Source organism: Diplotaxodon limnothrissa, linkage group LG5 (assembly GCF_057381915.1).
Source record: "Diplotaxodon limnothrissa isolate DT_005_m linkage group LG5, D_limnothrissa_male_GT1.1, whole genome shotgun sequence".
NCBI classification, from domain to species: Eukaryota; Metazoa; Chordata; class Actinopteri; order Cichliformes; family Cichlidae; genus Diplotaxodon; species Diplotaxodon limnothrissa.
The window spans coordinates 19,949,252-20,010,199 of record NC_140600.1 but is presented as its reverse complement, the minus strand read 5'-3'; the positions used below and the strand labels follow the sequence as shown (position 1 = coordinate 20,010,199).

The 60,948-nt window shown below is 40.3% G+C and overlaps 6 protein-coding genes across 6 annotated transcripts in view; 2 read left to right on the top strand and 4 right to left on the bottom strand.

Annotated features, from left to right (window-relative positions):
- Positions 1-4,143: 4,143 nt before the first annotated feature.
- LOC146632163 (coiled-coil domain-containing protein 174-like) lies at positions 4,144-9,828 on the bottom strand. The gene is made up of 11 exons (XM_085354126.1): positions 9,739-9,828; positions 9,407-9,514; positions 9,212-9,312; positions 9,072-9,130; positions 8,838-8,985; positions 7,538-7,633; positions 7,304-7,440; positions 6,878-6,972; positions 6,331-6,478; positions 6,076-6,228; positions 4,144-4,782 (listed from the first exon to the last, which is right to left on the bottom strand). Exons 1-11 carry the CDS (start codon positions 9,778-9,780, stop codon positions 4,235-4,237), a joined length of 1,635 nt encoding a protein of 544 aa, XP_085210252.1. The 5' UTR covers positions 9,781-9,828; the 3' UTR covers positions 4,144-4,234.
- Positions 9,829-12,134: 2,306 nt separating this feature from the next.
- Positions 12,135-13,012, top strand: LOC146632162 (ghrelin-like). Its single transcript, XM_085354125.1, has 4 exons — positions 12,135-12,248; positions 12,626-12,703; positions 12,791-12,902; positions 12,993-13,012. The coding sequence occupies exons 1-4, from the start codon at positions 12,135-12,137 to the stop codon at positions 13,010-13,012; spliced, it is 324 nt and encodes a 107-aa protein (XP_085210251.1).
- Positions 13,013-15,008: 1,996 nt separating this feature from the next.
- On the bottom strand, positions 15,009-18,769 carry LOC146632161 (uncharacterized). The gene is made up of 6 exons (XM_085354124.1): positions 18,470-18,769; positions 17,940-18,353; positions 16,759-17,754; positions 16,508-16,635; positions 15,943-16,126; positions 15,009-15,149 (listed from the first exon to the last, which is right to left on the bottom strand). Exons 1-6 carry the CDS (start codon positions 18,767-18,769, stop codon positions 15,009-15,011), a joined length of 2,163 nt encoding a protein of 720 aa, XP_085210250.1.
- An 8,084-nt stretch (positions 18,770-26,853) lies between these two features.
- Positions 26,854-30,277, bottom strand: LOC146632160 (von Hippel-Lindau disease tumor suppressor-like). Its single transcript, XM_085353237.1, has 3 exons — positions 29,844-30,277; positions 27,544-27,666; positions 26,854-27,148 (listed from the first exon to the last, which is right to left on the bottom strand). The coding sequence occupies exons 1-3, from the start codon at positions 30,028-30,030 to the stop codon at positions 26,955-26,957; spliced, it is 504 nt and encodes a 167-aa protein (XP_085209363.1). The 5' UTR covers positions 30,031-30,277; the 3' UTR covers positions 26,854-26,954.
- A 4,094-nt stretch (positions 30,278-34,371) lies between these two features.
- On the top strand, positions 34,372-35,592 carry LOC146632159 (vasopressin V2 receptor-like). Its single transcript, XM_085354122.1, has 2 exons — positions 34,372-35,200; positions 35,384-35,592. Exons 1-2 carry the CDS (start codon positions 34,372-34,374, stop codon positions 35,590-35,592), a joined length of 1,038 nt encoding a protein of 345 aa, XP_085210248.1.
- A 12,511-nt stretch (positions 35,593-48,103) lies between these two features.
- LOC146632158 (protein cereblon-like) overlaps positions 48,104-60,948 on the bottom strand; it is a 20,147-nt gene continuing 7,302 nt past the window's right edge. The window contains exons 6-11 of the mRNA XM_085354121.1: positions 58,799-58,861; positions 58,613-58,697; positions 57,183-57,298; positions 54,013-54,077; positions 50,827-50,958; positions 48,104-49,409 (exon numbers count right to left, since the gene is read on the bottom strand). Coding sequence (XP_085210247.1) covers positions 49,226-49,409; positions 50,827-50,958; positions 54,013-54,077; positions 57,183-57,298; positions 58,613-58,697; positions 58,799-58,861 — 645 coding nt within the window. The 3' untranslated portion in view covers positions 48,104-49,225. The remainder of the gene's footprint in view (positions 49,410-50,826; positions 50,959-54,012; positions 54,078-57,182; positions 57,299-58,612; positions 58,698-58,798; positions 58,862-60,948) is intronic.

Here is a 60,948-nt window from a genome sequence, read left to right as displayed (position 1 = left end):
CCTGAACTCTGATACAGACGGATCATTATCATTTTCTTTAAGCCAAATTCTGGCCCAATCGAGACTAATCTGGTCAGGCAATGCTTTGCCACTCTTCTGTTGTCCAATTTTAGTGAGCTTGTGTGAATTGTAGCCTCAGGTTCTTGTTCTGAGCTGACAGGAGTGGCACTTGGTGTGCTCTTCTTCTGCTTCAGCCCATCTGCTTCAAAGTTTGATGTCTTGTGCTCTCCTGCATACCTCGGTTGTGTCGAGTGGTTATTTTAGTTGCTGTTGCCTTCATTTCAGCTCGATGTAGTCTGGCCATTCTCTGACCTCTGGCATTAGCAAGAAGTTTTCACGCAGGGATCTGGTGCTCACTGGACATTTTCTCTTTTTTCCAATCAGCCTCTTTAAAGCCTGGAAACCATTGTGTGGGGAAATCCGGAGAGGACCAGGAGTTTCTGACATGTCTGGAACCAGCAATCACAGTCAATTAAAGTCATCATTCAAAGTCACTTAAGTCTAATTTCTTCCCCATTCTGAGGCTCAGTTCGAAGTTCAGCAGCTTGACTTGACTGTGTCTAGTTTTTAGCATGTGAGTAACTGTGTCAACAAGCAGTTGAAAAGTGTACCAGTGGCCAGTCAGTGTAAGCTTTAGATGACATACAAACAAAAACAAAATGAAAATCACTGTTTTCTAGTTTGATTGTTTGTTTTTTCATTTCACAGGCAACTTTTTTGGCAATAAACAGACTGTCCAAAGATTATACATGTCACTATTGTTATTACCTTAATTATGTTTATATAGAGTGAGTGATACTTCCAGCTTAATCCTTTTATCAGCACACTAATTTGCTTACAATGACCGTGCACCTGAAACATGATGCTGGTGTTCAGCAATTTAGATTGATTATGATCTACATATTACTCTTAGTGTTTTATCATGCTAACATTTGCTGAGCACACAGTGGAAGCCGAGGCTGATTAAGTGTCATTAGTTTGCATAAATCTGGTCATAAACCAAAGTACTGGACAAATTTAAACTCGGCCAGTTGTTGAGGGATTTCACTAAAAGCCACAAATATCACGTTTATGGTGGCTGTAAAGAAAAACCCAGAGCATTTTTAATATCCTGGGAAAAACAGTCTGTGATAATCACTCCAAAACCTGCTGAGTTATTTCAGTCTGGACCAAAAAAATGAACCAGCTGAGCGATACCATTAAAAGGAACCATGTGGGAGGAAATAAATTATTATTTTGCTCTTTAACTCACTATATGACTTTTAGTCTGTGAGGTCCTGTTACTATAGAAACATATTGTCACCCCACAGGCAGAAAATTTACCTGGCACCAGTTTAGCTTCAACAGTGCATACAAACACATGCTTGACAGAGATACACACACAAATACATCTACCTACCAGTGACACAGTGCTTCAGCTGTCTGAGAGTGCATGGACTCAATGTGAGACTAGAGTAACAAAAAGAGGAAAAAAAACATCATGTTTAAGGTTACAATTGGGTCAAAAATCTACCTCAACAGGAAGATAAACCCAATATGTGTTGGAGAGATCAACAAAACACACAATGCGCCAAACTAACATTCTCGTTAGAGAGGAAACAAGGGAGGGAGAACCCAGGCCAAATATCTAACTGGAAGGCTAATAGGGTGATGAGGGTCAAGTGGTAAATCAGGCTTTTTATTAATCCCTTGAATAGCTCCCTGGTGAGGTGTGTTGTGATTTTTCTGTGGAGCTGCACAGGGTCAGAGGTCAGAATGAGAAAACTGATAACCGTCTGTGTTATGTTTCAGCACATGTAAACCAACATTATCCCACGGCAGAAGTGCTGTCCTTTGTAACGTAATGCTGCATGCCTGAATCTCCGTTATAGGGTAATTTTAGATGCTTTTATGTAACAGCCTGCATTCAGCCCGCATTCAGAGTCAATCAGCATGATTAAAGCTAGTTTTGAGTCACTCCCATAACAGTGATGTGAGGTTATTTAGCTGAGCAGTTGTTATATTGGGCTCTGCTAAATTCTCTCCAAAGATGAACGATGGCCTGGATTTAGACATGTACACATGATCAAGAAGACCTGCTAAAGTTCAACCCGAGTATCAGAATGAAGGAAAAAAAAGTGATTTTAAGTTGTTAGTGCCAGACAGGCTGGTCTGAGTATTTCAGAAATTGCTCCTCTTCTGGGATTTTCCCACAGAACCATCTCAAGGGTTTACAGAGAACGGTGTGAAAAAAAGAAAATATCCAGTGAGTGGTAGTTCTCAGCGTGAACATGTCATGTTGATGCCAGAGCTCAGAGGACAATGGTCAGACTACTTCAAGCTCATAGCAACAAAATAGTAACTTAAATAAACAGTTTTCATAGCCAAGGTATGATTGCACATATCAAATATTAGAGATGGGTCACAGCAGAAGAAGACCACTCCTGTCAAATAAGAACAGGAAACTGAGGCTAATATTCACACAGGCTCACCATAACTGCACCTTTATTCAAGCATGTTTTTCCAAGAGAAGATTGGAGAAAAAAAGGTTTCCCAGTTTGGATTGGCAAAGGAATAAATCGAGGCATCAGAAGATGCTATGCCGAAGCCAGTTTTGAGACAAAGCATAAGAATTTCCTTAATAAATACTCAGTAAATAAACAACTAACAAAGGCTACTGCAACTCTTAAAGGAATAGTGAAGAAATCAATGAACCGTCACTTGAACTTCACATAAAAGTGTATGTGGTACCATCTGGTGGATATTTATATACTGCAACTAAATTACACACTCCCAGATTCCAAACAGCTCCGTGAGCCGACTGACATTAAACACAAATATGAATCATTTTGTGATATACTCTTGCAAGAAAAATTTATGAACCCCTTGGAAGGATTTAGCAGGATTTTTGTTTTGGTTACTCATAAAAGAACGGTTGATCTTCATCTAAGCAAAAACCCACAAATGGTTTTAACTTTATAGGATAGGATAAGCTTTATTTGTCAGTTGCAGTTGCCAGGAGCTGAAATGACAGACCTAGTCGACCATACAGACAATACATAATATACAAACTTACATTGGGGAGACAGGTCCGGCTAGGGAGCAAAAAAGGGGTAGACAGTGAGATATGTAACATATAGGGGCAAAGTTCAGGAGAAAAAAAAGGGGGTTTCTGCCCATCATGACTTCCAACAAGGGAGTCATCATGAGGAGAAAACAGGAAACTCCATAGCACATAAAGAAGCACAGATCATCACACTATACGCCATGAAACACAGACAAGCACCATAGGGGCGGGGATTACGCCGATGTACACAGCGGTCGCGAACGCTGCAGTTCCTCGCGCCTCCAGCTGAGCCGCTGTCTCCATCGAGCGAGGTAAGCATCCGGGGAAGGGAGTGTGGTGAGTGCATATCAGTATCAGTGTGCATGTGTGCGTGTCGGGGTGTGTGTCCTTTCGCCTGTTAGGCAAAGATCAACAGTCCTACGCAGGTGGCCTTGATGAATAGGGCAGAGAGTCAGTTCGTTCTCATTATCGTCTCTCCTGGAAGAATGTTGTTGTTCTCCTCGGCGTCAACCTTCAAGCAGCTGGCGCCGTCAGGGGTGGAGGCATAGCCGCATTAGAGATGGAGGTAACTGGTTTAGGTCGAACGAACTGCATCCATTTTACACTCGTCCTAATGTCCATCACTGGTCTCCAGTCTCTCACTGGTCTCTCTTTTAAGAGCCGTGAGCTCCTCGAAGATCTTTCCCATATTTCGTTCAGTGCACTCACCGCTCTTCCCACAGTTTCGATCAGAGCGGCTAGCCTTGTGGGGTTTTGAACAGCAGTCACCTGCACGATGACAATTCATTTTTGATCATTTCTCTCCAGAAAACGGTGTAACTTCAGTATGTCAGGTCAAGGCAGAAGATCTCAGCTGGCTTCAGGTCACTGGTCTCTGCCTGACCTCTGACCCTGAAGTAACAAGGCATTGCATGACATCCCCTCAGTCATTCTTCGTAGCTGGATTAAAGTTTTGATATTCATGTGCAGTGCTTGAGCAGAAATTAATCATTAATCCCTTCTGTGACCAAAATACACACAAACACAAATGATGCACTCTTGATATTTATTAAATATCTAAACTCCAAAAAGCTGACATATTGTGTTTTATTGTTTTTGTGATTTACTCTATAAACAAAGAGCGAGAAAAAAAGAGCAGTGTTTAAACTCACAATATGACCCAACTACACATCAAGCAGTATTTAGACATCAGGTGGAGTTCCTGTAGAAGGACAACATGTCATCCAGACTTTGAGGAGGGCCCTGGTGGAGTTGCTGGGTTTGGCTGTCACCTGCAGGTTGCGCCTGGCTCTGCACCTGAGGTGGATACTGGGGTGGATATTGATGTGGGAACGGTGGTGGAAATGGAGGAAGGAGGTGAGGTGGGCTTGCAAACTGAGGAGTAGGTGGAGGAGGAAATGGAGGATAAAATAGCGGGTGAGGGGGATACTGGGGATGAAAGGGGGGAGCCGACAGCGACGAGCTGTCTGAGGGCGGTGGCTGTGCAGACGGGGGAGGGTTTGGTTGAGGTTCAGGAGGTGAAGATGCAGTTTTAGACCGAGGTTGTGGTTCTGCTTTGCTCTCAGAGATTCCTCCTGGAGCTCTTGCCCACTTGAAGGACATGTTGGATTTATTCTCCTCATTTTTATACTTTCCTGGTTTCGGCCTCTTGTCATCTGCAAAGTATGCAGACGGAGGTGCAAATTCAGTATCCCGCTCCTCCCGACGCCGACTTTTCCACTCAGTAAACATGAACTCTGAAAGGAAACAAAGACAAAAGCTAATGTTAGGGAGGTTACATTCCAGAAAACAGAGGTGCCTTGATCCTTAAAACTCCACCTAAAAGTGACATAAAGCCAATCTGTCAATCTATTATTGGATGGTGCTGAATTTATTAGAAGAACTAGCTAGGCTTTGATCCAAACAGCCAAGCAAATATGAATGGAATTTCCAGAAAACTGGCTGAAGAAGGATGCAAATAAATAACTACTTCCATCCACTTGTGCTGTGCTAATAATAGAAGCTGGACACTTCAGGATGAACAGCTGGTGGTAGTCATTTTTATAGTCAGAAGAGGCTGACTTTGGAGCACAGCTCAGTTGGAGTTATAGATAGTTGTAGACTTGCCTTTCCCTGATATTAAAGGTGATTATCAGCCCTGGTTCAAAGAGCAAATGAGCACTAACAAATTGCATAAAAGTGCAACTGTGACAGCAGTCAGTCACCTCTGACATTTACTGTCACCTGACCTGACTTGCCTTCACCACCTGCTCATAGACTGCATTAAGTCAATAAAAGCTCTCACACAGTCATTATGAGTCCTGTTCATAATGCAGATCAAGGAAAAGGAAATACAAGCAATGAGCACTGTGGGGCCTGGCTCTTCTCTATGCATCAAATGTCATGAGGAGTTTGGCGTCACCATTGTTGGCTGAATGTGGGTGTGCAGAGGGCAGAGTATGAGGCTGACCACACATTTCCGCGTGGTCTATTATCTATAACAGGAACGCTGACTTTTGGCACACAAATATCTTCAGCTTTTGTGCATTTGTACTTCTTTTAGCAGTTTTATAAATGAGACTCTCTGAAGTTTTCATCTGCAAACATAGTTGCTCTGCTCTGTATTTGCAATAATTTCCACAAATTAAAAAAAAAAAATACACATCTCAACATTACTACAGCCTAAAGCAGTGTGAGCTCATCAAATGGAAAACCAAATAGTCTTTTTATTGGAGTACTGTATATTATACTATAACTATCAGTTGGGGACTTGAACTTTGGGTTTTTCACAACACATTTTGATTTGTTACAGAAGGACAAACAAGTGTTACTAATAATATCAATGTCTCTGTTTGAATCAAGGGTCCCAGTTAAATCATGCCAGTGACCCAGCATGCATGACACAGAAACCGCTGTATCTAAATAATGAATTAACTTCATCATCGACAGAAAAGAAAACATCCTATTTAACGTGTTATCTAGCTGAAACATACAGCACATTTATTATATTCATAACATGAAAGTGTTTTTTTTTTTTAAATGAGACTTACCTTTGCCTCTGTCCCACTCTCTGACATGAGGAACTCCTGGTTTGGTGTCTCTCCTCTCCTGGATCTCCACTTCCACCTTCTTGAGTATGCTGACCTCTGGGCACTCCTCTGGTTGAGGGGAGGTCCCTGTTGTTTCAAATTCCTCTTCCTCTCCTGAAACCAAGAATTCATAACTGTTCTTACTAGCATTCGTGCGATCATTGAACTGAAGCCTGCAAACAAATTTTCTACACAAACAGCCGTGCAGATCCGAACCTTCATTCTCCTCTTCTTTCTCCTCTTCCTCTGTACCATCCAGCTTGGCCTTCTTCATCTTCCTCTGCCTTACCTTGGCTAGTCGAGCCTGTAGGATGGCCTGCTTCCTCTCCTTCAGTCGTTCTCTCTTTGTGCGCTGATCTGTAGTCTGCAGGACAGAACAGGTGGAATAAAACACTTATTAGATTATAAAGTAATAAATAATTCCTGATGGATCTAATTTAAATGACAATCACAATCTAAATATTTTTATTACATTATAAATGTTCAGTGTTGTAAACAGTTAAATAATTCCTTTATTAATTCTCTCCATTGTTATCAAATTATCTCTTTCTCTTGTATGTACAATTTTGCACTTCCTCACATAACAAGGCCTTCAATATGGGCCTGTGGTGCTTTTATCAATGTTTTTTTTTTATTATTCTTTATGCTGCTGCTATAACACAGTCATTCCCCTGGGATGAATAGAATATCTATATGTCCATCCCTCTATCAGAAACCATAATGCTGTCCTGGGCCAGCATTTTACATGTGTTTAATAGCTCACCTGATCTCTAAGCATGTCCAGAGTTTCTCTCTGTTTTTGCCGCTGCTCCTGATCCTGAGAGAATGCGTAGTACCCCACACCAAGGTCCCGAGCCTCTGAGATAAGAACAACAACAGTAAGACAACAGTTTCAAACCTGCAAACCAAACTTCCTCTGTTTCAAAGTGTAGCGTAGCATAAAAAAAGACCTTATTTTCAGTCCATAAATTCTTTTGGTATATATTATTTGGCAAAGAATTCAGTGGCGATTAAGCAAAACCCACAAAGATCTAACTTCAAACTCTCAAGATCACCATTAACTCTGTAGCCAACTATGAGGAAAGATGACACAGGCTCAATACTAATCTGTAACCACAAACAAATCGCCTTGTGGCTGACTGAGTGAAAGACGATGTAAGGGCTCAAAGCTCTTTGCTGTGACACTAACCCTGTTGTCTGATATCCTCATAGTGAATCGGTCCAACAGGCCTTTTCATTGCCTCCTCTTCCTCCCTCTCCCACTCCTGCCTCTGCAGCTCTCGTCGCATGTCTTCTGAGAGTAATGTCTTGTCTGATGAAGCTTTTCTACAGGGACCAGGCATATCCAAAAGAGTTAAGAGTTTCAAATATTTCATTACCATCCTTGAAGAAAAAAAAAAAATCACAATACATAAATAATTACCCTTTCCCTTGAAGGTCTTGGTCCATTTTCTTAAAGTCTGGCAGGTCTTTTTTCATGCACCGCCGAGATCGTCCCAAAGCATCCACAAAGTCCACCCTGCAGAGAAAAAAAATAGTTGTTTTTGTTTTTTTAAATATTGTGACAAATAACACCACAAGGCCTTTTGTTTATCTGTAATGTCAAAAAGCAGTGATAGAGTCTGATCACTCCTTCTATATTCGCAGAGCAAAAATTGTTATTTGCATATAGTGGCTGATAAAAACTTTCTGGCTTCTCAATCATTCAGTTCATGGTAGTCTAGAAAACTGAACTAAGTTTGTGAAGATGTCTCAGCTCTTATACAAGAGGCTTCTTCTGTTCTAAAAACAAAAGGTGGCAAGCCCCAGGTGCTTCTACAAACATTTGTGAAAGAATGGGTCGCTCTTAGGAGCTCCTTACCACCTGTGCAACAGGTTCAATTGTGAAATTTACTCGCTACTAAATATTCAACACTCAGCTGTTACTGGTATTATAACAAAATGGAACTAACTGTGAACAGCAGCAGCTCAGCCATGAAGGGGTAGACCATGTAAATTCACAGAGCAGTGTCAGCGGATGCTGAGGTGTACATTGTGCAGAGGTCGCCAACTTTCTGCAGAGTCAATCGCTACAGACCTACAAAATTCACGTGGCCTTCAGATTAGCTCAAGAATAGTGGGTAGCCAGCATAATGGAATGAGTTTCTATGGCCGAGCAGCTGCCACTGGATTCTACAGCAGTGGTTTCAGCTTCTTGGTTCCAGTGAAAGGAACTCTGCATACTGAGACATTTTTGACAATTTCATTCTTTTAATATTGTGGAAATAGTTTGGGGATCGGCCCTTCCTGTTCCAACATGACTGAGCACCAGTGCACAAAGCAAGGTTGATAAAGACTTGGATGAGCAAGTTTGGAGTGGAAGAATTTGACTGGCCTGCACAGAATCCTGACCACTGCTGAATTAGAGTGCCAACTATGAGCCAGGCCTTCTCATCAAACATTATTGTCTGACCTTACAAATGTGCTTCTAAAAGAATAGTCAAAAATTCCCATAAACTCACTCCTAAACCTGTGGAAAGCTGAAAGATATGAAGCTAAGCGTGGGCCAGTATTATCTTAAACCCTATGGATTAAGAAAGGAATGCCACTCAAGACAGACAAGTGAATATTTTTGGCAACATAATGTATTAGCAAATACTGGAAAACATATAAGCCTAATATTGATATGTTATATGATGCCAGCACAAGTTGAATATTGATGAATGCAATCAATGTGAAGTTACCATTCTTCATCCGGGTTCTCAGGAGGAGGGACGGGTGATGAGCTGAGTTGCTCCTCGTCCTCTTTCTCCTTCTGGGCAAGTGTTTCTCTCTTTTTGTCAATAATCTTCTGGGTGAAGTCAACAAGGAACAGCCCTTCCGTCTCTTCATCTGATGAGTTACACAACAAGGTAAATACAAAGTATGCCCACTTTGATGCTGTTGTAGCAGACATAAGGCACAAACAGTTCACCAACCAGGAAAGTCTCCTTTAGTCATCTGTTCGTAGAGTCTCGCCTTCTCCTCCAACTTACGCCTGTCGAGAGAGTAGAAAAAAAGCTGTGAGAGGTTTTGGTCCACCTGTTATACAGAAAAACTTCAGCAGTACTGAACTCACCTTGCTGTATCGATGGTGCTCCGCTCCTCTTCCAGCTGCTCTGCATCTTTAGCAGCTCTTGCTGAAACACCCGCATTTTGTTTATTCCAGATGTTGGGCTTCTGCAGAGGAACATGTGGAGAGGAAAATTAGAAACGTGAGTCAGTCATTGCACGCCATTATAAAAAAAACGTTCAGAAATCACTCGTGCTGTACCTTATCTTTTGATTTTGCTTTGAATCCTGCTCCAGAAGTTTCTTGTCCAAGTTTCTGCCGTTTGAACTGCTCCTGTTTCCTGTACAGCTCAGCTTTAAGGTCCACTAGCTGCACGAAATAAAACCGAAATTTAAGGTTTAGCTGTTTATTCTCCAAAGAAAAAAAAAACTAACAAACGTTATGTATTTCTTCTAAATACAGTCCATGCTCGTTGTATGTGCTGCTAGCAACCCTGAGAGTAAGTTAGCTATGTTTATCCGTATAATTAAGCTTAAACGTCTACAGTTTCTGTCAAACAAATATTTGAAGAGCTGCCTGTACATTCAACTCACCGATGAAGCAGTCACGTCTAAAGGTTTCTTCTTTTTATCCATTTCCCCTACACCTTAATCTCCAGTTTGTTGCTGTTTGCTGGAGTCCGACTTCTTCGTTGGTATTTCTGTTGCTACCAAACTGTCGCTTTACAGCCAACTAGTGGCGTCTCTCCGACACTGCACGCATTTCCGTTTCAAACGTTCATTCTTACTTTCACCGTTTTTGTTAAAAAGTAACTATAAACTAAAATAAAATGAGATGACTATTGTCTAGTCTAGATAAAGGAAAACAGATTTTATAAGGAAGGGAAAAAAAGTCGTGCAGACTCCCTCCTGCACGACTTTTAGTAGTTTTATAGTTTTCTTTTTCTTGTCTTTTTTGCTTTATGGGTGATTATATGCATTTATGTGCGAGATAGTTATGAAAATTGCTTTAACTGCAACAGGGCTATTGGCATTAATCCAAGGTTTAGAATCCAACACAATTTCAATATGTTTAGGAGAAAAGTGTCTGCACCTTTGTTGGGTAGAAGCTTTTTTGGATAAACTTACCATTTCCTCAATGAAAATTAAACACGTCCCAAAAGTGTTTGGGGGGTTTGTTTTTGAAATTGAGGGTTTTCATCAAAAGATGGGTACAGTGTGTTCATTAAGGGGTGGAAATGGTCGGCAACAATACTCAGGTAAGCTGTGGAAATTAAAGGATGATCAGTTGGTATTGAGGGGGACAAAAATGTCCCCTGCAGACTGATCTGCTGTTATGAGACAGGATGGATACATGCTTCTGCTTATCCTTTTCAGGGTCGCGGGGAGCGCTAGAGCCTATCCCAGCTGTCATAGGGCGAGAGGCAGGGTACACCCTGCCAACACACAGGGACAGACAACCATTCACACTCACACATTCACACCGAGTGGCAATTTGGTTTATCCAATTAACCTATCCCCACAAGCTGCATGTCGGTGGACGGTGGGAGGAAGCCGGAGTACCCGGAGGGAACCTACGCAAACACGGGGAGAATATGCAAACTCCACACAGAAAGACTCAGGACCTTCTTGCTGTGCGGCAACAGTGCTAACTACCGTGCCACCGTGCTGCCTTGCTTTCAGACTGTTTATTGTTTATTTCCTGAACATCTTAATGTCACAGCCTCATTTTCCTATCCTGAGAAACCGAGTGCGGTCTTCTGTTGCTGTAACCCATCTGCTTCAAAATTGAATGTGCTGCAAATTCAGAGATGCTCTTCTGTGCACATTGGCTGTAACGAGGGACCGAGTTACTGCTTGACTACCAGTCAATGATTATTTTCTCTTTTTTCATACCATTCTCTGTAAACCCTATAGAAGGTTGTGAAATACTCAGGCCAGGCCATCTGGTGCTAACAACCATGCCACACTCAAAGTCACTTAAATCACCTTTCTTCCTCATTCTGATCTTCCATTTGAACTTCAGCAGGTCGTCTAGATCTTGTCTACATGGGTAAATGTATTGAGTTGAGGCTGATTAGATAATCGTGCTGAGTAATTGGACACGTGTACCTAACAAAGTATTGAGTAACCATATGATAGGTGTGATGCCTAAATAAGAAAAAAATTAAATACAGATTACTTTCCTAAATCAAAGAAATGTAATTACACTTCTTGGAGTAGCTGTCTGACCAATGCAAGTTTTTCCATTTCATATAAACTGTCCTTCATACTGTGTCTTATGCATGATGCTTTAGGCTTCGTGTATTTTGTCAATTGGTAGGCTGTTGATTTAAAAACTAAAAACCATTTTGAACCATCACAGTTCCACTGAAAGCACAATTACACAACACAAGCATGTAAATGTGAGTGAAAATCCTTGTAAATCAAATGCCACATGGCTGTGTCAATATCCGCTCCAGTTACTTTGGTTTATTTGTTTATTTCAGAGATATTAAAGTAGCATTCATTCCAGCTGAGCACTGATGTAATGATAACACTATGCTGATATAAATTTAAGTTTCCTGTCTAATCAAACATTAGATTATTGCTAACTTTATTACAGCTCTTGCCTGAGAGTCAGTGCTGCTGTAGAAGTCTGTGACTGCAATACTATTCTGTCCATAGCCCACTGATAAGATGTCCATCACACCTCATATCAGATCACAACAGAGAAATGCCCACTTTGCTATCAGATTAAACATTTGAGCAGTCTTATGTTACCAAGATATGATCACACAACATCCTGTTACCGTTGTGTTCAGTGTTTTTTTTTTTTAAACCAGCATGAAGGAGGATGAAAGGTATATAAAGGTACGAAGATGGACAGAAAACAAAGAAAGTTAGATCCATATCAGAATCAGGTGAAAAGCATCAGAGCTGATTTTTAATAGACAACATCTTCATACTGTGTGCAGCAGATCCAGCAGTGGAGACGTTTTTCTTCCACCATGCTTCTGAAAAGAAACACCTGCCTGTTGGCTTTTCTCTTGTGTTCCTTGACCTTGTGGTGCAAGTCAACCAGTGCGGGCTCAAGCTTCCTCAGCCCATCACAGAAACCTCAGGTGAGATACTTTGTCCTAATTTATCTTTTTTTTTTAAACTACATTTTTATAAAATCTTTATGAAAACTTCACTCAGCGTTGGTTTCTTTTTAACGCTTGTAATAACCTATAAATATTTCAATGCTTCATGTTTTTTGTTTTCAGCCTTTGAGTTTAAACTTATTATCACCCATCATAACCACCAAAGCTTTAAGATGGACTAAAAATTAAAACTCTACCAGCTATTTAGACTGTGAACTCACCAACCAACCAGTGACATTATTCTGCACTGTACCTCACCCATGCCATTTGAATTAGGGAGGTTTTCTTATGTTAATTAAACCTCTTAAGTGGAAATTATTTCATAACAATGATGAGATGTCATTTTTAAATCACAGAACAAAGTGAAGTCCTCCAGAATCGGTCGCCAAGCCATGGAGGAGCCAAATCAAACCAATATGGACAAAACCATGACAGTGAGTTGGGGAAAAATACAAAACAAATACAGCCCATCTCCCAGCAGTCAATCCTGCAGCTTTGTGTTTTTTTTCTCTTCGGACCAGATAAGTGCGCCCTTTGAAATTGGCGTCACCTTGAGAGCAGAAGACTTGGCGGACTACATTGTAGAGCTGCAGGAGATTGTGCAACGCCTGCTGGGAAACACAGAATCAGCAGGTTGTCCCTTCTTTCTGGTTTATACAGTAAAAAAAGTGTTTCCTTTAAATATTACAATATATTTATATATATATATATTATTTTCCCCAGAGAGACCATCTCCTCGTTGAAGATCAGAGACTGTGTCAGTGTTTTCCATAATCAGCTTTAGTTATCTAAGTTATTAGACTGTGGTTAAATAACATGAAATACAAGATAAATGAATGATGCCTAAAACATTAAAATGCTTACCATGTGACCCTGTGTGTAAAATGGAACACATCAATCAGCCAAATAGCATTTCCTGGAGATTTCAGCCTCAAAGATTATGTTCATCATCAAGGGGTTGGTTCAGCTGTCATTATGAATTTCCCGGGGTGCAGCTTTAGGAAAAATGTCTCTCAAACACCCAAATGTTTAACTCACACTCTGACATTTTGCATTCATTATTAAAACTCCTGTGTCGGCAGAGAAATACGATCTAATGTTAGTCAACCTGTAAAAAATGATACCCTGTATAGATCACTACAGCACACACTATACCATCTGTCTCTTTAGGATTCGGGTATGCCTTATACAATAAAGCATCAATCAACCTTTTGTCTCACTGTATTATATTTAATGAGTCTTTAAATCAGAAGGTCTGTGATGCAACAGCTCATCCGGTTCATGATTTACAGGTTACCTGATGGGTGAATAACAGTTTTCTTGGTGGTAATTAGCTGTACTGCAAAAACTAACAATTAAAATCCACTGAGAAGTCAAGGAACCTCACAAACAGTTGTCCATCCATTTTCCGCCACTCACCCTGGGCTGGGCTGGCCGTGGGGGGCAGCAGCCTAAGCAGAGAAGCCCAGACTTCTCCCCAGCGCAGCTCAGGGAACACCAAGACATTCCCAGGCCAGTCGAGAGATATAATCGACTGGCCTGGGAATGTCTTTTTGCACGCAAAATTTATTAATAAGAATGTTTTGTTAACGACTTTGCTAAATAACCTGAACTGAATATTGTTGAATACATCAGGGAGAAAAAAGTGTAAGCCTTGTGCATAAACATTATGCTTGACTTTGAGTATGATTTGGGTGAAGACCCATTAGGTGACCACCGTGTGCCAGTTTGATTAAATTCTGACCCTCATGATATCATGGATCATGAATGTCTCACCATGTGAACTTTGGTTGTATGAGCTAAAAATATCAAGGAAACAGATGCTTAGGATGCAAACACTTGAGTAAAGACTTAACTGGTACCTTTAAAGCTACAATTAAAAGGCTAAATGTCTTACAAAACACAAAATGACCATGTTTTTTTTTTAAAAAGAAAAAAAGAAAAAGAAAAAGAAAAAAAAAAGGAAGAAGGATGTTGAAGAACATCTTGTCCAAACCTCAGTGACAGAGTTTACTCTGACCTTTTTAAAGGCTCTATAATAAGAAATGTGCTTAAAAAAATAAATAAATAAATAAAAAACTGGCAGGATGAACACACATCTGCTCACTCTTGATATTGTTTAGATTTAAAAAGAAAAAAAAGAGCACTTAGACAAATGTGTGTGACGAGCAGGGCGTCATTAAAGTGGAGTAATGGACCGCTCCCGCAGCCCCTCTCCTTCCCTCAATGCAGAATCGGCTTTGTTCAGTGTACACGTTTGCTCCACTGTAGACTATGCTTTCCTGTCTCCGTGCGCTCCTCCATCAGCACCAGTGTTCGCACTGATGACTAATTTAACAAAACATGTCTCAGAGAAAAAAGAAGCACTATTATAAAGACTTTTAATGCATCTCTACTGCATCACACCAAGGCAGCCAAACGTCCAGCAAACCAAACAAGCGAGCAATGTAAAACTACAGAAACACACATAAAAGAAAAACACAAACTGCTTAGAAATTAATCTATAATAACAACGGCATAAAAGAAATATTCAGATAAACAATTATACACTTGGATCTCTGTTAGACAAGAGATATTTTCATTCCAGTCAGGCTTGTCTCCTTTTTCTCTTTCAGGTTGTTTAAAATGAAATTTCTTCTCCACACGTCAACATCCATATATGGAGAATTGACAAATATAAAACAAAAACAGGAAACGTCTCTCTTCTTTCTTGCCAGTTTACAGCGTTTTCTCTAAAGGTCATATACCATACAGCTGAGTGGTGTTGTTTCGGATGGTGTCAAGGACACTGGCCATGTCTTCCCCCTTCAGTAGGCTCAGCTCCCGCAGAGTATGGATGCCCATTCCAGGATGGGAAAACTGGCAGACACCTTTCCCAACCTATTAAAGAGCATGACATTCAAAAAGGTCAACATGGAGTCTCATAATAATTAATACCTCAAATATAACAACACGGATATTTGCTTTAAATTCTGATAGTAGTTTTAGACTCAATAGAAATATGTGCCCAGTTTCACTCCACTCTTGGAGGGAAAATTTCGTTTCAGATCAACAAGAGATCAAGCAGTCAAGGAACACAAGAGACAGGCCAACAGGCAGGAGGTTCTTTTCAGAAGCATGGTGGAACAAAAACGTCTCCACTGCTGGATCTGCTGCACACAGTATGATGATGTTGTCTGTTAAAAATCAGCTCTGATGCTTTACATCTGATTCTGATATAGATCAAACTTTCTTTGTTTTCCCAAGACTGTCGTCATACCATTATATACCTTTCATCCTCCTTTATGCTGGTTTAACAAAAAAAACAAAAAAAACACTGAACATAACGGTAACAGGATCTTTTGTGATCATATCTTGGTAACATAAGACTGTTCAAATGTTTAATCTGATAGCAAAGTGGGCATTTCTGTGTTGTGATCTGAGACCAAACTCTCTGAGAACTGACCACTTGTTGAGTCTGTGCCACAAAGAATTAAAGATCCTCTGAAGGCAAAAGCAGGTTTAACCAGCACTAGCATGGCGTACCTAATAAACTGTATGACATACCTCTAGTTTGTTCAATAATACATTTCTAATATTTTGCAATTTAAAAAAAAAAATGGCAGAAACCTTTTCTTTCATTAATGACACAAGATGTTTGCTTTGGATTTCCCGAGCCTCTATCTACACATACCTGTCTTGGCAGGAAATATGGCGCATCTGTCTCCAACACAATGCGATTCAGAGGGATCTGGGAAACGGCATTCCGGACCTCTGTAGCCCTCAAGTAGGTGATTAGGGCTGTGAATCCCACATACAAATTGGGGAATTCTGCCAGGAAGGGCTCAATCACTGGATAACTGTTTGTAAAACAGTGCCTGGAAAGCACAACGTAATTCAAATTAAAAGTCTGATTAAAGGCACTAAGATTTAAACTCCAAAGGTCTTTAGAGTTTAAAAATCCTCAGGTTGTCAGTTCTGATGTGGAAATGAGCAGAACAGCTGTTGTGTTTCAGACATATTAAATAATTCAAATTCACTTTATGACCGTTTTCTGTTCTTCTTCATCACCATCGAAAAATGACAACTATTACGAGTCAATTACAAAAAGGCTAGTCAGAAATAAAGTGCAAGCCTTTATCTTATTTCTCTAAACTGAAACATTTGAATTTCTTACAAAAAAATAAGCAATTAATTTTAAGAAGAAGCTATAAAAAGAAAAACTGAGTTTAAAGGGTTTTACTCCACACACAACACACCTATGAATTTTGTACTCCCTGGGAACACACTTCTTCATGATTTTCAGCAGGTCGTCATCTGCATCCCTGCAGTGGATCACCAGAGGTTTCTGCATGGCCACGGCCAAACGCAGCTGCCGCTCAAACACCTTCACAGAGAAGCAGAGAAACAAAACAAAGACCACGACATTCTTATTTTCAATATCCAGGCATACGCTGCTCAAGAAAAACTGAGTCTCAAATTAGAAAATCCACTTCAGATTTTACCTTACCTCTTTCTGCGTTGAGGTGTCAGTAGAGTTTTTGTAGGAGTAGTCCAGGCCCATCTCACCAAAGGCCACGGCTTTTGGATGCCTCATCGCCGTCAGTATATTGCGCTCTTGAATACTCGAGTAGTTTTTGGCAAAATGCGGGTGGCACCCAAATGCCCCCCATACCATGTCTTCAGCCAGCAGACCTTCCCACAGCGCCTCTTTCACCATGATATCTGGGTTGCAGAAGTTTGTAATACAGCCTTGAAACTCTCCAGTGAAGCTACTCTGGTACAGCCTTCGAAAGCTGCTGAACGTCCCGCAGAAGCCAAGTTTTCCATAGAGCATGTCCAGATGGCAATGCGTGTCTATGAAGCCAGCTTCACTGCTTGAGCAGGGGTAGCTGGTCCATAAAGGTTCAGCCCCCAAGGACAGTCTTCTAGGAGTCCAAGTATGAGATGAGGAGTAACCAGGGTAACGCATGCGGAAAACACCGTCCGACTGCCTGCGTGAGGCTGTGGGGTCGAAGCACAGCTTTGACGCTCCCGTATTTGAGTGTCGGGGCAGAGCAAAGGGATCCGATGAACGTCCCCTAATGATGGATGAGCAAATATTGTCAGCCTCAACTGCAGATGCATTTAAAACGCTCACGTGCGGTGAGTGGGGCTGCTTCAGTGAGACAAAAACTTTCCTCTGTGGTGATGAGAAAGGCACCTCCATGTCTTTAGCAGCTGCCTCGAGGGTCCCAGTGGTTTCATTAGAGGGTGTAAACGTAAAAGTGGGAGTTACACCTCCCTCACTATCGACTAAAGTTTGATGTTGATCACAGCTCTGGTCAGATGAGAAACGAGATGAAGAATCTGGTATGTACTCTAGTGCAGGGAGGGCGGAGTCATGGTCCTCAGCTTCCAGCTCATTGTCTGGAGGAAATGGTCTGTCTTGGAAGGTCTTCTCCAGAGAAACAGAGTCCTCACTAACAAACATCCTGGGAAAATCCTCTCCTTCAACCACAAAACGCTGAAAAACAAAATCTTGATTCAGCGCCATGATAATTTTATGGTATGATACATTTAAAAACATTTTAAAATAAAAACTGAAGCTGCTTTAGAATTCAAAAGAATCAGTAACAACCAATGCACAACTAAAACATTATAACAAGAAGAAATGCTATATTACTTTTATTACAAGTTGTAGTTGCTTACCCTTCCATCTGTCTTTGGCTCTGAAGCATCACCTTTGATGTCTGAGTCTTCCAACACCTGCAGGGTGGGCCACTGATCTCCTTTGCTACCGCCTCGGTCCTCAGGTGCAGTGTCATACTGGCTCCAGGAGCTGTTAATATCCACAATGGTTGTCTCAAGGTAGGCTGGACTGGGACGTTCAGTCTGCAGAGGTGAAGACAAGCTGTTCATGTCAGTTCTGATGATATTAGTAGTGCTGCACGTTGTTTTTGTGTTTCCAAGGGCTGCCATCAGTGCCTTCCTGCAGATAGCCTTTAATCCCTCCTCAGGTGTCCTGTCTTTCTTCTTCAAGATAAAAGAGTGGGGTGGAGGTGGTGAAGCTTTCTGGATGTTTTTGGACTCTGGCTGTGCGGCTGAGGTGTTCATAGGTTTGTCCTGTGCCAAATTAACCACAAACAGATAATGTATTCACTGGAACCAAGCAACTTGTGAGACTCAAGATAGATTCAAAACATTCAATCTAAAATTATAATCCAATGGCAAAGGTTTACCTTCAAAGTTTTAAATGTTTCACTGTTTTTTCTGGAAAGCTTCCGCAGCTTAAGTTTGCCTACAGAGGGCAGACTTTCAGAGAGCACCTCGGCTTTTCTCTTGGGAGTATCCAGACTCAGTGCCCCAAGCCACGCAGATCCTGGAGAATCACTGCAGGGCAAAGTTTCTGAATCTTCATTTTGCGTTATGGTCCGGCAAGGCGGTGTGACTGAGTCAGCGTTTCCACCCTGATGATGTGCTGGTGAAGTGACTGTAGTTCGGAGCCAGCTGAAGGCCACCTTCTTTCTTCTGCTATCCATGTCTAAGATCCTGATCCAAAACGCAGTTAGAAAAGGAATGAACACATCTGGATAAGCTTCTTGATAAAAATGACCACGGACTGGCTCTCATGCAATGATGATCATTTTATTAGCTTCTACACAACATTAACTCTACATAAAGTGGGCCCAACACTGGGTTACCTGGTTAAGAGAATTTCTTAAAAATTCATTCCACAGTAATCATATCTCTCCAATCTTACCAGCTCCTTTTATCAGTGTTGGCACGTTCTTACTGGAAGTTCACAACAAGGACACCACATTCAGCAGTGGAGCTTCTGCACTGAATGTCATGCAAGCATTTTTATACTCTTATTTGACTTAATGAAGCTCTCCTGTTGTGGTGAAAACCTTTTTTGGTCTACCTATATCTGATTAGCAATTAAAAAGGAGATTGATTAAGAACTAGCCCTGTAATCACGGCTGTTATCATCCTGTTATCACGGCTAGAATTTCATGCTGGCCTAAAAGGATCTGCCCTACAGTGGTTTCGTTCCTATTTGTCAGAAAGGTTTTTTTATGTCAATATGGGCCCCCACAACTCCAAAATAGCCCCTCTTAAATACGGTGTACCTCAAGGCTCTATTTTGGGTCGTGCCCTGTTCGCACTCTATTTGTTGCCATTGGGCTCCATCTTCTCGCGGTACAGCATTTCATTTCATTGTTTTGCTGATGATTTGCAGATTTATCTACCTTTAAAAGCAGGGTCAGACCATTCGCAGCTCTTATTACGCTGCCTTGATGATGTCAAACAGTGGTTGTCATTAAATTTTTTTAAACTAAATGAAAATAAAACTGAGGTTGTCATTTTTGGCAACTTTAATCATATCGACAGCACTCTGGGCACCCTTTCCTCGTATTGTAAAACACATGTAAAAAACCTCGGTGTCTACATTGATGGTTCTTTTAAATTGAATAAGCAGGTGAGTGCAGTAGTTCAGTCCTGTTTTTTTCAGTTAAGACAGCTAGCCAAGGTAAAGCCATACCTTCCGGCTAACGTCTTTGAGCGTGTTATTCACCCTTTTCTTACTTGCAGATTGGACTACTGCAATTCATTGTATTATGGTCTAGATCAGGCCACCATCCATCATCTTCAGATGGTTCAAAATGCTGCTGCTCGCCTGCTAACTGGTACCAAACGGAGAGAGCATATAACCCCAGTTTTAGCTTCTTTACACTGGCTTCCTGTCTCCTACAGGATCCAATTTAAACTTCTACTTTTTGTTTTTAAGTCACTTAATGCCCGAGCCCCTCCTTACCTGTCTGAGCTCTCTGCCTATGCTCCAGGAAAAACCACGAGGTCTAGATCAAAACTAATGTTGTCCATCCCACAGACTAACCTCAAATCCCGTGGTGATAGATCCTTCTCTGTGGCAGGTCCTAGACTTTGGAATAGTCTCCCCTTAAATATTAGATCTGCACAAACACTTGAGCAATTTAAATCTTTACTAAAGACACATTTCTATGCCCTGGCTTTTAACACATTATGACCCAAGCATTTTGGTCTTATTTGAATTAGTTTAGTTATTGTTTTAATTCTTTTACTGTCCTTTTGTTTTTTATTGTTATTATTGTATTACATTGTTGCTTTTTAATACCATTTTTATATTGTTAAGCACTTTGTGCAGCATCGGCTGTTTGAAATGTGCTATATAAATAAATTTGACCTTGATCTTGTAAGCAGAAGCAATAATGCGAGTAAATCTATACTTATCAATATTAATCCCTAGGGGCTGATAATTCCCTGCTCGAACCACAGCTCTAAGTGGTCATATGCACTGTTAACCTGGAAAAGGCTCCGGAAAAGCGTGGATGTCTTACTTTATCATCTGACCTTAAACCCTTGTCTTTCAAACTAAGATCACGTAAATCCTAACACTAGCGTGAATATGGGCTTATCATTTCCCTGCACAAATCAATACACATCAACCCCAATACTGCAGCCAAAACTACAACTAAATACAAATGTATGTTTACAAAGAAACAGCTTTTTTCACAGCATTAACAAAAATAATCTGGCCTCAAATAAGTTTGAGTATCTCCATCTCAAAGTTCTGCAGAATGAGTAGCCATTCATTCATTAGTTCAGCTCGTCAAACCTATCCCTGTTTATTAATGAATTAACTTGCAGGGTTACTTGTGGGTCTATCTGTTTCTAAGTGCAGGGCTGGGCTCCGCTGGTTGCACCTGGAGGGAATTTTAGGTGATAAAATTATTAGCGGGATAAACAGTAAAACACAGCTTTAATAACCTATATACAGCAGGATTGTGTATTTTTTTTAAAGCTGTGACACTAAATTAACCGTGTGAAAGCACTCCGCGGGGGGGAAGCGCCTTGACGGTAAAACTTTGGCAATAACTGTGTGCTAGCTAGCAGCTTGACTGCCACAAAACTCCCGGTCACGAATGTTTGCAAACAATAATCATTACCTCAAAATATTCAATCCAACTAGTTAAATCAATATCACTATAATTATTTGACATTTATAAAACGTTAATCTAGCTAAGCCGCTTGTTTTAAGTAGCACTGCCTGACGTTGAGGAGCTATTACCTGGTGGGTCTCCGCGGTGGAAACGGCAATTAAAGCGTCAACCGGCAGCTTAAACGACTCCTACGGAGATCGGTCTGTAAACAAAAGCACTGAAACGTTTCACTGTCTTCACGTATTATTAATGTATTGAGTTGAACCAAGAAAAGTTTGTTATAAAATTAACCACTAGGTGGCGATAAGAGCGCACATTTAAAAGTTCCTTTGCGCTTTCGTCACACAATCGTGTTAGATCTCGCGAGAATTGTTTACACCGGCTAAAGCAGCAATTACACATTAGTTTTCTCTATATTTTCCTTCCAATGAGCCAGCCTTTCTTGCTTCTTGTTTACGTTACTAATTAAAGTAGTCTTGAAAAGTAGTCCAGTATTCAGTCCAGTCTTTGTACCTGACAATTTTCCGAAAACATTTTTGTCTCTTTGTGAAGCTAGGCTTGATGTTTTGTGTCTGCTACTGAAGACTATAACTTAAAATTTCAGGTTGTTATCTCAAACTTTTGAACAGGGCATCGCAAAAATATCGCAGAAATAACTCAAAAATTACAAAATTACTTTAGAGTTTGAGTTATGTCCAAAGTTTGAGATAATTTTCAGTATTTTTTGGGTTCTGTTTTTGATTTTTATCAGAAGCAGAAAGAAGCTTCCATGTATGATCTATGAATTATTAACACATAAAAAAAAAACACGCCTATCTTCAGGAATTTGTAGGCGAGTGTTGTCCTGCACCAAAAGTTCACTTTACCAGAATAACAGGTCAAATTAAAGCAAACCAAAGTTTATTTTTGTGACACAGTGAATTAAACATTTTTAATTTTGTTTTTTTCATTTAAACCTTCCAAAAATGTAAAACAAGCTCTAAAGAGTGTGTGCAAAAAATCAGCTGTATTCTGTATATTCACTTAAGAGGCATTTCTGAATGAATTGAAACTAAAGACAAAGTCAACCATAAAAAAGACGAATACAGCGTTTATAGCACAAGGGAATATACAAGATTTTCACTCAACTTGTGAAGGTGATGAGAGGTGAGGCTTAACTTATTAAATTTAAATTTTCCATTATCATTATTACTTATGCTAAAAACAAAATAAAGATGTTTTGCTAAGAGAACTTGAGTAGGCTATATATCAAGTCTCTTTTGGAAATAAAATTTTGTAATTCGCCATACCTCATTACTTGTGCAGAAAAAAATAAGAAAATTAAACAAATTTCTAGAAGTATGTGTATTTCTGATAATACTTCTTTACAGATTTTCAAGTAAGTGCAAGCTCAGCTTTTCAAACTAATGTGGGCATCTTTAGAAGAGGTCTGGTGAACTGTTCCTTCAAACTTTTGGTAATCCCAGAAAGGTTTTATATGCACCCAAGCTGCATCCTTTACCTACAGGAATGAAAAGAAAAAGATGTCAATGTGTAAACTGGTCATGTATCATTATCCTTCCTTATAACAGCATCCCAGTCATGAACATTCCTGTATAAGAATGATCTCTTATACAATCATCTGCTGTGGTGCAGCAGATTTTGATTGTGAGAATCACTTGATTCATTTTATGGTCTGCCATCAAAAATTAGATTCACAATAGAACATAAAATTTTTCTATTGTGAGCATTAAATTGTGAAGACTTTGAGTATCTCATCATCTACTTAATATCATCAAAAGATTCAGGGAATCTAGAGAAATTTCTGTGCACAATGGACACAGCTGAAAAAAAAATCGAATACCCAGATGATGTACTTTTCAGGGAAGGCCTCACCTATTTTAGATAATGCTAAACCATATACTTGATCTACTACAACACCATGGCACCACAGTAGAACATTTAATACATTATGAAACGGAAAATATGAGAAAGAAGACCCAGAATTGCTGTGAAGCTAAAATCCTGTATCAGACAAGGTTAGGACAATATTCCTCCCCCAAACGTTCAACAGCTGGTCTCCTCTGTTCCCAGATGTTTACAGGCTGTTGTAAGGGAGAGGAGCTGACCGTACACATTGGTAAACACAGCCCTGTGTCGACCTTTTTGGGATGTGTTGCTGTCATCAAATTCAAAATAAGCAAATATTTATCTTAAACTGGTAGATTTTTCACAGTTTAAACATTTGATATGTTTTCCATGTTCTGTTGTGAGTCAAATATGAGTTTATGGGATTTGCAAATCACTGCATTCTGTCTTTATTTACATTTTACACAGTGTCACAACTTTTTTGGAACTCGGGACGTCAGTATCACATTAGATAATCCAGCAACACGTGCATGAAAGTTGCAATAAGCAGATTATTGTATGTGTTATATTTTGCTTCAGTCAGTACTAACATGTTGGACTCTTCTCCACAAGCCAGTAGCAGAAGCCCGTCCTAGCGCGCTCATTGAACACATTCCTGTACTGGGACATGTTTCGAGGTGAAACACTGGTTTTTTTTAATGTGCCTAAAGGGAAAAAACATAAACAAAATAAAGATTCAGCAGTGAGACCGATACCTAAATTAAGAGTTCATCACCAACTCTGATGTGACACCTGCTATATGCTCACTAGAGGGAGGGAAGAGAATCATTACCTGCACCTTCGTCTTGAGTCAGGGGAGGTAACGGGCTGCCGGTGGTGCGGTCTAGAGCAGAATTACCTCCATGAGACGGAGCCACTTAAATAAATTATAAAATCAAACACAAATTAGAAATTAGAGACATTTTTCTTGAAAAGGCCAGTTTCTTTTACTTGATTATTCTCACAAACCTGATTCTTTTAACAAGGATGGTGGAAGTGACGCAAAATAAACTGGTACCTATGTGGGAATAACCATGACACCAACTCACAGTAATTTATGATGTAGTAATCTGTCTGCGGCTCTGCAGGTAGGCAGGATTTCTTGTCGTTTTACTCTTACCATTGTTTTCATTTTGCTCCAGTGATCTGTCTGCAGGTGTGGGAAGACAACTGGGTGACTCCTCGGCCAAAATGTTTTGCTGGCGGAGAAAATGAAAAGGATGATGAACTCTGGATCCAAGATCTAATTATTTACAGTTGTGAGAGACGCAGAGAAAAGCTGAGGTCTTACAGCTCTCGCCTGAAACGACCTGAGTGCTGTTTTTTTTCCTTTTCCCCCGCCTGCATGCTCCTGATACACGGCACCCAGCTCAACTCGTTTCACACACACACACACAACAATGTGTTGTGTTACTTTGTCACTTAGCAACATGTCTGGCAACAGTGCCCCTGCTGAGCAAACAGAAGCACGTTATGATTTCAGGTTGTGATCTGTTCCTGAAAGAGGGCATCCACATGTAGGCTGTGAGTGAGATGCTACAGAAGTGCCAACAGCATGAGGTTATTCGGGTATATTACACGTGAAGTCTGAGCAGTGTCATTGCTATTATGATACAATTTTCAAGTATTAATTAAAAAAAAGCCATATCACAAATTAATATAAAATATAAATGGATACATTTTTGTATTATTAACCAGAAGAGCAACAAATTAGAGACACTAATACATGTAACTCAGTGATATCCTGGTCGTTCCTTTATTTATTTGTTATCCTCACAGAAAGGGAAGCGGGCATGTATGACTGCACACAGAGGAGGTTACGTTGTTCGAGATGTCCTTGAGATGCTCATTGGATGTTTAATTGTTTTGTTTTTGATACAGCATACAGGATTGCATAAATTGCTTTTACACCTGTGTACCCATTTACGCTGTTACCTGTATTAATTATACCAACTTGTTAGAATTCATCTATTCTTGTTTTAAAATGTAAAGAAATGCATTAATTATCTTGGCATTAATTTACACACAGTTCTATTTAAGGTCCCACCACAGCACAACACCTTGATTGTTTTCTTTTTTAGCCATTCTTTTGTAGATTTGCTGCTGAGCCTGGGATTGTTGTCCTGTTGAATGAACCAGTTTGAGCAAAGCTTTACCTGTTGCACAAACAGCCTCACTGGATTCTGTTTTGGTATACAAAAGTGTTCCTGGTCTGTTCAATGACTGCAAGGTACCCAGGTTGTGTGGCTGGACAGTTGGCGTCTGTGTTTGGTTTTCTGGAAATGTGGCACTGTGCATCTCCTCTTTGCTCTCATCTGTCTAAAGGATATTGCTGCAGAAATCTTGTGGTTTGTTTAACTTTGCAAAGTTGATTTTTCTGAGCATTGCACATGTTTTTCAAAGGACTGCATAGACTCTTGTGAAAATGTGCTTTTCGAGGCAGTAAGTTAGGCACAGCTGACTACACTCAGCTAATTGCAGAGATGTGTAGAGGAGAGGATGGTCTGTATGGCATTGGTCTTTGTAATGTTTTAGTAGAGGACACTTCTTTTGACCACGTTGTAATTTTTGCAGCTTTTCTGTTACTGCTGAATCCAATGGCTTATCTCAGCACAGCAAGATCTGTATCTTCAACAGCAATGTGAAAGCAGTGCTTCTGTATGGGTCCGAGACGTGGCGGGTGACCAAGACCACTACCAGTAAGATACAGATTTTCATCAACAAATGCTTGAGACACATCCTCAACAGCAGATGGCCTGAGAAGATCTCAAACACAGACCTCTGGAAGAGAACCAGCCAGAACCCGGTCGGTCAAGACATCAAGAAGAGAAAATGGGGCTGGATAGGCCACACACTTCGAAAACCACTCGACAACGTCGCAAAGCAAGCACTGGACTGGAACCTACAAGGCAAAAAAGGAAAGTGGGGAGACCCAAACAGACTTGGAGAAGATCTGTCGAGAGCGAAGTGAAGGCCGTCGGAATGACGTGGACCCAGCTAAAGAGAGCAGCCCAGAACAGAGTCCGTTGGAGTGGTGTTGTTGCGGACCTATGCTCCCCCAGGAGTCAACAGGAAAATTGAATCCAATGGCTTAGCGGTCACCCTGAAATCTTCTTTTTCTTACAACTATTACTTCCTCACATCCCCTGGACATCCTGTGAAACATAACTGTTATACATTTGCTTTATTTAGAGACAGCACCAACAACTAAAACAGCAATGTAAACTGAAGAGTGTTCCAAGGTATCAAGGCGTCCATCCATTAATAAAACTTGTATATATTTTATTCATTATACAAATAAAACTCTTTTACATACAGCAGCAATGTGTCATCAGGAAAATTATTACAAAGAAGACAGAAAAGAAGACAAAAACAAGAGGATAAGCTCCTCGGTCACAGTATTTTCCCCACATTGGAAATCATCTGCGAGTTAACCTTTATGACAGTCTCACCTGTTCCTAATAACCCAATATTTCTGACAGATTACAGCTACAACAATAGAATACAACACAGCATCCATTTTTGAAGGGAATTGTGCAGGTATGGCAAGATAACCTCATATCAAGCATTACTAATAAGAATATGAACAACACAGATCTCTGAATTCTAATGTGGCTACATACAGAAGATGGATTTATATTACATATAACTCTTACTAAAAAAGGAAAAAACACATTTTCTTCTGTTCAACAACTGTGACAAACAAACAGAAGATCAAACTGAAACTGATTTCCAAAAAATGTGTTTATAGCCACTGTGAAGTAAGTCCTGTGTTTCATCTTTAAAGTTCTTTACGTTCTCGGAAAGTGCAAGAACATCTGTCCTTATGTGATAAATATCCATTCTGCCTTAATCATCACTCCTCCTGCCCTTGTGTGTTCTCTTTCAGATGTTGGGCTACTCGCTGGTTTATGCGTTGGAGATCTTTCAAAACACTCGGGCGATCTTCGAGCTCCTCGTGGAGGGACCACGCTATTTCCAAGCTCCTGTAGTCGTTTGGTCGCACAAGACGCCGAGTAACCTGAAGAGCTCGATCCTTGAGACTGTAAACTGTGTAAACAAACGCTTGTTAACAGTGTGGGATTTTTTGTCAACTCACAAATCCAAATATAGATCAGTTTGTCTCTAAATTTACCAAAACTTCTTATGCCAAAAGTGAATCAAACAATACTAACATCAGAGTTTCTTAATTAAAACATTACAACATCTGTCACACTATTTTGTGTGGTTTCCCCTGAAAATTGCTGATGAAAAAAAGAAAAACAACTGGTAAAATTTCTATAATATCCAGAGAAACTATTACGTATTTTTTCATGAAATTAGCCTGTATGATTTGATCAATATGTCAATCACTCTGTATACTCTGAAACTAGCTTAATACACACTTACTACTAAATCATAATTGCATGGCACAGAGACTTCAGGTAATATAACTGATGTTTTACCTGGTAAACTGATATTGGCATATGTCACATTTCCACCCCCTGCTGGCTTAGGAAGAAACAGCTCTTTGCTGTTGACCTTGAGAGGGTCATCGGTCTCTGCATCTCTGAACATCCACGGGTGACCTGGAAAAGATACAAGCGGAAACACTGTTTAAGAGTTAAAGCCTGAGGCCTGTACTACGAACAGTTAACCCTGGGTTAACTGCACACTGGGGTGGTGGTTAAATTCCTGTCAGGGTATATCGCCATGATAACTTGCGTTGTCCTTTTGTTGTACCTTTTCGAGATTAGGGATCAACAGGTACAAAATCGCAGCCTAACGCTCACCATAAAATAGCGTAACCCAGAATGGTCCTAAGACCCCACCTACTGTACCAGAGCCACACCACTGTGCCTGCCTCTCTCTCCACATAGCGCTGTCGCCTCCGGTGAGAATCCTGACACCCTTCCCACACCCATCACTTTCATTGCAGACCAGGTTCAGATGCAAATGAGGAGACTCCACTCAGGCAAGTCTGCTGGACCAGACGGAGTGAGTCCCCGCATCCTCAAGGCCTGTGCCCCCCAGCTTTGTGGAGTCTTCCATAAGCTGTTCATGCTGAGTCTGGGTCTGCAGAGGGTCCCAGTGCTGTGGAAGACATCATGCCTCGTCCCTGCACCAAAGACGCCACGCCCCAGTGGCCCCCAGGACTACAGGCCTGTGGCATTGACCTCCCACATCATGAAGACTCTGGAAAGGCTCATCCTGGACCAGCTCCGACCCATTGTCAGACCACATCTGGACCCCCTTCAGTTCGCTTACCAGCCCCGTCTCCGAACTGAGGACGCCATCATCTATCTGCTTAATCGTGTCTACACCCATCTCGACCAGCCAGCGAGCACTGCGAGGGTCATGTTTTTTTACTTTTCCAGTGCTTCCAACACCATCAGGCCGACCCTCCTGGGAGATAAGCTGACAGCGATATAGGTGGATGCTTCTCTGGTGTCCTGGATTGTTGATTACCTGACCTCAGCAGAGATGATGAGACAGAGTACCGGGCTGTGGTCGACTCCTTTGTCCCGTGGTGTGAGCAGAATCATCTTCAGCTCAACGTGGCAAAGACCAAGAAACTGATCGTGGACTTCAGGAAGACCAGGAAACACTTGACCCCTGTTTCAATCCAGGGGGTCAATGTTGACATTGTGAATTACTATAAATACCTCAGAGTATACATAGACAATAAACTGGACTGGGCTAAAAACACCACAGCACTTTACAGGAAGGGCCAGAGTCGCCTCTATTTTCTTAAGGCGACTGAGGTCCTTCAACATCCGCCGGACAACACTCAGGATTTTCTACGAGTCTGTTGTGGCCAGTGCAATCCTCTATGCCGTTGCATGCTGGGGGAGCAGGCTGAGGGTCGCCTCATGCTAACAGGCTTATAAACTGATCCGTAAGGCCAGTAGTGTTGTGGGGATGGAGCTGGACTCCGTTAAGGTGGTGTCGGAGAGGTGGATGTTGTCCAAAATAAAGACAATGTTGGATAATACTTCCCACCCACTCCATTACATGCTGGTCAGTCACAGGAGCCCGTTCAGTGAGAGGCTGAGAGTACCAAAGCACCACTGAACGACACAGGAAATCAGTTTTTCAGCACTATATACATATGAACAGTATAAAGAGAAAATATATATAATATGTACAAATATACAAGAGTAATGCTTTAAAGGTGATACTATTTCATGATTTTCGTGATACAATTCTAGGTTCAGTTTCCAAGACATGGCTTATTATTTTTATTATTATTATCATTATTATGAATCTCGGAATTAAAAGACAGACAAAATACTAAAACATATTATTTAAACAAAGAGACAATCATTAAAATTACACAAAAAACCTCCAGTCAATCAGTCAGTCAGTACAAGGTTCATTACAGAATTAAGCACAAATATCAATAGGAGCTGGCAACACAGATGATAATCAAAACAACTGAAAGCTCACTTCCAGTCTGTAAAGACATCATATGTAACAGACCTGCATAAAAACAGGTCTATATATATATGTGTGTGTGTGTGTTTGTAGTAAACCTAATCCTAGACATCCATCGTTTTCCTTTAGTCTGGGCTGGGTTCTTCTCTGAGAAAGCTGCGTTCAGGTGATACCAGCATTCCGAGAAAACTCATTGCTTTTTTACACAAAACAAAGCTTTAAATCTCTAGAAATACCTGAGTAAGCACCCTTGCTACAATAAAGCTACAAAGAGCCACTTGTTAGCTAATCGCTTTATGCACTGGTAACGTGCAAGCAGCCGTCTTACCGACGTAAGTGTGCATCCTCCGTCCAGTCCCTGGTTGTATGTCATTGTAAGGATGCGGTTCTCCCTGGTAATTTATCCACAAAGGCCGTACGACACGGGGACTATGGTTATAAAACAGCACTTTAACTGGTGTCTGACTGTTCAGGGAACGAACCAGAGGAAGAGTCTCCTCTCTTTCTTGAGGCATTGGAGCTAAATAATGCTAAACTGTTATCGCAGCGAGAGTCGCGTTCTGTAGCTAACGCTAGCAAGTAGCTCCCTAAATGTTTACAATCGTCCGCGACGGCAGCTACTCGAAATTATAAAAATCGTATCAGTTAATCTGTCTAGTCGCTTACTTATCTTATAAAACAGAAAAAGTTAAAAACACTTTTAAACGCCACAGCGAGAAAACTACTTCTCAACTAGTTTGTTTACAGTCACTTTTCCGGTTGAAAGTGTGGAACGTTGAACTGTTCTGATCTCTGATTGGTCGTGACATGCAGTGGCTCGCTACAAGAGATGCGTTCAGTACGCGGTGTACGTGGTGCAGAAGCAGCAACAAGAAAATAAATTTCAAATGAAATCACAACAGGAAAACTGTCAGACTCTCACCCACCTCCACCTAGAAAATAAATAAAAGCAATTATATATATATATATATATATATATATATATATATATATATATATATATATATATATATATATATAATTGCTTTATATATATGTGTGTGTGTGTGTGTGTGTGTGTGTGTGTGTGTGTGTGTGTGTGTGTGTGGTTAGAACTCTATATTTTACGTTCTAACCACTTTTACTAGACCTGATCTGTTAAGACTATATATATAATTGGTTTATATATATATATGTATGTGTGCGTGCGTGTGTGTGTGTGTGTGTGTGTGTGTGTGTGTGTGTGTTATTGGAATTGACTGGCCCTCGGATTACTCTGTGTGTTGTGGTTTATCGTCCGCCTAAATACCACAAGATGTTTATCTCTGAATTTGCTGACTTTTTGGGATCCATTCTTTTTAAATATGGTTCTGTTATTATTTCTGGTGATTTTAACATTCATGTCTGTTGTATGGATGATCAATTGGCTAATGATTTTCTTGCACTGACCGACTCTTTTAATCTTACTCAGTGGGTGAATGAGCCTACCCATGTTAAAGGCCACACCCTTGATTTGGTTTTCTCATACGATGTGGATATATGTATTAAGGAAATTCGAAACACTGGACTTTCTGACCATTCCCCGGTTATCTTCGATCTTGACCTAGATAACACCGGATCACGCTTTGAGGCTCCTCTTTGCCCTACGCGTACTGTGAATCCTGATACTGTGTTGAATTTCTCTAACTCTTTTGTGAACTCTCCATTTACTACGTCAGATTGTCTTACCCCACATACGCTTGAGAATTTTGCCAATACTCTATTAACTACATGCTCCTCTATCCTTGACATTGTAGCACCTATCAAAATGAAACGCCCCAGAACCTACTCACAATGTTGGTTAAATGATTCTGTTCGCGCTTTACGACGTATGTGTCGGCGGGATGAGAGGAGGTGGAGGAAAGATAATCTCCAGTCATCATATGACATTTTATGTATTAGCCGCTTGAAGTTTCAATCAGCTGCCAGAACGGCTAAAGCAGCTTTCCTATCTAAAATTATCACCACCAATGGCAACAATCCTCGAATTTTATTTAAAATTTTTAACTCTGTGGTCAACCCCTGCCCCTCTATGCCTCTGCCGTGCTCCCCGGGTCTTTGTGAAAAATTTTCAAGTTATTTTTTAGACAAAGTCGTATTTCTTAAATCTACTCTTCCTTTGGTGACAGATCGTATGTCCATTCCTGATTGTTCTACTACTTTTTGTCAATTTGAACCCGTTTCACTCTCTACTCTGAAGCATCTAATTGAGAAACTGAACAATACTAATCTTGTACATGATGTTCTTCCATCCCGTATAGTCAAGGACTGTTTTAGTGCAATTGGACCTTGTCTATTGTCCATATTGAACTCTTCCTTGCTTTCCGGTTATGTACCATCAGCTTTTAAACATGCTATAATCCAACCTGTTCTTAAAAAAAGTAACCTCGATCAAAATGATTATGCCAACTATAGGCCGATTTCTAAGCTTCCCTTCGTGGCCAAAATTCTTGAGAAGGTAGTTCTGCTTCAACTTCAGACCTACCTGGATGAGAATAACATTAATGATAAATTTCAATCGGCCTTCAAACAACATCACAGCACTGAATCAGCGCTGCTCCGAGTTTTTAATGACCTTTTATTAATGGCTGACAATGGACGCCCCTCTGTCCTAGTGCTATTGGATCTTTCATCGGCATTTGACATGGTTGACCATAACATACTATTGGCGAGACTAGAGCACACTGTAGGCATCAAGGGCGCTGCCTTGGATTGGTTTAAATCTTACCTCTCCAATCGGCTCTCTTCGGTTCACTTGGCCACCTCGTCTTCTTCCGCTGTACCTGTTTGCTGTGGTGTCCCCCAGGGATCTGTGTTAGGCCCTACCCTGTTCTCATTATATATGCTTCCTTTAAGTGCTATCTTTGAGAAATACCACATTGCTTTTCATTATTATGCCGATGACATCCAGATCTATTTTGAGTTAAATGATGATCTAGCTCTGTCCTTGAGTAGCTTTCGAGAGTGCATGTGTGAGGTCAAGCAATGGCTTCTGGCAAATACTCTTATCCTTAATGATAAGAAAACTGAAATTATGATCTTTGGTAGTGACGCTCTCCGTGCCAAACTTCGTGATGCCTTTGGTTTTCTCACTAGCTCTTTCTCTGACACTGTTAGGAATCTGGGTGTGCTACTTGACAGCTCATTTAAACTTGATAAACAAGTGTCTGCTGTCGTCAGATCCAGTTTTTACCAACTTCGCCTTATTTCTAAGGCCAAACACTATATCCCGCACAATGACCTGGAAAAGCTCATCCATGCCTTTGTAACGTCAAGGCTAGATTATTGTAATTCACTTTATTTTGGTCTCCACTCTACCCTTCTACATAGATTACAGACAGTCCAGAATGCCGCTGCACGCATTCTAACTAAAACTAAGAAGTTTGCTCACATCACTCCCGTCCTTGCTGATCTGCACTGGTTGCCTGTGAAATTTCGTATTCAATTTAAAATTCTGTTGCTTACTTTTAAAATTACTAATAACACAGGACCAAGCTATCTTAAGGAACTCTTAAACTCATATGCTCCTGCGAGGGCTTTAAGATCATCCTCACAGTTATTGTTGGTTCAGCCCAGATCTCGTTTGAAGTCTAGAGGTGATCGAGCGTTTGCTCTAGCTGCACCTGAGCTGTGGAACAATCTCCCGATTGGCATCCGGGCGTCTGATTCTATTCAATCTTTTAAATCACGGCTTAAAACATATCTGTTTGAACTTGCTTTTTCTACCAGTTAAATCCTGGCCTTGTTTGCAGTGAGTTATTCTATTAATTTTTCTGTTTGTCTTGCGTTGTCTTGCGTTGTCTATGTTCTCTATCACTGTGTTTGATGGTACAGCTTTACTTTGCTATAGCTATGTGCTATAGTTTACTCTTATTAGTGGTTTTTACCTGTGAACATAATTCCACACTTATATGATTCTGATGTTGGCTTTTAAATGTGCTCTATAAATAAAGATTGTTGTTGTTGTTGTTGTTGTTGTTGTTGTGTGTGTGTGTGTGTGTGTGTGTGTGTGTGTGTGTGTGTGTGTGTGTGTGTGTGTGTGTGTATGTGTGTGTGGTTAGAACTCTATATTTTACGTTCTAACCACTTTTACTAGACCAGATCTGTTAAGACTATGCATGCGAACCAAAGTTTCAGGTTATACAATAATAAATAAAAAGATATAATAACAGATTCTTTAATTGGTCTATTTATATTTGATAATACAAATGCATATAGGCCTAAAGTATTTACAATTGCTGAGTAAAGGATCTGTGGAGAAGAGATAAATCGGTCAAAATCAAGTAGGCTAAATAGTACTATATATACTATCCTATACTATTATACTTGATATTAAATATCAAAAAATCATTTTTAACATATTGAAAGTAAAAATGCAATAAAAATCACATGATATCTCTTCTTTAGCCTAAACAACAGTCCGCCAGCACTAATCTCCCATATGCTTTATACTTAATTATCAGGATTAACCCATGGCTTTTTTTATGTGTAAGAAATGCTAATCAGATTCAATGAATATGAGCTCCACCCAGTTTCATTCTGACATAAAATACTGAGGCACAGTAGAAACCTTCCAGATTAACACCAGACAGCATTCGCAAGCTGAACTCGACTGCAGGAGTAAAGCTTCCATTCGCCTTCAATATTATTTGAGGTTTAAGCAGGTATACAGAAATAAGCCACATTGCAGTTACTTCTATGGAACAGAATCTTCTTTTCAACAATATTTTATCATGGGAAATTACGTTTTGACTTTTGTTTGTTTGCATAAAATGAAAATATTCAATTTTTCCTTCATTTCAGATACTTTTCGTCAACATCGAAGGTCTTCAATCACAATGAATGACAGTGACTTTGTGGAGGCACAGGATGTGCCAAGAGATGAGAGCCTGGCCAAGGTGGAGATCGCGCTGCTCAGTGTCGTCTTCGTGAGCGCCGCCGTCCTCAACACCAGCCTGCTGCTCGTCCTGTGGAAACAGCGCAAACAGATGTCCAGAATGCGCGTCTTCGTGTTCCACCTGTGCCTGGCGGACCTGGTGGTCACTTTCTTCCAGGTGTGTCCGCAGCTTTTGTGGGACATCACAGACAGGTTCGTCGGACCGGACTTGGTGTGCCGACTTGTGAAATATTTGCAAGTTCTCGGCATGTTTTCATCGACCTACATGATCGTGGTGATGACAGTTGACAGGTACCAGGCTATCTGCAACCCGATGGTAAAGTTTCAGCGGACACGCACGAGACTAAATGTCCCCGTGTGCGTTGCGTGGGGGATTTCTCTGCTGGGCAGCTTGCCTCAGGTCTTCATTTTCTCACAGGTGGAGGTTGCACCGGGTGTGTTTGATTGCTGGGCTACATTTATCCAGCCATGGGGGCTGCAGACTTACATCACCTGGACCACGCTGGTCATTTTTGTTTTACCCGTTATCACAGTTGTTGTTTGCCAAGTCCGCATCTGCCGAGTCATCCAGATCAACATCTACCAAAAGACTCAGCAGAAAGGAACGGTGGGTTTGCCATCCAGAGCCAGCGGTGTGGCTGGCATGTCGAAGGCTAGAGTGAAAACACTGAAGATGACGGTGGTCATAGTACTCGCTTATATTGTCTGCTGGGCTCCGTTTTTCACTGTCCAGCTGTGGTCCGCGTGGGACAAGCAGGCGCCTAAAGAAAGTAAGTATTGTGTATATTTGCTGTGTGATCGTCATAATCAATGTAGTTCATTTGGTCTTTTACGTTTTCTAATTACACAGAACCTGAGCATATTTACGCACAAACACAAATTACTAATCTCTAGGTGGCAGATGAGATTGCTTGGCAGACACGTGACACTTTGCCCTCCTCTTTTAATTCCAGCTGCTACTTTCACCATCCTGATGTTGCTTGCCAGCCTGAACAGCTGCGCGAATCCCTGCATTTACCTTTTGTTCAGCGGTCAGGTTCCCAAGAGGCTGGTGTCGCTCCTGTGCAGGAGGCATTCAGGCGGAAAGGACTCAGTGCACGAGGAAGCGACGCTGGTCAGCACTTTGTATCTAAGCTTAAAAAATCCCCCCGAGTCCAAGTGAAGGTAGCGCATTACTAAAAATGGGAAACTCCTGCAGGGCAAACCGTGCAAAGTCTGCGCGCCTGGATATGCTGCCTCTCTGAATTTTAGCAACCGTTTCAAAGGGTGAAGGCAACGCATGCTGTATGTTATTTGGCACATAAAAAGATATAGTGTGTAGTAAAAAGCAGCCAACAAAGGCGAGAGAGTGAGAACAACATGCTGTTGGATAACAGCATCTGGAGAGACTAAACAACTGGTGTGGATCATCAAGCTGTTTGGATAAATCTTTTTACTTTGAGAAATAAAATGTTCATCCCATTTAGTGGTACCTGAATGAGCCAGTCTTTTCAGCCAGATTGGATTCAGCTGTATAGTGTTTTGCATACTGCCATATATAGAAACATTCCTTGAGTTGATTTCACCAATCTAAAGTAAATAAAATCTATTCATAGCTTTCCAAACGAAAGATTAAAAGCAAGCATATGTGTTTCACTGATGTAACAGAGAGGAAATAGAGGCACACTTTATGTTGGAACAAACTGTATTTAAAGATTGTGAAATATGTTTGTCAGCCCTTTAAATGTTTCTATGGTGAAAACCTACTCACTGTTCACAAAATCACACACCAGGTGCTTGTATTTTGTAAAATACTGTTCATGCCATGAACAACTTTGTTTATTTATGGAATAAAATGTTGTCACAAATGTGTTGCACTGCTGTTGTATAACACATGAGGTAGCCTTTGTAATCCTAAACATTTACAAATGATACAGATCGTATTTATGGCACTAATATTTAGATATAAGTCCATGCGGTCCCACCTAATGTTAATGTGTTTTAAAACAAGGATTGAATTATCTACATTGTCAACATATCTTTCCACAAATATTACAGCTGGAAGAATGTAATCAAAAGACAAACAGACAGATGGACAACCCTGCGCTATGTCATGCAACATCTGCAGGTCATCAGAGTGAAAAACCTTCTTTGAAAGAGCAGCACGCCAAAGAGAGACATAGAATGAGAAACATATGAAGCTCGGAATGTGGCCAGTTCATTGTCCAAGTCAGTCAGTAATTTTGATCAGGACTTCAGGTCAAACTAGAAAATTAGTCATCAGCAACAACAATTAGTTTCAGTGATTGAAGGCATATCCAACGTGTGCTACCTATATGACAGTGGAAAAAAGAGCATTGGTACTGAGCTGAAAAGTTTTGTTGGTTGCTTTGTAACTATGGGAGCTGCAATGGTCTAAATTTCATTTGAGGATCTTAAAATAACTGAACACTTTGACCTTCACAGCAGTGCTTCAGGTTTCACTGGAGTCCACAGGGACCTGCAGTAACGTAATTTTATTTTCCCTCCTAAATGTGTTTTTTGGGATATTATAAAGAAAGAGGCATCACAGCAGACACTAACTGGTGGCAGTTACTCGTGCACATATATGCTCACCTGAGCACTGAGGCAATCCGACAGCTTACGTTGGGAGTCTATCCAATTTTCTCTGGTAAATTTTTATGTGCTAACTTGTACCTCTGCATAAATTTACAACAGAAAGTATTTTATTTATATATCGAAAAACATACAATATAGGCATAATGCTTCAACACACTGGTTTTCTTTCAATATTATCACCAATGTTTCAACACAACCCAGAAATGATTTCCTCTTCTGTCCTCCTGTGTTTGTCTGGTATCTGATGCCAGAGTAAACAGTTCTGTCTGGTAGCAGGCTATTACCCCCCCCCCCCCCCCGTTTAGGTCAATAATAAATCAGGTTACTTTAATTCATCAACACTTGATTTTATTGACAGCTCATCAATATTTCTCATTAATAATATTGATGGGTGCAGTAATCAGCCAATCTTTTCAAATCAGTGTAGCTGCTGTTTTCTCAGGGGCCCAGGAACACATTGTTGCCCTTTGGTTCCACTGGATGTGAATGCAGCCCTGCAGTGATCTCATCTCTGCAGCAGCTCTCTGAAATCCAGGACGTCCACCATAAATAAATGCCAATGATAAAGAGCTAACGTGCATTTTCATATGGTAATATTCAATAACTTGTGAGTAAGACTGAACATTAGCTTTGAAATTTAATATCAGCTCATTATGCCATTTTAGCATCTCCGACGAAGGTCGGAGTGCCAACGAAAACCGTGAGGAAGGAGCACTTCCGCCTGCTGTTGTGGTTGTGATTCGCCCATCTTGCCTGCCTGGATGAGGTGCGGCAGCTGGAATCAGAAAGATCAAACACCATGGCTAAAGTGAGCATAGAAACGAGACACAAGGTGGTGAGCCTGCACCAGCAAGGTCTCTCACAGGTAGAAATCTCGCGGCAGACAGGTGTTTCCAGATGTGCTGTTCAAGCTCTTCTGCAGAAGCACAAAGAAACGGGTACGGTTGAAGATCAGAAACGCAGCGGCCGACCGAGGAAGCTGAGTAAAGCGGACGAAAGACTCATTAAGATGACTTTGCAGCGAAATAGGAAGATCTCCAGTAGCGCCATCACCTCAGAGCTGGCGGTGACCAGCGGCACTCTGGTGCACCCGTCCACTGTGCGGAGGAGTCTGGCCAGGAGCGGTCTAAATGGGAGGAGAGGGAGCAAAAAGCAGGTCCGGATGTGTGAAACGAGCGAAGACAAGACACTCTCAGGTGAACAGAAACAGCAGAACTGGGATGACAATAAATGGGAGCAGGAGGTCTGGACTGAAGATTCAGAAGCTGAGATTTCTGACTCTAACACAGAGGCTGGAGAGCCACAGGACTGTGAGGAGACAGATTAGGCGACATGTGAAGCACGCTGGAGCTTCCTGATAGGTTTGGGATTGCATGTCTGCAAAATCAGGATCACATTATCCTGAGACAAGCATGTCAACAATCTCAGAGTTATATATTTATATAGATCAGTTCATGTTAAACTTAAAGCGCAAAACTATCATACATGTTCAGCTGCCGTGTGTTTGTATTCGTTTCAAAGAAAAATTATTATCTGAAATATATTTTTACACTTCAGTAGAAAGTGCAATAAATATGAGATGTTTGAGAAGTTGTTAAGTTCTCCTTGTTCTGCCTATTTAAAAAGTTTATTTTTATTTTAAAGAGGCAGGCATTCACCAGGTCACATAAACATATTTTTTTGTGAAAATTGGTGGACATCCATTTAATCCATGTTGCATGTGTTATCCTGTAAAAATGATTAACCTTTCCCCCCGTGGACCCTTTTATATTTGCTGCACCAATTCAGTTTCCCCAGGGATAGCAGTAATGTGCAGTCTGATCTTGAAATTGGTGGGTTTAACCTGATTAAAGGCCTTAACAAGATATGTATTTCACCATCACCTTCAGTTATTTGACACTCTTGTCTCGGTAAAAATACAAAGCTCAGTAAAGGCAGAAAGACAGACCATGTGTGAGACTGCAGGATATAGAAGAGAAGACAGCAGCTCATGTGCTTCGTTGTTTTCTGTGCTCCTCTCACACTTTTTAAATGCGCTGATTAGAAAAAAGCAAAACAAAATGGGAGCAGGATCTAAAAATGTAAGTGTCACTGTATGATTTTTAGAATTTTTGAGTTGTTTTGCAGCATGTGCTAAAATTGAAACCGGGACAATAAATGCAAGCATCCAAAAATCTACCAATTAAACCCTAAATTTAGAATCACACTGTTCATGGTGAGTTCACCTGGTGCTGCAGCACCCCTGAATATGTCTGGACACTTGTAGACAGCAATTTAATGTTTTATTGCAGGTACAGTTCAGGCTCGCTGTGAAACAAGCAGTCCATTCAGACTGCACAGGCACTCCATCTCAACCAGTATGGTTTGCTGTGTCTCCCTGCACAGTCTCAAGACCGGGGTAGACACAGGAAGACGTTTTTAGTCAGTCAGTTTTTACAACCCATGTAGTAGGCTCTCACTGGAATTAATGAATGCCACTCAGAAGTAACTATTGTTTTAGACAAAGAGCAGTTTGTTAGTTAAAATTTAACCATAGTATTATTTCAGGATGTAAACTTTGATAATAACTTTTGATTTTGAATAATTGTGGATAAGCCAAACATGATAGGAAGATTTCATTTTACTTTGAGTCCATATTATTGTTTCATATTAAATTAGTATTTTCACACCTGTTTGGTTTCTGCATACTTTTTCTTTATTACACTGCAACAGCACACATCTTAGACTCTGGCATCCAGGAGTAATGGAGGCTCTCCTTCTAGCTGTGGAGTCAAACAGTTTTCATATCATGTCTACGAGTGCATAGTACTATGCAGCCAGAGAGTCCTGTTTAGTTTAACTTGTGACATAACTGAAATAAATATTTGAAATATAATAAATTACTTCACCTGCACAAGAGACACGAGGAAGAAATGGAAATATGGAAAATGTTTTATGTCTAAATGATGGAAGTTGGGACAGAATCAGTATTAAAGCAGATTCAGCACTAAGAGAAAATCTAATAACCAATCTTAGTGAGACATCTAGAAATATCTTATTAGAGCTGTGTAACAGAGACTGGGAGGCTCTGTTAGCAGTGGTAGTAACAATGTGAAAACCAGGGAAAGATGAGAGAGAACTAGGAAATTACAGACCAGTAACTTAAAAAATCCAAATCTGCAAAACAATGGAGAATATATGAAATGAATGGTTAAAGTACTATATAGATAATAAAATTGAAAGTGGGCTTAGAAGAGGGAGAAGTACAACTGAACCAGCTTTATGTTTAAAACATGAAATTAGAAAAGGCAATGTAAACAAACAAAGTGCCATGACATACAATATGACACAATGTGAAGAGAAGGTCAACTAGTGAAAGTGAGGAAAATAGGCATTACAAATTATTACACAGATACATTTCTTTTAAAAACTACAGAAGGATAAATACATACATGTCATGGGAAGCTTTACACTGGAAAATGTAAGTAATCAAGAGTTGGTCGTGGTTTCATGAAAGGATTACATGGGTCACGCACAATGAAGAAAAACAGTAAGAAATGCAAGAGTGTTAAATGTAATCATATGTTTAATTGAAAATAACTAAGCAGACAGGAATTCTATGAGGACCATATACAGCAGATTTATCAGGCCAGTATTAGATTATGGAGTATTGTAGTGTATGGTTCAGCATCAGATACATACAAACATACAATTGCACCCAGCGCACCTGCGTGTAAAACAACCCCAATAGCAGCATAATGAGCAGAGCTGGGTGGAATGCCACTAGAAATCAGAAGGGAGCAGCTAACACTAAATTGCTGAGCAAAGTTACAGGGCCATGAACGGGGTCATCCAACATGAGGCGTTCGTAAGAGCTTTATGGGAAAAGGAAAGAAAAAACAAAGCACTTTGGCTTGTCTCAGAGAGCAACAGAACTTAAAATAGGCCAGTTAAACATTAGTCAGACCGTGCCATTACAGGCAAAAGAGCAACAAATACTTCCTGTCGCCACAGAAGAATTTACATTAATGGAAAAGAAAGAGTAAGGATGGGGATTTTATTTTAAACATACAGTACAGGCATACATTCATCAGCACTGCAGTTTTGTCCACATTGATGCAGATGCATCAATTAGAGTGATGGTCACTGTTTCTGAGTTTCTTATCAAAGTAGAGGAAAACATTACTGACAGATTATGAATGAACATGGGAGAAATGTTCATAGTACTTGAAGATGCAAGACCAATAACTTGACTCAAATTCACTCAAAACACTCACATAGTGTACAGTATATCTATCTATCTATCTACCTACCTACCTGTCTTCATGTATATACAATTTTAAAATGATCTTGTGTTTTCTTTCTCATTTCCCAGCACAGCCACCCCACCTTGTGTATATAGGTTATTTGAATAACTATAATAAAAAGACACTAATGATAGTTAATCAAGACAACTATTATGAGTGCCTTTTTGTTTGCACTGATGTTCATGAATAAAGTTCTTTTTTTAGAAAAAAAAATGTTTTAGTTAAACTCAGGCTGACAGGAATAAAGAGCATCGTGATGCAGAAAATGTTGAAAAGGTGGCAAAAGCAATGAAAGGACGAAATGAAAGGGTAATGGTTCTGGGGAGGAGCAGGAGAGATTCCCATCTGTCATTCGTAACAGGAAAACACCAAACATGTTGTATTATACTATGAAAAATATGAAGACAGAGACGCAAAGTGGTCCAAAAACCTCAAGAAACTAAAAGTTAACCTGGCTGTTGAAGTCTTTAAGTGGTGAACGCTATCGGGACCAGCTGGTGGCGGTAATGCACCAATTAGATGTGTGCCAACCTCAAGTATGCATCAAGAAGAAGACGCAGAAGAAGACGCTCTTCCGCCTGCTGTTTTGGTTGTGATTCCCGTCGTCTGGTCTACCTGGTTAAGGTGAGGCTGCTGGGATCAGAAAGATCAAACACCATGGCTAAAGTGAGCATAGAAACAAGACACAAGGTGGTGAGCCTGCGCCAGCAAGGTCTCTCACAGGCGGAAATCTCGCGTCAGACAGGTGTTTCCAAACGTGCTGTCCAAGCTCTTCTGCAGAAGCACAAAAAAACGGGTACGGTTGAAGATCAGAAACGCAGCGGCCGACCGAGGAAACTAAGTAAAGCGGACGAAAGACTCATTAAGCTGACTTTCCTGGAGAATCGGACCATGTCCAGTAGCGCCATCACCTCAGAGCTGGCGGTGACCAGCGGCACTCTGGTGGACCCATCCACCGTGCGGAGATGTTTGGCCAGGAGCGGTCTTAATGGGAGGAGAGGGAGCAAAAAGCAGGTCCAGATGTGTGAATCGAGCGAAGACAAGACACTCTCAGGTGAACAGAAACAGGAGGACTTGGATGTCAACAAACTGAAGCAAGAGGAGGAGGAACAAGGGGAGCAGGGGGAACAAGGGGAGCAGGAGAAGCAGGGGGAACAAAAGGTGTGGACTGGAGATTCAGCAGATGAGAGATCTTACTCCAACTCGGAGGGTGGAGACAGCCACAGCGACGAGAGGCTTTAGGCAGCCTGTGAAGCATGCTGGGACTGCATTTCTGCAACTGTTGTTGAGTTTTTTGTCTGAATGTGTGAATTCCTTAAAGATACATCATGGGGGGAATTCAAATGATTTACTTTCATGTTTTTTATTTGGTTACACATTACCGTTTGGTTTACTTCTTTCTATTTAGTCACTTTGTTAGTGTCTGTTTGCCTTTATGTATCTACATTATTGTGATCAGCCAAAGATCTCCTTTGTCTTTTGTCTGCTTTGTCAACTTTGGGCACTTTATCTTATCTCGGCCTTAAAAAAAAGTCAAGTTGTTTAATTTTATGTTGCATTTAGTTTAGTTTTTGATCTTTTTGTAAATTGTTTTTCACATTTTGGGGGTAGAGTAAAACTTACATGTGCCCTTCACGCTGCATAAGCAGAAAAGGAATCCGGTGCATGTCCTCAAACGATGTCACTTGAGTCTGCATGGCACAGGCGGAAGAATGGAAGTTTTAAAATAAACAAGGAAGTTAGAGAAGCGTGAGCTTGTTAGGCATATTCTTATAATAATCAGAAGACTGGGGATATATGCTTGAACCCAAATTAGCTGATAAAAGCAGAATGTTTAAAAAAATCTTCATTTTGACATGATGGCATCAAACAGCCGCTGCAGATTTGTCTGCTGCACATCCATGATGTGAATCTCCTGTTCCACCACATCCCAAAGATTCTCCATTGGGCTGATACCTGGTGATTTAGTTACTCGGTCATGTTTAGGGAACCAGTTTGAGATGATTTGAGCCATCAGACAATGGGTACAGTGTGGTCGTATAAGGATGGATGTGGTCAGCAGCCATACTCAGGTAAGCCGTGGCATTTAAACAATGCTCAGCTGATATTAGGGGGCCCAAAGTGCAAAGAAAATATTTGATACCATACCAGCAGCTATCCAAGGTGTTGTTTACACTAAATTCTGACACTACAAATGTCACAGCTTCTTTTTTCCCCCCAGTTTTCTGTTGTCCAGTTTTGGTTTGGTGACAGAAGAGGCACCCAGTGTGGTCTTCTGCTGCTGTAGTCCATCTGCTTCTAAGTTGGACCTGTTTTGCATTTAAAGATGCTCTCCTGCATACCTTGGTTGTAATGAGTGGTTATTTGAGTTACTGTTACCTTCCAATAAGATCAAAGCAGTCGAGCTATTCTCCTCTGATCTCTGGCATCAACAAGGTGTTTTCACCACTACTGGACATTTTCTGTTTTTCTGACCATTTTCTGTAAACCTGAGAGATGCATGTGTGGGAAAGTACCATCACTTCAGTAGTTTCCGAAATGCTCAGACCAGCCTGTCTGGCACCAACAACATTCAAAGTCATTTAAATCTGTCTCCCTTCTGATGACCAGTTTGAACTTTTGCAGGTTGTGCACCTGCCTAAATGCATGGCATTGCTGCAATATGATTGGCTAATTAGACGTGTGTTTAAAAGTGCTGAGCGGGTGTACCTAATAAAGTGACCTGTTAGCATATGTGTAATATATATAGATAGATAGATAGATATACACACACAACACATACATACATACACAGGTATATATATATTTTTTACAATATGAAACTTATGTGAGAATAAAAACCTCACTTTAATTAATAATAATGAGTCAGCTGTCATCAATTTGGACTAATTGTAAAAAAAAAAAAAAAAAGTACATTTACACTTACTCAAAAAATAATTAAAGCACTTTACCAGTTAGCCTATCAATGAGTATCTACATTTATATCTAAACAAATTCCAATAGAGAACTGTAGGGAGGATTTTCTATATTTACGTGATTTTTGTTGACCACAAATCGAGGAACGACTTTACAGAAACTGGTCGCAGACGACTAAGGAAAAAGCACCACCTCATCATCCCTTTCATAAAGGAGGAAAGAGAGAAACAAAACAACTGCTAAAGCCACAAAACAAGCTGACCAATATGCAAACAACAGTATGCTAAATATTTGTTTTCTGTGGTGTAGCAGTTTAAACATTTTCCTAACAAGCCTCCCCTCCTGGGAGGACACACAAATCCCCTGGGGGTTGCATCTGGAAGGGCATCTGGCGTAAAAATCTGCCAAATTAAATACTGCAGAGGTTCCTGCTGTGGTGACTGTGAATAATTTGTTTTTGTTTTGAATAATTTTTTTGTTTGTTTTTCAAATGGTCATCGTACGGTGCCTTCCATTTTTCGTATAAAAATGAATGAAGCTGTCTAATGTTTTACAGAGAAAAACAGGGGGGCAACATTCATGACAAAAATCATACTATGAGAAATATAGTATATGTAAGCATTTATTCTTGGAGGCATGGGTAAATTTTACTTATGGGACCTGTATTTTTGCTCAACTTATGTTAAATTCATAATGACATAGTGTAATATTTCATGTGTTTTTGTTCTGAGGGTGTATTAACCTCATTTAAGACCTGATAATGACCAGAAGATCTGGGATGAGGTGTTTTTACTTTTTAACCACGACCATAGGTCACGTAGTCCACGTGTGAAACCAAGTGAACATTTTTTTTTTTTTTTTACTATAAATGCTCCTCTCCGATGGGCCCTCACGTTCAAGGCCACAGTGGCTGACAATTCTCCGCTCCCATACATGGACTGATTAGATTCTCACACGTGCTACAGAATATCAATGATCCTCCAGCCACTTGCATCTGCATAGTTGCACGTAGTCACATCTGCATACTGCACGCTGCAATGAAGGCGCATGGTAGTTGGTTAGCTCTACCTGCATGTTACAGCTCAGCAGATCATCTCAAAAACCTCCCACAGATGTCCTCTTTAGACAAACATGAGACAAGAGCTACTGCTTGGAACCTGCGTGTTTATTTAAATTTGTGGTACAACGAATGGCTTGGTGAAACGAGCAAAGGCTTTTGCAAACAGATGATTTATCCAGTGAAGCATCCAGGTTATAGTTTTTAATATGTGAGTGTAAATCAGACGGCATGGCAAACACTCAAATCAGTTATATGATGGAGAATGTCATCAAAAGATCACAAGACATCACAAGACAAAGGAGGGGGGAACAACTAAGCTGTAGAGCCTCTTCACCTCACTGTGCAATACCTTTGTAAATAGTCAACAGTGCAATAGACCTCAATACTTGAAATGTGCAATTCACTTGTATTTTTATTTTTTATTCCTATTTATTCTATTTATCCCCTTCGTATATTTTATTTATATTGTCTCTGTATTTATATGTGTGTGTGTGTGTGTGTGTGTGTGTGTGTGTGTGTGTGTGTATATATATATATATAATATTCTGTAACTCTGTAACTTCTGTCGGTGCTGTGCTTTTTTGGAAATCGAATTTCCCAGAGGAACCCACCCGAGGGATTAATAAAGTTCTATCTTATCTTATCTTATCTTATCTTATTTAAATTTCTGAGCTCCTCTCAAAGCGGATATATCTGCTCGACGAAACAAAGTGTTTTGATATGAAATATGAAGATTATGAGTAAAAGCTTAAAAAATAAATACTCGGAAGCTCACATTTTCAGATTTTTGAGGGAACAGCAATAATATGAAGATTGGTGATTGGATTACATCTAGATAAACTATTAAATAACAAAGGTATTTCCCCACCAAGTATCAATACAACTCTGTACACTTCATGTTTCAGCAGTAAGAATAACAAGGAAGAAATTTGAAATTGTAAGTTGCTCCCCTTTAGAGAAATAGATTCTTTTTTTAAATTGGCTTGTTAGTTTTTTTTAATGCTGAGAGAAATATGACATGTCTGTTAGAAGAAAGCCCAGAACCAGCTGCTGGTTAGGTTAGCGTGAAGACTGGAAACCAGTGAGAACAACTAATGTGCCTCTGTCCTAAGGCCAAAACAAAAAACAAAAAAAAACAAAAAAAACAACTTTGTACCATCATCTCCTTTCTTTAAGGTTTAATAGTTAAGTAGTAATATTATGAGCCTCTGCCTGATTGAACCACTAATCTTGCTTTTCAATTTTTGAGTTAAATTACTGTCACATACAAGCAGTTTCCTCCAGCTTTCTGTTTAACAGGCAGTGGATGTGGCTTAAAGTGGCAATAATTACTTTAAATCCTCATTAAGAAAATGTGGATTACATAATGTACACATTTACACATTTGCCTGACAAGCAAACAATCCCTGGTTAAATCCCAGGAGGAGAAACTTATCCCTTTGGGGTTGCATAAGGAAGGGTATCAACTGGAAGTCAAATATTTGGTGGCCCCCTTTGACTGATGCAGCAGCTGAAAGTAGCTATTACAATGTAGTGGCTATCAGAGGCTCCAATGATAAAAATTATATGACTCCATCCTGAAAGAGCAGAAAGTATACTTGATTTAAACATGGCCAAGCAACTTCTGTCCCTTAAAGGACTTCTCCCGTTCCTGGGCAGCTTCTGTCTCATGACGGCTTTCTGGAAGACCTGTTTGGATCATTTGTACATCATTTGAGGGTAGGTGTAGCCAAATTTAAATGGGATATGTTCCTCGAATGTTTGGCACCAGTTCGCGGAGGTCTCTGGCTCTCACTGGATGAAATCGTAAGCAAACACGATGTTTCACCAAAACCCACAGGTGTTGCATGTGGTTTTAATGTTCGTCTGCAAATACTTCCTATACACTAGCCCAACTTGAAGAAAAATTGTGGCTTGAATAAATTAGCTGCAGAGCTGAGACAACTTTTACTGTGAAGGTGAACTTTCTCTATTTCCTGTCTGTGTCACACTCAGACACTTAAATTCAAACTACAACCACAGCAATATGCTAGCAACCAAAGCAATCACAAGGAGATTTTGGTCAACTAGTTGGCAGTTTTTCTCCTGGTGCCTGCTGGTTGCCATGGGGTCACTGAATAGGCCTGCACAACTGGATCTTTAGCAACCACTTCCCCAGCAGCTACCATTAACCCCCAGCAACCACTCTTAATCAGTCAGGAAATGCTCATTTTTCCCTTGTAACTGGTGGTTGCTAGATGGTTGCAAACCAGTCTGTAGATGCGCATACTACTATAGCTTACACCAGGCAGCAATAATAGAAGACTGCAGAACAACCAGAGTAACAATCAAGGGTAGAAAGAAACGGGGGGGGGGTAAACAGAAAGTGTTGCAGTTTTTGCAGCATTGCTGGAAGGGTAGAGGGGTAAAGTTAAAATGTATCTATTGCCAGTTTAATGTGATCCACAGACATGAACAATGTTTTCCTCTCTCAGCAGAAAAAGTGAAGAAAAAGACGCGTTTATCCAAAAAATGATGTTCTCTATCCAAAAACATGTCATCAGACAAACATTCGAGATGATTTCTCATTGTGTTACTCAGCTTACTCATAAAAAGATAATTTCCTAACAAAGAATCAGCAAAAGAGTTTTGCAAAAAAATAAATAAATTAGACTCTACAAACAGTCGGTCGACAGCCATATAAACAACAAATACTGCCTCAGTTTTACCGTACATAAATACAGACGTGAGCCATTACCCTTGCAACAGAATCCTGAAAACTGTCACCCTACAAACCCAAGAGAATATTAAAATAATAATAATAATAATAATAATAACTCTTAAATCTTATCATCATTTTGCCTTTCTGAATCTGATTCCTCGCACTTCAAAAGACACCGAGCTGGAGCGTAGGCACACCATTTTAACATACCACGCGTGAACAAACTAAAAGAAGGGTAAATGCTCCTCTTGCTCTGTCTCAGTGGGCTTTGACCTTTGATAAACAGTCTGCCGCAAGGCACCAATGCATCGCTAATTTTCACTCGTGCAATCAAAGATGATGCTCGTCTCCAGATGGGATAATGAGTCTCTAGTGAATACAAAACAGACACAGATTATATCAGATATATTACACAATATCATTATTGTCACTTCAGTTTCTTTTGTTTCGAACAAAACAAATCCACTGTGATAACAAATTGCAGTTTCACCAAACATCAATGAATATGTTAGCTTAATTTCCAACCTTCTTGCATACAAAAATACATCCGCTGTAATTCCAAAATTCAAAATATCTCCTATCGTGACAGATCTACACATACATGAGTGCACTCTCTTTCTAACAGTTTTCTCCACCGGTCTCTCGCAGCTGATAATAATATTAGAAATCCTATCTGAGAAACTCACAAAGGATCTGAATGCTAGACTATTAAATTACTGTGTGCGGATTTTACAACAGCTTAAAGTGGCCATCGCAGCTTGCCGACGACATCTCAATTTTAGCTGCATGCAGCCAGCTAAGACAGAGGAGAGGAGGTGAAGGTAAAGAGTATTATGCATTCAGCGTCCCCCTGTGGGTCTGTGTGTTCTTCTATTTGGAAAACAGCTGGAAAGAGGTGCAGATCAGGCAGCTGCATGCTGGGATCTTAACCACATATCATGGTCTATTCTGCAAGTCTCAGTTTGACTCTCACTCTAACAGACTGCTTTCAACCTCGACACTGCCTCCGCATTTTAAGAACCTTTTAGAATAATAATTACATCCAGCCTGTTCAAATATGCACTTAAAAATTGCCATCTGAAGGCCAAAATGACCTTTCTGCTAATATGCTGAATTTGTTGCCAGGGGTGACAGGCATTGTGATTGAAGAAACTGCAGCCAGACAGTGGCTAAAGATGCAGACTGTGGGAAGTTTGCAGGAATTTTCTGAATGAGGCAAATAGATGGTCTGGTATCACAGACAGAAGAGGCGAGAACCCTCTCTGCCCTCCTCCCCTTCACTCTGTGGGATACGAGGGAGCATGGCTGAACGGGTCAGACCCCAGAAACGAGGTGGAGACAAGTCCTTCTTGGTGGCTGTGAACTTCCAACCCATGTGGGATCCGCAGGTTCGACACTGAGCAATCGTCCAGGCGTACCTGAAAGCAATTAAAGTGCCACATTTTCACATTTGTGATCAGTAGTGCATACAGTACTGTGTATACTTTTGGCACTTTGCTACAAGCAGAAAGCCTGAAGAACTGTTGCTCAGGACCACTTTAAAAATTACAAGGAGGTCCGGCTCTTTGGAGGCAAGAAAACAATGCAAATAAAAAAATAAAGTGCAACTTAAGACTTATGCACTGTACTCTATTGCCGCATGATTAGATGACTTCCAAGTTCCAAGTTAATGCCAACACAGTCCTCCCTGTGAGTGTGCCATAAGAATAGATTCAACGATGTCTCAGTAAAAAACGCGCCGAATCACATGTACAGTAAAGGTGAAACATACAAATGAAAACTATGTACAGAAAGTCAAATATACCTTGAATTCACATAACTAAGAAGTTCACAGTATTACTCTGTAAGCCCAGAGTCAAAGCAAAAACAAAACAAAAGCAAACCATGTCTCAAGAAACTTCTAGAATAACTCTGTATTATACTGGAGTAGCCCATTTTATCATGTGGCAGAAAAAACATAAGTAGTGGTTTGCAACTACAGAAACTGTTGATTTTGCTCATCTGTGTATCAATATTCAGAGCATGCACAGCTGCTGGAGTTGTTTATGTGTACATCTCTCAGATGAGTCGGAATGAGGTCAGATCACGTTTGCACTGAAAAGTAAAATTGATCTAGAAGTCATTTGTGTCCAAACTCATTCCTCTTAAGAGTGTGACTGTTTTTGTCTGCGACAGAACCAAATCACAAGTCCCACTCTGGAGTCTGATTCGCCTGGTCGAATCTAAACCTCAACTTCTAAAACTCTGAAACAGATTCTTACAGGTCTGTTTAATTCTGTTATCATTCACCAAATCTCTCACAGTGTAGTTCAGCGATACAACCTTAAAAATATCTTAAAATTTTAAAAGAAAAACTGACATTACTGTCAGCATAAAGTGCTTTGCACAGGTATCATGTTGCAGGAATTTAAATTGGGTTATTTAATTACTAAATGAGCCCAGTGACAGCCTGATGGCCTGTCCAGGGATTACCCTCACTTTTGCCCTATGGCAGGTAGGACAGACTAACACCCTGTGACCCTGAATGGGAAAAGCAGGAGAAGAAGGATGAGCGGATTATTAGTGTAAGTAATTTGGAGGCTTCACTGACTGCAGAATCCAAGATTGCACAACCTGAACATGCATAAAGAGATGCACCATTGATAACCAAGTTGACACAAAGTACAGTACAAAGCATTTTAATTTCAGGCACTGAGCAGTGTCACAGCAACTTGCAGCTACACCAGATGCCATTAAATTCTAAGCCCTGGGCTGTGAGGTATCAAGAGATGTGTCTCTTACTTAAAACATCCATTTATGGAAAGCACACTCATGCTGTATGCTAAAAATATTTACCCTGGAAACCAGCTGTGCAGCGTAGATGGCCTTCCAACCAGGTTAAGGTTGTTGGCTTTGTAGACAGTCAGCGTTTCGTGGACGTAACCGTGAGGGTTGACGTACGCAGCCATGGGGCCGTACAAGGACAGGCTGCAGAGAGAGGCAGAGAGAGAGAGAGAGGCAGGTGGAAAATGTGTGAATTCAGTAAACTGTTGAGCCAAAACAAAACATCATGAAAGTGAGACACTGAAAATGAAAAGGGGAAACGGGCTTTAAGAGGTCTAAAATTGAAAATGCCAAAAAGTTCAGCTGTGCTCATCATTTTTATATTAACAATGAAGACAAATTTTCTGTCTTCATCGTTTCCTTCTTAGAGCATTTTAACTCTTTTGGGTAATGTTTTCAGTGGAGCTTCTTAAGAACTTTGAATCTCATCTGTGCTATTTTCAGCTAAGCTAAAAATGCAACATAAAACTGCAGGCGTACGCATGACTCACACAATTTTAAAAACTGAATGCTTGACCACTAGATGGAAGGACTTTGGCTCTGATATACCGTGAAGGCATTTTACTGGCATGGTTGGTATCCACTTCCTGCCTTAGTGGGAGAAATCACCTCTCTCCTGTTGGTCATGATCTCTTTCAGAGTGACAGAAGAATATGAAAATAACATGAATCTTATGCTAAGACCTTAGCACCACCAGATAACAACCCATTTGGTCTGATTACACAGTGGCATCATTAAAACAGGGAGAGAAAAAAATGAGGAAATGTCTTTTAGAGGAGTGGTGTTCATCTCCAGGACCAGTGAAGCTGTTATGTTAGGCTGAGGTTAAGGCTTCTTATGATGGGGTTTTTTTTTTGCCTTTATTTGTCATCTACCTTTAGCTGGAGGAGAACATTTGCTCCTTTTCATGGAGCTAAGAGTGAAATTTGGAAACTCAAAAGGACTGCGCAAAAGTTTCAACTCATCCCTGGAGAAAAATGGGAAGAAAGTGCAGTGATTTATTAAAACATGTGCAATGATACAATGAAATACAGTATCTAAGGTAAAATAAGAGTTTGTAAAATGAGCTTGAAAGTCAATATTTACTATGATCACCTTTATACTTCAACACAGCCTGAACTTACTTATGAAAGCTTTCTTCTAATTTATTTAAGGAGTCTTCAGGAATAGTTCTCCAGGCTTCTTGAAGGACATTCAAAGAGCTTCTTTGACTGTCTTTTGTTTGTGCTGTCAAGATTACCCCACACTGTTTCAATAACCTGGAGAGGCTAAGCCAAGGCTGATATCGTTCCATTGTGCATTTTTCAAATTTGGATTCGTCTTTCAGACTTTCCGATATTGTTCATCTGCTGATGTTACTTCAGCCTGTCATTTCTTCTTTTGTCCTGTCCAGTTTTCCTACATTTCTTTAAGGACAGACCATAGACAATGGCAGGTTTTCCTAATATCTCTTTGCGAATCACCTTGTTGGTGCAAAAAATACTATTTTATGCTGTAAACTGTATTATCTGTGGCATTTATTATAGAGTCAACAAAAACAAATGTGATTAAATTATGTGTTTTGTAGTAGGCTGACAGTAACAAAGTACCTAAAGACGCCATTTAAAATTGGTTGTTTGTATTACGTCTAGACACAATACTGGTTCATCACTTGAGCTAGGTGTCTTTTTTATGCTTGAATGATCCATAGGTCAGTGTTACGTGGCTTAATAAATAAAAACATTCCTCTCAAAATGGTCAGTTACAAGGTTTACACTGAAACGGAGTGAAAATGTCGAACGGAAAACTTCCAAAGACCTTCAGAAAAGCCTGAAGAACTATTGCTTAAAACAACTTGAAAAGGTTACAAGAAAGTCTGGCTGCTTGGAAGCAAAATATAAAGAAATGAAGATGACTCGAGACTTTTGCACAGTACTGTAAGTGGTAAAATTGTAAATTGACTGATTCTTGTATAGCTCTTTTCTACTCTCCTGGAGTACTCAAAGCGCTCTATACAACATGCCACATGCACCCAATCACACCCATTCTCACAAGCACTTTCTCTATACTGAGTGCTTCCTAACTACGGTCACGCACATTCATACTCCGATGGATGCATCGGAGAGCAACTTGGGGTTGCTCTCCGATGCCCAAGGACACTTGACATGCAGACTGGAGTAGCCAGGGATCGAACCACCAACCTTCCGATTAGTAGGTGACCAATTCTACCGCCTGGCTGCTCTACCGCTACAGCCAGGCGGTAGAGCAGCTCCTGTACAGCGCTAAACCCACACCATGAATAAGGTTTGAAGTATCAAAAGCCAAACACAATCAGAAATGACGCATCAAAAGACATTTTGATGTCCCACACACACAAACACACTAAGTATAATCAGCCCCAAAAACTTCATTTTCAGTCAGTCTTTAAAGCGGTAATTTGGTTACATTTAATGTACTTCTGCTCTGGCATTGAAAGAAGATGCATTAGCACCATACAGTATGTAAATTCGTCAGAGGCAGTGCTTCAACTATTAGTCTGCTTGCCTCTCTCACACATAATCACTCACTGACTCAAAATATATGGATGACAAAACAGAGAGTGCACTTTTCTCATAAACCCCTAAGAATGTTCTGGGCAATTTCATGACTGTTCAAGGTTTTTTGTGTCACTGTTGGACAAACAGATTAACCATTACACAGCAAACCGTCAGAAAATGACATTATATAACAGTGTGCATATAAGAGAGTGCACTTAGACTGTGTGAGTGAGGAGGTGTAGAGAAGCACCACTTACTTTCCTGATGTAATCCCAGAGTTTACGTAACTCTCAGACAGACAAATTGGTCTTAACTTTGACGTGCTAATAATTTCAGTGATTACAATGAAGAAAAAAAAACAAGAAGAACTTGGATAATAAGACCTAATAAAACTGTCATAAACCTCCACCCCCAATTATGCCAGCTGCTCCGGAAACAACTCAAAAAACTATAAAAGTCTACTACACTCCATTATTGTTAAAAGCAGGAAAAACTGCCGACTTGAACATGGAAATCTGTGAAATCTGTGAAATCTGTGAAGTTGGTTACATCATCTTTTATTCTATTACTGAATCCAAATTTCCAGTGATGTGAGAAGGATGTTACTAGTGCTGAGACGGAACCACTATGTGCTGATCACTATCAACTACTATTTTAACAAAAATCAAAAACAAGCGCTCACCTGAAGATCTCATTTTTTGTGGTGATTTCCGTGTCCTGGCACTGTTTACAGCACAGCGACGTGCACTGAGGAGGAGGAGAGAAAAGAGGGTTTTAACAATATGTATACATGTCACATATTTTCAAAGCAAAGCGTCCACTGTTGAGGCTCATTGAGGGCGTTATATTAATCATGCCATTCGTCACGCTTCCACAAATGCGACTCAAAACATGGCCCGAGCTCAGGTCACGTCAGTGTCGTTGGTGAGAGGGATTATTATCCTCAATCAGAAAGAAGGGACAACAGATAATGGGCAAACACATTTAACGAGCACTTCACAAATCAAGCTTCAGCTTCTGATTCAACACAAGTGCGACACACTGATCACTGTTTATATAAACATGCCTGGAAAATCATTAACATTAACTTACCATCCTCCTCCTGAATCAGTCATCTGAGCTTGCTAACCAATTAGATGTTTGTTTGTTTTTCTAATTTTACTCCTTATTATTTGGATTTGGCTAACTGACTAGAGCCACACCTTTTTTTCTTTTTTTTTTTAAAAACCATTTTTCATTCACAACATAGAAAACATGCTAGTAAATCAGTCTGTAAATGACTAAGAACTGACGAGAGGAATGTTGTCCTATTCTTCTCCGAGTCATTTGATGTTACGTACTGTATGTTTACACTGAGGAACAATTTGTTGCAGATTGGTGAAGGCCAGCCCATCTTTACTTCTGAGGAACTCTACCTCTCTAAGGTGCTTTTTTTTAAAAAATGTTATACCCACTCATGTTACTGGCCTCTTGTCAATTTAATTCATTAGTTGCAAAATGATTTCTTTTTAGTACCTTGCTTCCTTTCCCAGACTTTTTTGTTTTCATCCCAGCTTTCAGAGACATGGTGCTGCCATCAAACAGCTTAACATATCCTCTTACCCCAAACGGTCGCAGCAGATGGCCCCCCCTCCAGGCCAGCCTAGTTCTGCTGGAGGTTTCTCCGTGTTAAAAGGGAGTTTTTCCTTCCCACTGTGGCCAAAGCGCTTGCTCATAGGGGGTCATATGATTTTGGGGTTTTTCTCTGAATTTATCATTGTAGGGTCTACCTTACAATATAACGCGCCTTGAGGCGACTGTTGTTGTGATTTATATTTAATATTTTTAAGTACCTTGATTGCAATCTTTTTTTTTTTAATTTGTTATTAGATTAAGACCCTGATATCATAGTGTGAGCCACTACGATATCAGATGTGTTGTCCATTCAGAGAGCCGCCGGTCATGGAAGAAAGGTGAAGAGCATATCAGGATGATTTGTGATGGAAGTAAAAGGAAAGGTGGCAGTGAGATCGGGTGTGTCATATACAGTTAGGTCCATAATTTGTTGTAATTAAGCACCTTTACACCACCACAGTGAGTTTCAAATTAAAGAATCAAGATTGTAGACTTTGAGCTTTAATTCCAGACGCTTCAAGTCCTGCATTAACTGTGTGGGGATTTCAGCCATTTTTATACAGTCTCCCATTTTCAGAGACTCAAAAGCAACTGAAAAAAAAATTACATAATTTGAATAAGGAGCCTAAAGTCTAAAACTCATGAAGAAGACTCTTGATTGGAGAACCTGACAGAACCTGACTTAGTTAGATGATCTTAACTTACATATATTACATATACTTTATTTCTCATTAAATAACGGGGAAAAGGCTTCAACTAGCCTTGTCAGTCAATCGTCCAGTTCATTTTGTACCTCTGAAAATGAGGGACTATGCACATAAATTGCCAAAATTCCTAAACAGGTAATACAAAGCTTTCTGTAAAAAACCTTTGAATGAAAGCTAAAACGCTGCACTTCAATCACTTCAATCTTGAGTATATAAAATCCACTATGTTGGTGTACAGAGGCAAAATGACAAGAAATGTCACAGAAACTTATGGACTCAATTGCAGGTTCGAGATAAAAGGTCAGGAAGCAGAACTGTAGGTAGTTTCTCATGCGAAGGAGATTTACACTGGGAATGAAAATGATGGACAGGATTAGGAATGAGCATATTAGAGGGAAGGCTCAGGGACAAAATGGAGAGGAAGGAGAAATGATGGTTATCTTTAAGAGAAGGTTATTAAAGTTTGAGCTTCTGGGCAAGAGGGGGAAAAAAAGAAGGCACAAGAGGTTTGTGGATGTTGTGAGAGCAGACAGTCAGGTGCTGGACATGTGACAGAGAAAGACAAAAAAGACTGGGAGAGATGAAAATGGATGATCGACAATGTGGAATCCTAATGGGAGTATCTAAGAGAAGAAGGAGTAAACAATGTGTGTTTGATGCTGATGAAAGCCCCGTGAGGGCGTAACCCGTCTCCGTATTAACCAATACGCTACACAATATAGGAGCTTTAATGCAACTCCTCTCCTTCCCTTCTTTGATTTTACTCTCATTAAGCACTCACACATAGCTTTTTGTCATCCTCTTCAGATGAACACAAACAAAGTAGCTATTGCTGTTCTCCACTGAGCATGTGTGGAACATGTCTTCCTGTGCTCAAGTATGGCAATGACTGAAGAGGGCCTGAAGAATAGTCTCTGTAAATAGCGGACCTGACTAAAGGGATTAGAAGAACAGCAACCAGACCAGAGATGATTTCAAATCATCTGGAGTGGGAGTTAAATGTTTTTGCCAAATGTAACAATTATGAAGCAATTTCAATCGCAGCAAAGTGATGAAACCACTGACCAGCATAAGTGTCCTTACTACAAAGCCATACTGCTAACACGGCTAAAAACAACCTGTGACTGCTTTGGCCCACATGACTGAGTAAAAGCAGATCTACAGTGGCCAGAGTGCTTTGTTTTGAGTTTTTTTCTTTAATTGAAATATGGATAGCTCTCTTGCTGTGTCCAACCTCTCCTTAAAATCAGATCAACCCCTTCAAGGTGACAAACAGCTGATGTTCACTGCATGCTAAATACCGGTCCATTAACCTTAAATGCTGCAATGGCTGCTTTTGACTCTGAAAACTGAAATATTGCAGCACTAACACATCTGTCAGCCCCCGTCAGACATGGTTAAATATAACAAGACACACCAGAGGGACACTGTGTGCTCAGTAAAGCACAAGTAGGAATCTTATCACTGCATAAGACAAATTATGTCTGAGGTTTGGGGCAGGTCAGCGAGGCTGTTGGTGACTTTTACTTACCCGATCCATAATGTCTAGCTCACAGCGAAGTCTCTGGATGGCGCTGCCAATCTTTAATAGCTGGAGCCGCAGAGCATCATCTATGGGCAGACAGGCTGCTACTCTGTAGGAGAAATCTGACAGAGCGTAGACAGAAGGACAAGAGAGCGATGAAATAAAGAGGACAGAAAGTACAACGAACACAAACAAATTGCGAGTGTGCATGTTTACATACAGATGAGGACAGAATTATTAGCCCCCCTAAAAAAGTAGTTCCCAATAGGGATTGCGTACCATATTTTACTTTGCACACAGAAACAAAACAATTTCACAAGAAACAGAAACAATCAGGTGAAAATTATTAACCCCCCTGATGCTAATAATCTATTGCGTATCCTTTTTTCTGGGTAACACCTTGCAGATATTTGTTGTGGTTTTCACACACGTCTTCTGAGCAATCCCAGCCCATTCTTCTTTGGTCAATCTCCACCACCCCCTCCTCCTTCTGGTCTTCGGTACACACCATAAATTTTCATTCGGATTCAAGCCAGGGCTTTGTGCAGACTAGCCAGTAATGTTCACTTTGGTCTTCTGATAGCAATTCTTCACCAGGAGCCATGTATGTTTTGAGTCACTGTGCTGGAAGACAAAGCAATGACCCAGAACCAGTTATGCTGCTGACTGCTTTCTTTTAAAATCTCCATGTCTTTCTTCTTTATTCCTTCCACCTTGATGAGATTCCTAGTTCCAGATGCACCGAAGAATCCCTACATGATACTCCGACCACCATGTTTCATTGTGGTGCTCTCTGGGCTGTCCACCGCTCTTCTTCCTCCAGATATAAGCAACGTTTCTGTGGCCAAATAGTTCTGCGTAATCTTTTTCCAGGTTGTCTTTAGCATATTTCAGTCTGGTTTAAAAGTGTCTTTTTCTACAGAAGTGGAGTTTTTCCCCTTCAGCAACCTTGCAGTCCATTCCTGTGCGGCGTTCCAGTGAGTGTCCTTTGATCCTACAATTTCTGACTTTGCTAAATCATTTACTAGTGTCTCTGCATTTTGTTCTGGGGTCTTTAAACACATCTCTCACTAGTTTTCGTTCCAGAGCCTTTGGAAGCCTTTTTGGCTTCCTGCCTCTGCCAGGCTTGCTCTGTATTAATAGCTCTCTTTGAATTTATTATTGATACGTCTCACTCCAGTTCGTGACTCTCAGAAAACCTTGTATATCCATCTCCTGCCTTGTGACCATCAACAATTCCTTTTCTTAAATCTAAACTTATTTTATTTTATTTTTGGAACAACACTTTCTCAAGTGACATTCTGCAAAAAAACTAGTGTGTTTAGAAAAGCTATGTAGAAATTCCCCTTGACTTTATCACTTTAATAATAGGGGAGGTAATAATTTTGTCTGCATCTGTACCTGTACCTTCTGGAATAAAATCAACATAGTCTGACCTACTGCATTCGCCGGGAGGGAATCATCCTTCAGATTCTCATCCCATTCATGAAGCTGTTTCTTCACCCTGTTCATGAGCGACTCCTGTGAGGTGAACCACCAAAAGCCGAGAAATCTTGGTTTATATTCATTTGTGTGTCATGTTTATATATAGAGGAGGAAGTGCCGCGGGCTGCAGTACTTACTGAATCATAGAGTGCGTAGACCCAGGGTGGCCATGGCGTCAGACTGGCACAGTGAAACTTTCTCTGTGGTCAATAACACATGTATCACTTAAATCAAATCTAATCTGATGATTATGGAAGCAACACAAGATCCGTCCCTTTGTCATATAGAGAAGTAAAAGTAGCATGTTCCAGGTCACGGTTTTGCACATGGGCTACTTTCACATCCAGTGTTAATGTCACCTGCACAGATACCTTAACATGTCATCTACTTATTCTCCTTTAACAGTAGACATGAACATTTTCTCCTACTAAAACAATCTAACACCTGCCAACACATCTGCACTAAGTCACTTTCTCTACTGTTTTTAACTGTATTGATTTATTTCACATCTTTACATTATGAAACACATCAGCTGCAACAACTAGTCAATTCATGTGAGTGAACTGGATTAAAATGAACTATGTACTAACTAAACACACCATAGGTTATATGTACAGGTTGTATTTGGAAATGTCAAACAATAAAGATTAGCATGCCCAACTCCAAACATGCTGAACCATAAAAATATCAAGCTAATTCAGCATTCAGTTAAATGTAGGCAGTATTTAATATTACAAGACAGAAAAAAGCCGCTTATCTTTTTTTTTACCACTTACAGTTTATGGAGGTAAAAATCCCAGAATTTTTGGACAATGACACATTTTTTGCAATTTTGCCTCAGTACTTCATCACAACAGATCTGAATCAGACAATCAAAATGCGTTTGAATTGGCAGGATTTCAGCTTTAATTCAAGTAGTTTTACTAACTGCATTAACAGTTTAGGAGTTAGAGACGTTTTTATCTTGGGTTTTTTTTAAATTGTTTTTAATAACAATTTTCAGGGGCTCAGAGGTAATTGGACAATTGAATGTTAATCAGTATAATGGGCAGATAAGGTCTCTTCCCTCGTTGGCGAGATGTTGTTGGAAGTGAGGGAGGCCATCATTAGACTGAAAAAAGTAAATAAACCTACGAGGGACAGCACAAACTTTAGGTTCAAATCAACAATCAAAGGCCTGAAAGACCACAGACGACCCCTACCAAATGATCATAACCAAATTAATTTAATAGCAACATCTGACCAAGTCAAGAACACTCAGTGAGATACAGTTGCATCATTGTCAAAGTCTACAATTAAGAGATGACTTCATGATTGGGAAAGGAGGATTTACAAGAAGGTGCAAACTACTGGTTACACTAAAGAACAAAAACACTGATAATCGCCAATGGTATGACTCACCCTAGTAGCAGAGACACCTGTGGGATCAATTTCAAAACCCTACATGAACTTCTTCTTGTGTTACTGCGTTTAAAAGATTTTCAGAAAACTTGACCTTGGGCTCAAACTCAAGGTCGTTGAGATTTTTATTAGCTGCACCCACTGTATTAAATTCAAACATTGCCTCATTCTCGAGTTATCACATTCACAAACTCACAATCATCCCGCTAACTGTGATGACGACAATACCCCTTCAGCCATAAGAGGACAGATTAGACTTTCCCAGAAAACATCTAAAGAAAACATCTAAAAGAGCCCGCGTCGGTCTAAAATAAGTTCTTTGGACAGATGAACCCAAGAAGAACTTGTACGAGCTAGGAAGAGAAAAGTATGGAGAAGGAAAAAAACAGCCCTTGAGCCAAATCAAAATACATCTGTGAAACATAGTGCAGGAAGTGTCATGATACAGGCATGTATCGTTTGCCAGTGGAACTGGACCACTAGTGTTTATTGACGATGTGACTGCTGATAGAAGCAGGAGGATGAATGACTGATAAAAGTGTACAGGGCTATGTCTGCTCAGATTCAACCAAATCCTGCACTTCACACTGCAAATGGACTATGACCCAAAGCATACTGCAAAAGCAAGCTGAGATTTTCTCAAGGCAAAATATTTTAGATATTCTTCGGTGGCCAAGTTAGTCACCTGATCTCAACCCAACAGAGCATGCTTTTCAGTTATCAAAGACAAAACTAAAGGCAGAGAGAGCCAAGGTCTAGCAGAGGATCTCAGGGGAGGAAACAGCTTTTGATTATGTCCACAGACTTTCATCAAGTATTAAAGACATTCCATGTAATTAACATTATGTTAGTTTGTCCAATTACTTTTAGGTAGTTAATGCAACAT

What these genes read in the sequence shown, in the direction of transcription:
- LOC146632163 (XM_085354126.1), bottom strand. Translation starts at nt 9,780, where the DNA reads ATGGATAAAAAGAAGAAACCTTTAGACGTGACTGCTTCATCG. An exon ending in GACTAAAGGAGACTTTCCTG is followed by an intron (nt 8,986 to 9,071) that starts GTTGGTGAACTG and finishes GTAACTCATCAG; the next exon opens with ATGAAGAGACGGAAGGGCTG. An exon ending in TGAGGATATCAGACAACAGG is followed by an intron (nt 6,973 to 7,303) that starts GTTAGTGTCACA and finishes TTCTTATCTCAG; the next exon opens with AGGCTCGGGACCTTGGTGTG.
- LOC146632162 (XM_085354125.1), top strand. Translation starts at nt 12,135, where the DNA reads ATGCTTCTGAAAAGAAACACCTGCCTGTTGGCTTTTCTCTTGTGTTCC. An exon ending in GCCCATCACAGAAACCTCAG is followed by an intron (nt 12,249 to 12,625) that starts GTGAGATACTTT and finishes TTTAAATCACAG; the next exon opens with AACAAAGTGAAGTCCTCCAG. An exon ending in ATATGGACAAAACCATGACA is followed by an intron (nt 12,704 to 12,790) that starts GTGAGTTGGGGA and finishes TCTTCGGACCAG; the next exon opens with ATAAGTGCGCCCTTTGAAAT.
- LOC146632160 (XM_085353237.1), bottom strand. Translation starts at nt 30,030, where the DNA reads ATGCCTCAAGAAAGAGAGGAGACTCTTCCTCTGGTTCGTTCCCTGAAC. An exon ending in GAGGATGCACACTTACGTCG is followed by an intron (nt 27,667 to 29,843) that starts GTAAGACGGCTG and finishes TATCTTTTCCAG; the next exon opens with GTCACCCGTGGATGTTCAGA. An exon ending in TGCCAATATCAGTTTACCAG is followed by an intron (nt 27,149 to 27,543) that starts GTAAAACATCAG and finishes TTGTTTACACAG; the next exon opens with TTTACAGTCTCAAGGATCGA.
- LOC146632159 (XM_085354122.1), top strand. Translation starts at nt 34,372, where the DNA reads ATGAATGACAGTGACTTTGTGGAGGCACAGGATGTGCCAAGAGATGAG. An exon ending in CAAGCAGGCGCCTAAAGAAA is followed by an intron (nt 35,201 to 35,383) that starts GTAAGTATTGTG and finishes TTTTAATTCCAG; the next exon opens with CTGCTACTTTCACCATCCTG.
- LOC146632161 (XM_085354124.1), bottom strand. Translation starts at nt 18,769, where the DNA reads ATGGATAGCAGAAGAAAGAAGGTGGCCTTCAGCTGGCTCCGAACTACA. An exon ending in ACACCTCAACGCAGAAAGAG is followed by an intron (nt 16,636 to 16,758) that starts GTAAGGTAAAAT and finishes TTCTCTGTGAAG; the next exon opens with GTGTTTGAGCGGCAGCTGCG. An exon ending in AGGGAGTACAAAATTCATAG is followed by an intron (nt 16,127 to 16,507) that starts GTGTGTTGTGTG and finishes TGTGCTTTCCAG; the next exon opens with GCACTGTTTTACAAACAGTT.